The 71,631-nt window shown below is 48.1% G+C and overlaps 1 protein-coding gene and 1 pseudogene across 1 annotated transcript; one reads left to right on the plus strand and one right to left on the minus strand.

Annotated features, from left to right (window-relative positions):
* Positions 1–9,735: 9,735 nt before the first annotated feature.
* Positions 9,736–10,670, minus strand: LOC134368578 (olfactory receptor 10V1-like; annotated as a pseudogene).
* Positions 10,671–13,909: 3,239 nt separating this feature from the next.
* On the plus strand, positions 13,910–51,756 carry LOC134368579 (uncharacterized). The gene is made up of 6 exons (XM_063085006.1): positions 13,910–14,023; positions 21,245–22,225; positions 46,510–46,604; positions 46,803–46,881; positions 51,009–51,121; positions 51,255–51,756. The coding sequence occupies exons 1-6, from the start codon at positions 13,910–13,912 to the stop codon at positions 51,754–51,756; spliced, it is 1,884 nt and encodes a 627-aa protein (XP_062941076.1).
* The last annotated feature ends 19,875 nt before the right edge of the window (positions 51,757–71,631 follow it).

The following is a 71,631-nucleotide window of genomic DNA, read 5'->3' on the forward strand; positions in this document are numbered from 1 at the left end:
ACACACCCAGAAATTTTCCCTTTGGCTTAAGCCAGTGTGGCTATTTTTGATTGTTTCTGTTTCACTAATTCACGGGCAAAAGAAAAATCTTGGCTACTACTGAATTGAGGAACCAGTTTTATTTGTTAACATATGTATTAGTCGGTTTTGTGTTGCTAGAATAGAAATACCTGAGACAGGGTAGTTTATAATGAAAAAAGGTTTATTTGGATTACGATTCTGGGACAGCCGCATTGGGCGTGGGCCTCAGGCTGCTTCTATTCTTAGCGGAAAGCATCAGGTGGGTACAGGCAGATCACATGATCGCATGGCGAGATGAAGCAAGAGTAAGGGGGGGAGATAAAAGAGAGAGAGCGACAGAGAGAGAGAGAGAGAGAGACAGGATTATATAAACAACCAGCTCTTGTGGAACTAATAGAGCGAGATCTCACCCAGGAACCCCACCCCCAGGGAGAGCACTAACCCATTCATGAGGGATCTGCCCCCATAACTCAAACAGCTTCTTCCGACACTGTTACATTGGGGATCAGATTTGTATATGAGTTTTGGTGGGGGCAACACGTCCAGACTCCATCAACGCACTACAGTGATCTGAGAACTTGGCTGTCCTTTTCCTCAACAGAGAAACGGGCATGTTTTCTTGCTAAGGCTCCTTGCTGGAAAGCCACCAGGCCATAGTATGTGGAAAAGGAAGCAAAGGAGGGTTTTGTGGGTAAGAGCCATAGAAGGAGAGGAGAGACGGCAAGAGGATAGCTGGAGGAAAGAGACAAAGACAAGGGGGATCAGGACTAGTCTTTTGCAGACAGTGCTCCAGAAACTGGCCCAGAACTGGACCATACGGTGGTATGAAGAAGCCTGTACCTTCCAGTCATTTTAATCCCTGCATAATATAATATTTCACAGAGTTTACATACCACAGTTATCTCAACAAGTCTCATATGCAGGCCTTTAAGTTGTTTCTAGTTTTTCTCTTTTATAAAGAATGCTGAAATGAATATCCTGGTGCTTTTTCGTGTAATGCACTATGTAAAGTAGGTGAGTAGAAGGGGAACTGTTGGGTCAAAGAGCAAGCCCTGTTAAAGTATTTCATACATATTACCAAAGTGCCTTCCAAAAGGGTTGCACCAATTTATCTCCAAGTAATTGGGCATGAAAGTGTCCATTTTCTTACATCCCACTCTGTATTAGTCAACCATACCATGTACTAGTACCAACATGCCATGACAAAGTCACATCAGCTAGGTGGTTTAAACAACATAAACTTATTTTCTCACAGTTCTGGGAGTGGAAGTCCAAGACCAAGGTGCCAGAAGGGTTGTTTTCCAGTGAGGCCTCTCTCCTTGGGTTGCAGGTGGCTGCCTTCTAGCTGTGTCCATACAAGGCCTTTCCTCTGAGTGTTCGTGAAGACAGTGAGCTCTCTGGTGTATCTTCCTCTTCTCGTGGGGGCTCTAGTCCTGTAGCATCAGGGCCATATCCATATGATCTCTTTTAAACTTCATTACCTCCTTAAAGGACCTATCTCCAAATACTGTCACATTGGCAGTTAGCACTTCATATGAATTGGAGCGTCAGGGCACAATTCAGCCCACAACCCCAGACAGAACATTTCCAATCTTTTAAATCTTTTCCCATATGCTAACTGTAGTGGATTGAATTATGTCCCCCCAAAACTCATTGAAGCTTGAATTGTGTCCCCCAAATTTTCTGTCTTAGAAACTTGGCCCCCACTGTGACCGTTAAGAGTGTGAGAAATCCTATTATGGGAATTGAAAGGTGGAGCCTTGAAGAGGTGATTGGATTAAAAATGGTGGTCACGGGTGGGGTTCTGAAGGCTTTCTAAGAAGAGAAGAGTCTGTTTTTCTCTGCTCCCTCTGCTTCCACTATCTTGCAATGGGAGACCCCTGGGTCACTGTCGCCACCATCAGATGGACTTTGAATTTCCCAGCCTCAGATACAGCAAGCAAAACATTTCACTTTTCTTTATAAACTATCCACTTCCAGGTAATTTGGTCTAAGCCACGGAAGCAGACTAATACACTAACCTACATCATATCTCAATGCTGTTTCACTTCCTTTTTGATTTCCCATATAGATGAACAGTCATCTGACACTTGTCCAGTGGTATCTCCTCTTATGAAAACCATCCACTCGTCTCCTTTGTCTCTTTTGTAATTGTGATAGTCATATTTTGCTTACTGATTGGTGAGTGCTCTTTGTACATTAAAGATACCAAATATCTGTCATAATTGGAAAATAATTTCAGTCTTCATTGTTTCATTTTATCTTTGTTCATTGTCCTCTTCTATATAGAATTTTTTTAAAAAAATTTAAACATATTGAAGTGATCTATTTTTTATTATTACTTCTGGATTTTGTGTCCTTTGGAAGGCCTTACCCACAGTAAAATTATAAAATTTGTCCCTTATAATATCTTCTTTAAACTTTAAACATTTAATCCACTAGGAATTTATTTTGGTGTGAAAAATGACATTGATCTAACTTTGTTGCCTCTCACCCTCAAAGGTTATTCAGGTGTCCCAACATCATTTATTGAATAATTCCTATTTCCCCACTGAATTGAAATGTAATCTTCACCAAATTCTAAATCTTCATTTGGTTTTATTCTTGTAACTTTCTTCTTCAAGCTAACTTACATTGGATGGTCTCTCTGAGGAAATGACCTGAAGGATACAGTAGGTACAGTTGGGAACAGTGTGTGGGGGTGGGGCAGAGAGAGAGAGAGACAGACAGACAGACGGACAGACAGACAGACGGACAGACAGAGAGAAACAGACACACACAGAGAGGTCCGATTGCTCAGCTCGGTTTACCTTCCCAAGGATGAGAGAGTGTTCGTTTCCTTAATTGTCACTGAAATACAGGGAACAGAGGAGCACTACAGGGGACACCACAGGGACACCACCACTCAGTCCAGACTATGGGAAATGCTACAGGAGGAATGACAGATGTTTCTTAAACAAAATAAAAGGCAACGGGGAAAAAGGAAAGGGGAACCTATTATAAATCTAAAAACACTTAAGAGACATATCAACCCAATGCAATGTGCAGATACTGTGTGGGTCATGATTCAGACAAATATTTCAGTGACAATTAACGAAATGAACACTTACTGGGTATATGATGACAGGAAGGGGTCTGTGTTAATATTTTACATGGGAAAGTGTTATTTTCATTATATTCCTTCAAAAGAAACTCATTTTCTCTTCGAGATACGAACTGTATTATTTCTGGATAAAATCATGTGATGCCTGTGGGGACGATCTTCCTGTGCTAAAAAGCCACTGCAAAGACAGCAATAAAAACATGTCGTTTTCCAAAGCTGGCTCCTGCCTCGACCTCTGCTTCTCTGGGAGGGGAGGAAAGAGGTGCAGGAAATGGGGGTACCTTCCCAGGCAGGAGCTGCTGCATTCAGCAGGCGTCTGTCCTGAGGGCCTCTGCACCCAGCACTGCTCGCTGCAGGAACTGCGGATCGAGCCAGAAGGAAGCCCGCAGAAAGCCTTGTCCCCCCGCAGCTGACACGGTCGGGGAGAAAAGGAGAGTAGTAAGCTGAGGACGAGCAGATGAAGCAGGCGAGGGTGGGAGAAGGGATTCGAGAGGTGCGTAGAAAACACAGCAAAGAGCGCATTAGCAGGTCAGAGCCCCCGATCTAAGGGACGGCTGCATGTGGGGGACGAGGAAGAGTGTGGTCAAGGAGGACCCCCAGGCTCTGGTGTAACCGGGTCCTACTGAGATGGGACCGCAAGCAGGGGCAGGGCGACAAACGAAGAGCTCTGCTCTCAAGCGCTTTCCTGTGTTTTCTGTACACCTGTTGAATCCCTCCCGGTCGCCATCACCTCCGGCCTGCCTGTTCCTGTGCCTTTGTCCTTCCACAGACATTTCGTCACATCTCAGATCATGCTGAGCCTCTGGGCCCCCTGCACAGTCTTCGTGCCCTCAGACTCCAAGGTGCTGGGGTGGACACCTCTGTGTCTTGTGTCAGCGCTCCATCTCCAGCTCCCAGCACATCTGCCTTGTTCTGTCCCCACCCAGCCTATGCACGGGGTGGGCCTGGAAGTGCAGGGGAGCTTGCACCCCTGAACACAGCCCTCCAGCGATGCGGCCAAGAGTCACTGGACATGCCTCCTCAGTCTCACCCTTTTCAGGACAATTCTGAGGTGCAAGTGGCTACCGAATGAATGAAATGAGGTAGCGGATAGAAATAGGAGCGAACCAATGAAGCTGTCGGTCCACACCTCAGCAGGAGCCCGGGAGAGCAGCGTGTGAAGGAATAGTGTAGACAGAAGCGCTTCTGCATGACCCGAATCGTGTCTAAGGAGAATGCGCTCACCTAACACATGCGCAATAACGTGCAAGTTAAAACGGTAGGAGGAAGTTTAGATGAGCTTTATTGATCTTGGGATGGTGAAAATCTTCTAAGCCTACTAGGAATGAATAATAATCAACAAGAACATTTACTGGGTGAGTACTTGCAGTCACTGTCCTAAGCACAAGACAGGAATTAGCTCACTTATCCAGAAACACATCACGTTTAGTTTTGGTCGTCTAAAGATAGCCACTAAAGTGTTGAGACAACGGGTGATTTTTACTGTCTTTTCCAAACTTGCCCATATTTTCTTTCTTTCTTTTTCTTTTTACAGTGAACATGTGTTACATTTGTAAGAAGAAAATATTCTTAAGACAGTTATTCCTCAATTGTTGCTGAGAAAAACTTGTAGTTAGTTCCCAAGAGAACCACTTTGTTGAAGTTTTAATTATCCTGTTCAATTCATGGGAGACCGTATTTTTCCTCGCAAGGTTCTTCTAATTGGCACCTTTTCCTGATGCAATGAGGAGGACTGTGCTATGATGAAGTCCCCAAAATCACTGAGCCTCGGGGCCAATGCTCCACAGCTTCCCTTTCTGCAGCTTTGACTTGCTTCCAGGAAACACCCCTTTCTAAATTCTCCACACAGTGCTCGTTCTGCCTTGACAGTGGTTCCTCCAGAGGGCACGTGACAGTTTCCTTCATCAGCATGTCCTAAATATTACACAATGGGTTTTTTCTTCTGCCCTTTCCATGCACTCACGTATAAACACAAGTGCGCGTGAACACAAAAACTACGCACATAGACGGGGCTGCTCAGCAAATAACCCCAGAGAACCAGTCCCGGCAAGCGCTCTGGCAGTCAAAGCCTTTGTGTTTCTGAATCAGAGAGGACTTGCTGGGAATGTATTAAATACATTTTAGGACCCATTAGGCATAGTCTGTGATGATGAAGCCTCACAGGTGACAGGGCCAGGGTGTATACATTCGAGGAAGGTGATTGCTAAGTAAGACATGCTCAACATCTTTCTTGAATTCCTGGGCTTCGGATCACTACAGCCACATGAACTTGGATGCTCTGTAGTCACCTGACACCCAACCAGCTCTCAACTGATCTCTCTCCCCCACTCTCCAAGTGTTTTTCTCTCCTATGTTCTCTGTCTTGGTGACAGGCATTTCCACAGGCCCCCTGCTTTCATCTCACCTTCCACCAATCGATTCCCTTTGATATGTCTTGTCCACGCTCCCTAGGCCACCCTAGGCCAGGCTGGCATCATCTCTCACCCGTCTGACAAGAACAGCCTCTCCCTGGTCTGTTCAGATTCCTGGGCCCCTTCCCTAGAGATTGGGCCTGAGTCGGGCCCTCTGTCTTTCAGTAGGGGGATCGGGACGGCATAGGACGGCCTAATATGGACTGGGGAAGAGCCCAGCCCTACCTACCAGGGGTGGTGGGTCTGCCCTTGTGTCACACCGTGCAGGTCACGGAGGGCCACCGGCCTCCAGAGGGCTCCTGTGCTGGACCCCGGACTCTCGGGGTGGGGGCCTAGTGGGAAGCCCCGGTTGGCCTTTCGACCTTGGTCTTCTCTGAACTCCCCGCTGCCACTTAGGGACAGTGAATGGCAGCCACGCATGGGCAGGACCAGCCTGTCTGGGAATAGAGAGGCTGCCCTGCTCTGAGCAGCTCAGCTGATCCTCAAGGCACTGCCCACTGACCAGGAAGGGCGCCTGCCATTGACGGCCCTCCAGATGGTGTCCATGCCCTTCTCAAGGCCTTGGCATGATCTGCGCCCCACCCATGACTGGGAAGTGACCTTCCCCCCTCCCTTGGGTCCCCTGTGCTGCCAGACACCCACCCACTGCCTGGGAGTGGCCTGACCCGCTGCCTGTGCTTCCCCAAAGGCCGCCTGTGTGTGCATGCGCGTGTACGTGTGCATGTGTGCGTGCGTGCGTGTGTGCGTGTGCGTGTATGTGTATGCATGTGTGTGTGCGTGTGCCCGTGCACACGTGAATGGGGATATAGGAGATGGCATTCTAAGGAGGGGGCTGCCTGGGCAAGGGGGACCAATCAGTAATCTTTAATCTTTAAAACATTTTCCCAACAGTGGGATAGCTGGGTCGTATGGTAGATCTATCTGCAATTGTTTGAGGAACATCCATACCATTTTCCATAGAGGCTGCACCATTTTGCAGTCCCACCAACAATGTATGAGAGTTCCTTTTTCTCGGCAACCTCGCCAGCATTTATCGTTCAGAATCTTTTGGATTTTAGCCATCCTAACTGGGGTTAGATGGTATCTCAAGGTGGTTTTGATTTGCATTTCCTGGATGCTGAGTGATGTTGAGCATTTTTTCATATGTCTGTTGGCCATTTGTATATCTTCCTTAGAGAAATGCCTACTTAGCTATTTTGCCCATTTTTTAATTGGGTTGCTTGTTTTCTTCTTGTAAAGTTGTTTGAGTTCCTTATATATTCTGGATATTAATCCTTTGTCAGATGTATATTTTGCAAATATTTTCTCCCACTCTGTTGGTTGTCTTTTAACTCTGTTAATTGTTTCTTTTGCTGTGCAGAAGCTCTTTAGTTTGATATAATCCCAGAGGAATGGAAATCATCAAGTCGAAGGTATACCTGTTCCCCAATGTTCATCGCAGCACTCTTTACAATAGCCAAGAGTTGGAACCAGCCCAAATGCCCATCATCAGATGAGTGGATACGGAAAATGTGGTACATCTACACAATGGAATACTACTCAGCTATAAAAACGAATGAAATACTGCCATTTGCAACAACATGGATGGACCTTGAGAGAATTATATTAAGTGAAACGAGTCAGGCACAGAAAGAGAAATACCACATGTTCTCACTTATTGGTGGGAGCTAAAAATTAATATATAAATTCACACACACACACACACACACAAAAAATAGGGGGGGTGATATAACAACCACAATTACTTGAAGTTGATACGACAAGCAAACAGAAAGGACATTGTTGGGGGGGAGGGGAGAGGGAGAAGGGAGGGAGATTTTGGTGATGGGGAGCAATAATCAGCCACAATGTATATCGACAAAATAAAATTTACAAAAAAAAAAACATTTTATTGTGGAAATTACGTATCTACACAACGGTAAGAATAATATTGAAAAACAAAGGTACCCTTCATCCAGATTCAACAGCTGTCAGCATTTTGCTAGTTTATTTTGAAAGTAGGGGAGGATTTAGGGATGTGAGCAGTGGGAGGTAATGTTTCTCAAGGTGGGAGAGGAAGAGGCACCCGCCTAAGCTTGCTCCAATAAAGGGGTGCTCACTGCAAGCTACAACGGCTTGGTGTCCCCCTTGCCGCCCCCCCCCCCGACCGGGCTGCAGCGTTGTCCAGCCCTGAGGGCAAGTGCAGCATGACAGGGGAGGGCAACCTGGAAGGGCTAGGTGCTGCCCTGAACTTCGGCCTATCCCCACTGCCACTAGTTTGGCACCTCTGTGCTTGGCTCTGGGCCATGTGTCACTCTCCGTGAATCATCCCATGCAACCCTCCCCACAATCCCAGCAGGTGTGGGACAGTATTGCTCCAGGTGATAGCACCTGGGCCTATGTTTGGGCGTAGCACTGATAGCACTGGGCTGTCTCCAGGAATTTGCTGGTCTGTCTCCCACACTGGTTTGTGAGCTCCCGGGTGGAGCCTGTCATGGATTCTTTTCCATAGCTGTCCTCTTCTTTCAGTGACTTGCCGTGGCCTTGTCAGTGACCAGAGAGCAGGCAGGGCTGGGCACTAGGATAAAGGGCCCACATGGTTCCTACCCTTCAAGATTGGCCGCTCCTATCTAGGAGCGCCCCTCTGGTGGCTCCAAGGGCGGGGTCCTCACCGAGGCACGATGACGGACGTGCTAGGAGCAGTGAACTGAGGGGAGCGGGCAAGCCTGGAAGTAGCTAACGCTTACGTTTTTGTTTTTGTTTTTTATGCCTCATTTAGGAATGCTTTTTGGGTTCACATCATAAGGAAATGTGTCATTGATTGAACACGAAGTCCAGAGGGAGGTGGTCTTGGTGTCGGTTTAGTTGCTCAGTGGAGGGTCTGTCGGGGCCCTCGGCTCCCTCCTTCTTGGCCCTTTTAATAGTGTGTGGGTGCTCCTAGATTTTGTGCTGGGGATGATTCATCCCTTCCTAAGAATGACTAGCAAGTAAGCATTGTTTTAGTGCCTAATGGCCCGGGCTAATTTGTGAGCTTCTTGAAGGCAGGGACCTTGTCTTAAGCTTTTCTGGGCTAGGCCCAGTGTCTGGTACACAAGAGACCCTCATTCATTCATTCACGCGTTCATTCAAGAAATATTTCCTGCTAAGTGCTATGGTGGAGTGGACCACAGGGCTCCCTGGCACTTACCCAGCCTGTGGGGTGGGAGTGGGGTGAGCAAACACTTTCTTGAGATCACTACACCTGACCTTCGTCCCCGAATCGCAGAGGCCTTGGCCCAGGAGGATATTGAAAGTTTTCAGTGCATCAGCAGCTGGGATCCAAAGGTATCTCTGTGCGAGAGCCAAGGGTCAGTTACCATTTGTTGAGCACCTGTTATGTGCCAGGTGCTGGGGTGACAGAGAGTCATGACAGTTCTTGCCTTTAAGGAGGCTCCAGGCCAGTTGGGGGTAGTGGATGAAGCGCACGCACATGGAGCCGTGGAGGAGGGGCCGTCCGCACGGGCTTCGGGAGCAAGTGGCCTGTAAGCGAGATTCAAAGGACGGGGAGGCGTGAGCTGGCCCGGAAGCTTAGGAACAGGGCAGATACTGAAACGCCTCAGTGAGGACGGTGAGCGTGTGCAGGGTGCAGTGTGGTGTGGGCAGGTCACAGGCCCTTCAGTGCTGCCGCTGCTAACGCTAATGCTGCCACTTCGGTGTGCAGTGTTGCGTCTCGGCTGACCTCCAGGTCACTTTCTCCCGATGTAGGAATTCCGTGTCTGGGCCGGCTCAGCCTTTGCATCCAAACTTTACCTAGTTTGGATCTGGGAGCTCCTTGTATTTCTGTCCCCGCTGGCGTTTTGTCCAGAGAGGTGGCTGGCTTCACGTTTTGTTCGGGTCATGTCACGACCTTCTGCCTGTCCACATGGCTGACAGTGATCCAGGTGGTCCTGGAATTGCCCCTGAGGGGGTGGACACTGCAGAACTGCCCTGTCTCAGAAAACCTCAGGATTCTTCTCTTCTGTCTGACCACAGAAAAGGGCGCAGCGAGTTCTGGTGTGCTGAGAACCATGGCCAAGCACTCAAGGGGAGGACGGGCCGCAGGGTGCATGATCTGAGGACTGACGGGGCTCTTGAAGGGGGCCGGGCTAGTCCTGGTGGCCGCGCCTTGCCTTCCCCGTCACCTGTAGCCAGGGTCACCTGGGGCCGGGGTCACCTGGTGCAGGGGTCACCTGCTGCTGCTCTTCAGCCGCTGTGGCGCAGCAGGAGGCTCCTGAGGGCTCCCTTGACTTCCTTGTTCCTCAGGCTGTAGATCACAGGGTAGAGCATGGGGCTGACATTGGTGTAGGTCAAGGACACGATTTTGTCCTGTCCTTGGGTGTAGCATGAGTGGGGCAAATGTAGATGAATATCGCACAGCCATAGTGCAGGAGAGAGACCAGTAGGTGCCCAGCACAGGAGGAGAAGGCTTTGCTCCTGCCCTCAGCAGAGTGGATGCTGAGGACGGCGCTGATAATGAATCCGTAGGACAGCAGGATGAGCACGGACGGGAGCAGCAGGACGAGCGTGCAGACGAGGAAGACTGCCATCTCGTTGGCTCGCGTGTCTGCGCAGGCCAGGAATAGCACCGCAGGGATGTTGCAGAAGAAATGGTCGACCTCACGGGACTGGCAGAAGGGCCAGAGGAATATCAGCGTGGTGAGGGTGAGTGAGAGGGCAAAGCCGCCGACACATGCCAGAGACAGCATGTGCAGGCACAGGGCCCTGGTGATGAGTGTGTAGCGCAGGGGGTGGCAGACGGCCATGAAGCAGTCATAGGCCATGGCGGCCAGGAGGAAACACTCTGCCCCGCCCAGGGCGACGAAGAGGTGCATCTGCAGGACACAGCCCAGGAAGGGCATCCGCTGGTTCCCGGACAGGAAGTTGACCAGCATGTTGGGGACAATAAACAGTACATAGCCAACTTGAATGGTGGACAGGTTTCGAAGGAAGAAATACATGGGGGTCTGGAGACAGGAGTCCGTGAGGGTGACGAGCACAATAGTCATGTGCCCCGCTAGGGTGACAAGATGCAGGATTAGAAAGAGTCCAAAAAGGGGGATTTGCAGCTCGGCCAGGTCTCCAAAGCCCAAGATGATAAACTCAGAGCGTAGGGTGTGGTTTTTCAAGCACGTGTCCATCCTGTGTTCTCTGCCGCAGGACTGCTGGCTGGAAAGGACAGCTTTCTAGCAATTCTCCAAGTCACGGGAAACCCTGGAGCCCTTTCCACGCATGGACGGGAGCGCACCCGGCTCACCAGGCCCTGCCAGCTCCTTCCCCAGGCTCGGCCCTCACCTCCGTGCGATTAGCCTCCTGAATTCCGCCCTCTGTTCACTGAGAACAAAGAACGGCTGGTGAGATGCTGCTTTAGTTCCCCGGCTGGGCTCTTACAGAAACGAACCAAGAAGAGCGAGTTGTAAACGTGCAGTTGATTTTCACAGGCCCTGAAGACAACCCTCCTGCCAGAGCCGTCCTGCGCTTGCAGCGTTGTCTGCGGTGGGGGTCTGGAGTTTGATGGAGACGGGGTCTGCAGGATCACTGCTGCTCTAGGGAATTCCTGCAGGGCGTGAGCTCTGGCCAGTTCATCTCAGGCACTTGCGACGTTGCTACCTGCAGCCGAGGGCTGCGAAGCGGGTGCTGGAGAGAAAGGGGGCAGAGCTGGCACGAGCTGCTGCCCCTCCTGTGCCTGCACGCCTCAGCTGCAGGGAGGCCCGGCTTTTGTGCCACCCCTTTCCAGACCCCTCCCCTGATGCCCTAGGTGGGCTAGCCCCTTTCCTGTGTCCCCACAGCTCCCTGGGCTTCAGCCGTCATATTATGCACCACCGAGGCTGTAATTCTTGGCTTATTCTCCGTGTCCCCCGACATGGGAGCCACGGCTGGCAGGACTGGCAGAGAGCAGGGTGGCCAGCTTCCCTTCAGACAGAGGCCCCACAGCTGGCGCTCAACCCCTCCCGTGACCCAGCCCAGCTTCCCACCCTCCACGCTCAGCCTTCCCACGAGACCCTTGTGCCCTCCCTTGAAAATTCTTTCTGTGGGTGAGAACATGCTTGCTGGGCTCGTGTTTGTCTTCCTCGGATGCTTGCACTCTGTCCCCCCATGAGAATGCTGCAGAAATGTGGGGATTGCTTTGTTTATTTGGTCCCTAAACCTTGAAAATACAGAAAACACGGAAGCAAGAGTAGAAGTCTGCTGTTGGTGAGAACCCAAGAGCGATGAACAGCCCATCCTCAGGGCAGCAGGGGCAGGGCCGCTTCCCAGGACCCAGATGGTGTCTTTCCAGCCTGTTTGGACCACAGGGAGCAGCCCTCGGAAGTATAGCTGATGGTTGTTAGGAAGGGAGTGTCCTTAGAGGAGTTGCCAGGGCCTGTGACTTGCGTTAAGTAGCAGTGAAGGCAGGACTGAGAAAGTCCTAGGAGAGGTCAGGAAGGAGGCCGTACTGGGATCCGCGCACTGAGGGGCGTGCCTTCCCCAGGTCACACAGCTGGACCCAAATCCCATTCCCGATGACTTGTGTTTCGTTCGCAAACCTTGGATACAGTTTAGGTCCTGACAATGTTATTTCAGTCAGATCTGCTAAATCTGCAGTCCCCATTGTAGAATTCATTACCATTACGTGAATCAGCCTCAGGCTGATTTGAGAGGCAGATAACATACAGGTTTGGCTGGGGTCGAATCCAGTGACCGGTCCTTGCTAGAGAGAAGCTCAAAGTGGGCAATGGAGCCTGAGATTGGGGCATTTGAACCGACAACCCCCCCCCCCACTGAGATTCCCTTGTTCTTTGTAAGAACTAGGAGGCTCTCAGGGCCTCCCTCGTTAATATGCAAAATCAGAGTCATGGAAGTGGCTTACTTCTCTGACTGACGTGGGAATGAGAGCTATGGAACCTTGAGAATGCTGCTCCTCAGCTGACCTAACCTCCTGTCTCATGCCTACATCTCCCCAAGGCCAGCATATCCACACCCCGACAACTCCTGATCTAGGTGTAGCCCAGTGTCCAACCTGTACCACAGTCCACATCTCGGTAGAGCAGGGCCACAGTTGCTTCCGTGCAGCCCAGTAAGCACCATCGTCCCCTGCATTCCTAAATTCATGTGTCACCTGCATTCATAAAGCTGCCTCACCTACCAGCTGCAGACCCCTGGTCCTAATGTTCAGAAAAGCCTCCCAGATGCCCTTGCCCTTTCTAGGAATACCAGCGCCCAGGTCAAAGCCATTGCCACATCCTGGAAGTTTCATTCCTTTTCCTTTCTTTTTCCTTTTTTAAAGAAAGAAAGGCAAAGAGAGAGAAAAAAGACAGGCAGGAAGACACACAGAAACAAAGAAAGAACAAAAGAAAGAAAAAAGACAATGAAGAAAAACAGAAAAGGAAAAAACGATGGACAGATACACAGAAATGGAAGGAAGGAAGGAAGGAAGGAAGGAAGGAAGGAAGGAAGGAAGGAAGGAAGGAAGGAAGGAAGGAAGGAACGACGGAAGGAAGGAAGGAACGACGGAAGGAAGGAACGACGGAAGGAAGGAAAGGAAGGAAAGAAGGAAGGGAGGGAAGGAAGGAAGGAAGAAAGGAAGGAAGGAAGGAAGGAAGGAAGGAAGGAAGGAAGGAAGGAAGGAAGGAAGGAAGGAAGGAAGGAAGGAAGGAAGGAAAGGAAGGGAAGAAGGAAGGAAGGAAAGGAAGGAAGGAAGAAAGAAAAGAAGGAAGGAAAAGATGGAAGGAAAAGATGGAAGGAAGGATGGAAAGGAAGGAAGGAAGGAAGGAAGGAAGGATGGAAGGAAAGGAAGGAAGGAAGGACGGAAGGGGGAAGGAAGGAAAGAAGGAAGAAAGGAAGGAAGGAAGGAAGGAAGGAAGGAAGGAAAGGAAAGGAAAGAAAGAGAGAAAGAGAGACAGATAGGGAACGAGACAGAGAGAAGATCCTGCTGAAAGCGAGACCGGCTGCCATATGACAAGTGTCCATCCTTTGCAGGGCCAGCACAGTGCTGGGTGCTGGGCTCTAGGCGGTGGCAGGGACAAGGCCCACACCCCAAAGCAGAAAACAGGACCCCAGACTACTCTGTTGGAGCTTAGGATCACTCGCAATCTCCTCTGAATCATTCCAGCCGTTTCTGCCTCTGCCTCCGCCACCAGAGGGGCTGCCGACACCAAGGTGGGCGTGTGGCAGTTTTCTAGCCGCTCCACTTTTCTCTTCCTCTTTCCTGCCCTCTGGCCCCCTCTGCTCTTGGCCACAGTTTCGAAAACAGAAGCTCTTCTGTTGGAACGGAGAGAGCGGCCATGGTGACTGCGGGGCTCTCTCAGCAGTGACAGCTCGGGGACCGCTGCTCTCAAAATTATCCAGGTTTTCTGCATCTGGCTCCAGTTGGATACCAGTTAGATCCCAGTTAGAGACCATGGACTCTGATAGGATTGGGGGCAACACAGAACCGAGTTCTGGGAACATCATGGTGCTGGGCCTGGATGTTGGCTTGTCTCCTAAGTTCGGTGGCTGTAGGGCCGGCGTGGATGTTTGTGTGCATCCTATTAACTATCTGGACTCTTTGAAAGGGAAAGTCCTGATTGGGGCCTCAGGACTTCTTTGGTTTCTTAGCTGGCACTTCTGCCCCACGGTGAACTCTGCCCCGCCCCCTTCACCACATTGCCCGTGGGGAGGAGGCCACAGACACCCCCGTACCTGGACACTGAGCTCTGCTCAGTGGAACCGTCTCATGTGTTGGGTGAAAACGTGACGAAGCAATCTGGTTGGCCGTTCTTTTCTCACTTGAGTTCAGTAACTACAGGTTCTCTGTGTGCTGAAAAGAGTAGCTACAGGCTGGCAGGTTAATTTCATTTTCTAGTATTTGGGGCGACCACAAAGAATTGCAAAGTCAGAATTGCCTGAAGGTAGGTACGTGTCAGAGTTTTAGGCTCACCAGGCAGGTGCCCCCTTGCTTTCTTCCCTTAGATGCTGAGACTCTAGGGAAAGAGCTGGGCACTGCCATGGACTGGCTCTCTGAGGGAAAACGTGCCAGCTAGAGGTCAGGGGGCACTGCTGCCACCACAAGACAGAAAAAGAACCTCTCTGCTGCCATCATATTGGGCTCTTCACAGTTAACCAGATCTCTCAGTTGGCAAAGTTGACCCCAGACAGTCTAAACTTTTTCTGTCTCTCTTCATCCTGCCTGGAAGATTGGAGCACAGAGTGTCTGATGGAGCCCTCTTAACTCCCAGTACAGGTAGACACCGAGCTTCTTCTGTAACATGAGCAAGCAGATCTACCATTAGGGTTCTATTGGTCAAAAGTAGCAGAAACCGGATGGAATAACCACAAAAATTCCTTGAACTATTTAAGTCAAGTGCACACTTACGATGGCGGGTAGGGGAGAGGGGTGGAGAGGAACTGGTAAAGGGGCATGAAAATCAAGTACAATGTATTTTGAGAAGTAAAATAACAAAAACCCCAAAGTAGCAGAAACCAATTCCAAGTAGCCCAGGAAACCATGGGAACTTGTTATGTGAATACCAGGTTGGGGGTGGGGGCTGGGGTGGGGGTGGGGTAGTTGTCTCCCAGAAACTCAGACAGGAGCAAAGTGGAACCAGAGACTCAGACACCATCAGGACTGCCCCCTTCCCTGTCTTTCATCCCTGTGGATGTGCTTTGCTCTTCCTTTGCTCTGAAGACGTTTCATCTGCACCTTCTGTTGCAAGGGCTGCAAAGATGGCCAACAGCTTCCAGTCCAGGTGTGGGGTAACTTGAAAATCCTCCTGTTATACAACATTCCCAGGACTCTCTCTGTGTCTCAAATATCCACTAAGAGACAGCCAGAAGGGCCTTTTGAATGTGGTCTCCATGCAGTGCTTGCCAAGGAGACAAATTGGAGGAGATGCTGGCAAATGGATGTCAGCCAGTCCACGTGAAGTACATGACATCCATCTCAAGATGCAGTAGTCAATGGAGACCCCGGTCTGTCTAGCTCCTTTCTGCGCCTTCCCCCAGTGGTGTGGTCTCAGTGGTAAAAGCTGCCTCAGTGTCACCATGCCCTTATTCCCAGTCACAACCCAGGCCACTAAATGGAAAAACAACAAAGGAGGGACACGGCATGGAAAACCAGCCTGAGAATAAGGAAATGACCTACCCAAGGTTGACCTGCGAACAGATAACGTCGTCCTTCCACTCAGTCTCAGTCTTTCTGCACATCCTCTTCAGCCTATGAGCTCTCACTTCCGGAATGAGCATTTATTGTGTGGTGACAGATGGGCCCCTAGAGCCTGGCAAGGTGCCTGGCACTCCATAGATGCTAAATAAATATTCATTGAATGAATGAATAAAGAAGGCAAAAGGTGCTCATATGGCCTTGGGGGTGAAGGACGGTGTCTCCCAGACGTGAGTATTTATGTCCAGGAAAGGATTTCCCAACGGGACAGACACTGAGTAGGGGTTTGGGAAAGAAGCCAACTTTTGCTAACATGGCTTCAGGTTCCCTGAGGCTTGGGCTGTTCCACAGTCAGGACTTGCTGTCTCTGCAGCCCACAGGGTGAGATAACAGGAAGCCTCTCAATTGAGATGCAGAAATCGCTGTTTAGCATGTCTGCCTGTCTTTTCCTTTCCTTCAGTACTTTCTCCTCTGGCCAGAGCAGATTCCCTGGACATCTGGATCTTTCCTCCCATCCCATTTGTGAGCTCGGTGTGCACATTTTGTTTTTTTGTTTTTTAATTTGAAAAACTTTTATTGATTATGCATATTCATGTGGCACAGAGCTGACCGTCAGCAGCTGTGCCCACGATGCGGCGAGCAGATCAGTGCTATCAGCGTGCCCACCACCTGCAACTGCAATTACTCCCTGGGCGTGCACACTTTAAAGTGCAGCAAACTTGCCCTCCAAAGATGCTGCTCCAATGCACACCATCATCAACAGCACGGCAGTGCTTCTAGTCTCACATCCTGCGCTCAGAAATGTTTTCAGCACTCCGGAAGATGAAAATATCCACCCGTGTGTCTTTCTAGGTGTTTTAGTGTTTCGTTTGTCTACATTTACTCTTTGATCCCCGAGACTGATTTTGGTGAAAGGAGTAAGGTGGGGATCCACTTTCGTGTGGTGCATGTTTTCATGGAGAGCCAGTTGTCCACAACACCATTTATTGAATGTTGCCTTTATCAAATTTAACAAATGTTAAATTTCTCCCTTATCAGACACTAAATTTCCATATGAATTAAAAAAATCTACTTCTGGATTCTTAATTCTGTTTCATTGATCAGCCTTCCTATTTCTTCTTCAACACTAAAATTTTCGTGATCACGTTAGCTATTATTTAATTGATATTTCCCAGGACTTATTTCACTGAATTACATCCAACGTCCATGGGAAACATGGTGGGACTGCACTTAAGGGGAGACGAAGAAGCCCTACTGGCCTAGAGTGATAACCCCCAGTAAGTGCTGATACAGGACCACCGTGCTCTGATCCTCATGTCCTGGGACCCACAGGGTGAGCCCGCACTCACGGGAGTAGGGGAGTGTTGGGGTTTTTCCCGCATGGACGCCTGCACTTACAGACTAGTTATACGTATATTCTCTCAGTTCCTCCTCCAAACCATGAAGTGAGGTAGCTGCTATTATTCGCTCCATGTCAAAGAGAAAACAAATCTAAAGCTGAGAGAGGTTAAGTGTCATAGCTCACCCAAAATTACACAGCCAGGAAAGGGTGGAGTTGAGCTTAGACCTCTGGAGATCTGTCTGGCTCCAGGTCAAGTTCATCCTTGGTCAAGTCGCGCCCTCAGTTTTCCTTCTAAGCAGCTAAATTCTAATTCTAAGCGTTGTAAACAGACTTAGTTCTAAAGCTGAATTCTTAATGTCTGCTTCGGATATGTGTCTTCATTCTCCTATTAGTCTGTGCACTCTTGCTGACCTTTGCCCCCCTGACAGCAGCCAGCACAGAGCCTGGTATAGAAAAGGCAGAAGCCCGTGCGTTGGGCTGTGGGGCGGTAGCATGAACTTGTCTGTTGTAATTCTCTGGCTCAAGGAGTAAGTGTGTTTGCTCCACCAGGGACCACGTTTACAAGTGTGGCTGCCCACAGAGGCCACTCACAGCCTCAGTGATATATATGGTTGGTGCACACCTCTAATTGTTTCCCCTGAGGCTCTCTTGCCAATATCCTATTGGATTTCCTCAGTCTCTCTCGGCTTCATAAGGCCCGCAGAGCTAACCCCCAAGGCAGCTCTCCCCTACTCAACCCAAACGCAGACTGGAAAGTCGGAATTACTTTCCGGAGCCACCTTGCAAGCCACATGACTCTTCCTAGAGTGTGAGTCTAGCTGGAGTCGTTCCGGGTAGAGCTGACCCTTGTGCGTCCCTAGCAAGAGGACTGGGCTTGTATATTACCCATTCTGGCTTCACTGCATCCCGGAGTCATGGGCAATGGGGTAACAGTGCAGGGCTATCAGATAACCCAGATTCAGGTGGCTTTCTTGGCAAAGCTCAGGCCTCTGCAATCCTTGGCAATCTTGTGCTTCCGGAGATGCCCTCTGCACCTATCCCCGGCGGGCCTCAGAAACTGGGGATCAAGTAGCTAGGAAAGGTCGGTATTTATGGAAAAGGAGTAAAATTTAGCCTCCACTCCTGGGAAAGAAGAAATCCTCATCTCTGCCCACGTGTTCACTTTCCACTCTACGGCCTGCTTTTCAGAAGCAGAAGCCAATTGCTGTTCAGTCCCCAGTCTCTGAAGAAGGCATCAGGAAATAATTCATGGGTTGTTGCTGTGCACAGTTCTTAGGTCCTTAAGGCTGTTTTAATCTCTTCTATCGAGCTCCTCACCTCCCTAGTGCTGGGCCCGCGGGCCTCTGAGTGACGGCAAGGCCTCGCCGAGCTGAGACGGCAGCTCTGCTCCTCCACAAGGGACACGGCACGTGAGCACTGCAGGCAAGGGAAGACTTCGTGGCCGTCCAAAGGGTCCCTGAAGTCGGGCAAACACGTCAGCGTCTGACAAGAGTTACAAACATCTCACCGCGTTCGTCCCAAAGCCGACTTAACCTTGGGGAAACAGAGCTTGGCTCAGAGTCTCAGCAGGAAGGGGCTGTGGTCTGATTCTGTCCAGCACCGTCACTGAGTGTTTGGGCTCCTTCCGTGAAGGGGGACTGGCTGCAGAGCTGGAAGAAGCTTGGCTGGTTTGAGTCAGCTGCTCCACCCATCTCACAGGCGCGATTTGCTGACAATTCTGCCTTCCACCCTCGGGGGTGGAGGTGGGGCTGGGATATCATTTTTGGAAATGCATGTCACTCATGGAAGTCTCGGTGAAGAGCACGCGGAGACCTTTCCCTTGCGGGTGGTGTTGACAGTGTCTCAGTGGCGTGGGGTAGATTTGCGTGCAAAGAGGCAGCGTAGGCCACTTTCCTCAGATCTCCAGGTGGAGTCTGCAGAAGAGCAAGGTCAGTCCCCTTACTCCAGCACATGTGCATGACATTGGAGTTGGCCCTGACGGCAGCAAGAAGTGACCACCTTCCCAAATGACGAACCCTTTCTGTGCTGTAGCACACTCAGCAGCCTTTGCACCAGGAGCTGGCTGTGGAACAAGCCCTGCCAGCGGCTCGTGAAAATCTGTGTCTGCTCTTCACACCCAGGTATGCACAGGAATATTCAGGAAGGGGTGGCTTTAAATTATGAATATTTACAGGAAAACAGAGATCACATCTTTCCAAGTATTGAAACGGACGAAAAACTTTAATGCCAGTTTTAAAGTGTGTGTGTGTGTGTGTGTGTGTGTGTGTGTGTGTGTGTGCGTGTGTGTGTGTGTTTGAATAGTTTTACGAAATTCTTTGGGAGGGACCCTGCAATTATTAAGCATCTGAAAAGCTGTCTGTGTTACGTGTCTCATTCCTACTTTAGGATGAAAGCTGAAAACCAGCAGGAAATGATCAAGTTGTACTCGAACCAGTGGTTCTCAAACTTTAGAGGCATTAGAGACGCCTGCAGAGCTTGTTAAAACAGATCTGTGGGCCCCACTCCCAGAGTTCCTGACTCAGCAGGTCTGGGGTGGGGCCTGAGAATCTGTATCTCTCACAAGTCCTAGAGGATGCTGATGCTGCCGGTCCACAGACCCTGCTTTGAGAACCTCTGGTCTAACCACATGCGTTTTCCTGTGGTAGCTGAGATGAGCTCCTCAGGAATCGAGTCAGTCCTTTCCTCTCGGTGCCTCCCTCTGTCTAGCGCTCCTCATCCTGTGCTGGAATGGCCGGATTTTCTCCCCCCACAGATGGTGAACAGGAACTGGGGTGTTCGTCTTTGTTTCTTCTCTCTCCCTCCGCCTCCCTTTGACCGGCTAGTCCCCACTCATTCGTCAAGTCTCTGCAGAGGTGTCACCAGCTCTGGCTGGTTAGGTCCCCTTCCCGGGTGCTCTTTGTCAGCCTTGACCCTGTCCCCATGTACTACGAGTCACGGTAGAATCGTGTGTTCTTTTCTGTCCCTCCCACCAGATGGTGAACCCCTTGAGGGGAGGGACTGTGTCCGGGAGGTTGCTGGTAGTGAGTCTTGGTGTGAGGCCATGAGGTCTTGGCCTCCATAAACATGGGAATAGAGAAGAAGGGACGGAAGGAAGAGGTACTGCAGAGGAAGCCTCTTCTCAGTGCCTGCTCCACAGTGTGTGTCTGGAAATGCTTAGTTCATTAAATGGACACATTAACAGAGTTTGCTGACTGACGGGGTATGGAGAGTAAGGTGGAGGCAGGATCTAACATTTGGGGAGCCCCTAATATGCGCCAGACTCTGACAGAGACAGCAAAGTTGAAAATGGCAAACTCTGGGGCAAAATCATGGGTCGCATGGTATTTAAGGTGACAGCAGATGCACGAATGGAGACGCACATCTGGAGAAGTGGAACAGGAGCTTCGTTGGTTATAAATCATACGACAGTAGTTAGGAGCAGAGCAAAGAGCACAGACACAGGGGTCAGACACATGCCTCTGGTCAGCTTAGTCGCGTCCAGCAAGCCCCCACGAAAATCTCAGACCTTATCATTCTGGTGGTGCAAGGAAGGTAAATGCAAACCTTGCCAGCCAGAGCCCAGGCCAGGCCTGCCAGCCCCGCTCGCCTGCCCACATGTAGGCAAAAGTCAGAAGGGAACAGAGACACCCAGCAGAGCAGTCCTTCGCTGGCCTGCAATGGGTCCCTCCCCTGCATATCCTGACATTCCTACCTTTCCTTTCTCCTTTCTTCTCTGCCTTGAGGAGTGACGAGCTGCTGGTTGAAGAGGTGGGAGGAAAGCATTGTGGATCTTTTGGTCTCAGCCCCAGTGTGGGAAGGGACTTAGGACCTTGAGTGTTGACCTCGAGTGAGTACAAGCCAATATTGTCCTGAGGACCTTTCCCTGTGCCGCTACACTGTCATTCTCCTGCCCCTGAATGAAGAGGCAGCCGGTTTCTTCTCGTGGTCAGGCCTCATTTAGTTTGGAGCAGGAGCTCATGGGAGGCTTGCTGGCCAGAAGGCTGGGTGGGTCCTTTGTTCTCTCTTCCTCCAATACTGTGTTCACACAATCCAGGGGTCCCGGTCCTTTTTCCTGGAGGACTGCTTTTTTATTTTCCCCTCAGAGGATGCAGACACGGGCGTGGGTCACTGAAGCTGCTGGCAGGTTAGGGGCTGAAAACTTCAGAGGTGAGCTTGTGTCAAGGGCTGCTGTGCTTTAAGCAACCTGATAGTATACTCGGTGAATTCCTTGCTGGCAAAGAGCTGATTCGTCTGCCTTCTCTCCCCACCTGTAGCTGTGGATAGACGAAATGAATTACCAGGAAATTGGAAACCACACCAAAGTGACCGAATTCATTCTCGTGGGAATGTCCAAGGACCCCACATCCCAGAGTGTTCTTTTCTGGGCACTGATGTTTCTCTACATACTAACTTTGGCAGGAAACAGCATGATCGTTTTCCTGGTGGGAGTCAGTTCTCAGCTTCACACCCCAATGTATTTCTTCCTTGGTAACTTGTCTTTACTGGATCTCCTGTTCTCCACCAGTGCTGTACCCCTGACCATGGCGAACTCCCTGCAGAACTATCCCACCATCTCCTACAGCTCCTGTTTTGCCCAGCTTGCCATCCGAGCCTTCTTGGCACTGGCTGAGTGTTTCCTTCTGGCCATTATGGCTTACGACCGATTCGTGGCTATCTCAAATCCACTCAGGTACAACTTGGTCATGTCTTCTCGAGAATGCACTTTAATGGCTTTGGCTGTGTGGGTGACAGCCTTCCTGCTCACTGTCGTGCCCATTCTGCTCTTCCCCATCAGTTTCTGTGGGCATAATGCAGTCAATCACTTCTCCTGTGAAGTCCAAGCCATCTTCAAATTGCTCTATTCTAACACCATTTCCCTAGAGGTTATGATGATGGTATGTGCTGTCATTTCAATGCCAGTACCTTTAACTTTCATCCTTATCTCTTACCTTTGTATCCTCAGGGCTGTCTTAAGAATCCATCCAACTGAGGCTAGGCTTAAGGCCTTTTCCACATGTGGTTCTCACCTGGTCGTGGTCACCATCTACTTTGGGACACTAATATATATTTATATGAGACCACAGGCCAAAAAGTCCCAAGATGAGGACAAAATTGTCTCTATATTTTATGCAGCAGTGACACCAATGCTAAATCCCCTCATCTACACCCTGAGAAATAAGGATGTAAAAGCTGCTCTCAGGAGAGTAACTTGTGGGGCCAAGTCCTCATGCTTCAAGCACACGACAGCCCGCTGGGTGATAGGACAGCACAAATGATTTAACTGCCCTGGCAACTTCACATCTGTGAGTGGGAGTCCAGAAATGGGAAAGGACTTTCAAAGCATCTGAGAAATGGAAGCAATCACACAAGGACCAGCATTTGATGACATTAAAATATAAAACTACTATATGTCACGTGCATCTTAAATAAAAATAAGATGCAAGCTATCACGAGAAGCAAAGGTTGCAACACACATAACAAGAAAATAATTAATAGTCTGTGTATATAAAACCTCTTGCAAAGCATTCAGACAGAAGATAAATACAAGAAGAAAATGGCCAAGGGGCACAAACACACAATTCAGTAAGAGGAAATAATCATTCACACTTATGCAACAACAAAATATCACTTTTCACTGATTAACACAAATGAAAACCATTTATAGTATATAATGTTGGTGAGGATCTGGGAAAATACCATTGGGTTCATGGAAATTGCTACGGCTTTTGGGGGAGGCAGTTCCAGTAGCTGTAAAAACCAAACATTTGGGTGACCCATTTGTTTGGGAAGGTGGCCCTCAGCTAGCAGCATCCCTGGCCTCTGAGTTTGCTGCTCCGAGAGGCCTAGGGTGGATCTGCAAGCCCGCTGGCTCTGAAAATGTCTAACCCTGAGCAAGATGTCAATATCCACTTTTTTCAGACTCCCACAGATGGTACCCTTGAGGTGCTTGCCCCTGTACCCTTCACAGCACTGGGAGAGCCTTCGGGAGAAGGGTGGTTCCTCCCCAAGGTGACTCCTCCACTTCCACCCTCTTTATGAGGAAGTCGTAGAATGGGCTCCTTTGAAATGGCACCTTTTGGAAATCCCTGTAGGGACGTGGTTGGTCCTGAATGGGGGTGGTCCTCACTATTTAGAATGGGAGGTATTTTGAGGACCTCTTTAGATAGCTGTGGACTTTCGTCATCAATTCCTGGAAAATGGGAAAGACCCGCTTTGACATCTCACGTCACCATGCCACCTCAATGCATGTACGGCACATAAATGTGCAAGAATTCTTGCTCAAGCATTCTTTGGACGTGTGAGAATTTTGAATAAAAGCCCTAAGTGTTTAGCAGGAGAGCAATGTTTAAGTGAATCACCGTACACCCATAGCATAGAACATCATGGCGCTAGGATGGCCCTACTCCACGGGGGCCTACTCCGTTCCTCTGGGACCAGAAGGTCACCTGGCTACTGAACATGTTCTTTTTGTGATGGTGGAAGACATGCAAGAGGAGTGATCGTGATGCCTCTTAAGGCCTAGGATCAAATGAGCACGTTGTCGCTCTTGTCCCCATTCCATGAGCGAGCGGTAGCCACGCGGTCAAGCTCAGTATCAGTGGGGTAAGGGAATGTAACCTGTCCCTAGAAGGAAGAGCTTCAGACTCATGCAGCTAAGGCCGTGTCTGAAGGGGAGGATCAGGAATGGGGAAGATACTGCAACGACCCCAGAGTGCCAGGCGGTGCGCGGGTGCAGGCAACGAAGCTGGCAATTTTACGTGTGGCCGATGCGTGTGTTGGAGGAAGAAAACTCCAGGCATGTAGCCGACCCTGCCACTGTGGGATGTGCATGTAGCTGGTGGCTCTGAGTAGCAGTGTCTCCACCTGTGAGCCCCCAGTGAGCGTGGGTCCTTTCAGTTGTGTCCTGGGTGGCTCGGCGGTGAATACCCACTCATGGCTCGCACGTCTGCTGCTCAAGGCTTCCGAACGTTTGATTTGCAAGCGTTTTCTGGTAGGCCACACGTAGTGGAGCTGAAAGCTGCTTGTGTCTGGGTCGTCACGGACCACGGGGGTGACGGTTGTGGAGAGAACAAGCACTGAGGGGAGTGAGGCAGCGCAGTAGATTGGGGGTCCTGAGTCTCCAGCAGCGCCGACCTCTCATTTTCTCCAGCCGTGCACCACAGTTGATGGACAACAGTGCAGAAAACAGGTGGTCGGGTTCACAGTGGGGTGGGAACTTGTGACTGAAGGTCTAGGGGCACAGCAACCGCGTTCCCAGTGCCTACAAATGTGTCTCGAGGAGGACAAAGGACAGGGGGAATGAGAGTAATGAGGTGCAATAACTAACATATCAGGGGCTATGGGGGATGGGCAGAAACCAGTATGTTTTCCATTTTGCTTGAAAACTTCTGGGAAAACATGGACAGAAGGTAAAAATCATCTCATAATCATGGTTATTTTATTTTATTTAAAATCTTTTCTTTTTTGATTTTATATTTTTATTATGTTTTATTAAAATTATTTAACTGACGAATAAATTTGTATATATTCAAGGTGTACAATGGGGTGATTTAAGTACACATTGTTTAATAATTATTACACTCGACTTAATCGACACATCCATATGCCACCTGTGCAGTACATTAGATGTTAAACACAGTCCTAGCCAAACTGTAGGAATCGTGGATGAAGGATATGGTTGATATTTAGTATTCATGAGTGGGAAGTACGTAAACCTTTCTGAAGGTGAAATGTTTGAGTAAGAAGAAATTCGGCTGAAAAATCAGACGACGCATTGACATGCATGGGGTTTATAAAATGCAAGGCCTCTTGGTTACCCTATGGAGAAGCGTGTGTGCTCACACATGACCAAAACATCTGCATATCACACGATTCTCAGCAGAACTTGCAAAGCAATTGACACACAGGAAGAAGGACGAGATAGAAGAGAAAAACTTCAGGTGTGTTCGTAGAATGGCTGTATGATGAGGGTGTCTTAGTTCCAACTGCGATAACAGCATACCATAGATAGGGTGGTTTATGAGCAACACAAATTGATACACCTCAGTTCTGGTGGCTGAAGAACAGGGAGATGGTGTCCGCATGGTCGGGCTCTGTTGAGCGCTCCCTGCTTCAGGCTGCAAACTCTCAGTTTCCCATTGGATCCTCACATGCTGGAAAGAGCTAATTAGTTCTATGGCTTCTTATTTTAATGATTATTATTGAAGAATATAAGTGTATTTTTTTTGGCTTTGTTGATACATATTCACTTTATTCCCGCCCCCACCCGCTGTTTATTTCTTTGTATATTTATTTATTTATTTTTATTAGCTCCCACAAATAAGTGAGAACATGAGGTATTTCTCTTTCTGTGCCTGGCTTATTCCACTAAACGTAATTTTCTCTAAGTTCATGCATGTTGCTGCGAATGGTCGTATTTCATGTTTTATTTTATTTTAATTATCAATATACAATAGAGTTGATTTCCGTGTCTGTTTACCAATCCCTCCTTTTCCTCCCTCCCTCTCGAACCTCCACCCCATCAACATCATATCTGTTCACTTGTCTTAACCAAATCAAGGAAACGTTGTGATGGTTGTGTCTTCTTTCCCCACCCCCACCCCCGTTTGTTTGTTTATTTACTTATTTATTTTTATTAGCTCCCACAAATAAGTGAGGACATGCAGTATTTCTCTCTCTGTGCCTGGCTTATTTCACTTAATATAATTGTGTCTGAGTCCATCCATGTTGCTGTGAATGGCAGTATTTCATTCTTTTTTGTAGCAGAGTAGTATTCCACTGTGTAGATATGCCACATTTTCCTTATCCACTCATCTGATGATGGACATTTGGGCTGGTTCCAACTCTTGGCTATTGTAAATAGTGCTGCAACAAACACAGGAGTACAGGTCACCCTTCGACTTGATGATTTCCATTCCTCTGGGTATATTCCCAGCAGTGGAGTAGCTCGGTCATATGGTAGATCTATCTGTAATTGTTTGAGGAACCTCCATACCATTTTCCATAAAGGCTGCACCATTTTGCAGTCCTACCAACAATGTATGAGAGTTCCTTTTTCTCTGCAACCTCACCAGCATTTATCATTCTCAGTCTTTTGGATATTAGCCATCCTCACTGGAGTGAGATGGTATCTCAAAGTGGTTTCGATTTGCATTTCCCAAATGTTGAGTGATGTTGAGCATTTTTTCCTGTGTCTGTTGGCCATTCCTACATCCTCCTTTGAGAAATGCCTATTCAGCTCCTTTGTCCATTTTTTAATTGGTTTACTTGCTTTTTTTTTTTTTTGCTGTTAATTTGTTTGAGTTCTTTATGTATTCTGTATAATAATCCTCTGTCAGATGTACATTTTGCAGATATTTTCTCCCACTCTGTTGTCTGTCTTTTCACTCTGTTAATTGTTTCTTTTGCTGTACAGAAGCTTTTTAGTTTGATACAATTCCATTTGTTTATTTTTTCTTTGGTTGCTTGTGCTTTTGGGGTCCTATTCATGATGTCTTTACCCACTCCTTCTTCCTGGACTGTTTCCCCTATGTTTTCTTTAAGGAGTTTTAATGTTTCAGGAGGTGTATTTAATTCTTTAATCCATTTTGAGTTGATTTTGCTATACAGTGATAGGTACGGGTCTAGTTTCATTCTCCTACATGTGAATGTCCAGTTTTCCCAGCACCATTTACTGAAGAGGCAGTCTCTTCCTCAATGTGTAGTCTTGGTGCCTTTGTCAAAGATCAGATGGCTGTAGGTCATTGGGTTGATTTCTGGATTCTCCATTGTGTTCCATTGGTCTGTGTGTCTGTTTTTATAACAGTACAATGCTACTTTGGTTACTATGGCTTTGTAGTATAGTTTAAAGTCAGGTACTTTTATGCCTCCGGCTTTATTATTTTCTTTTCTTGCTCATGATTGCTTTGGCTATTGGTGGTCTTTTGTTATTCCATATGAATTATAGGATTGTTTTATCCAATCCTGAGAAAAATGTCATTGGTATTTTGACGGAGATTGCATTGAATCTGTAGACCACTTTGGGTACTATGGACATTTTCACAGTGTTAATTCTTCCAATCCAAGAGCCTGGGATATCTTTCCATCTTCTTGTGTCCTCTCTAATTTCTCTCTACAGTGGTTTGTCGTTCTCATCCTAGAGATGGGATGGTGATTTTCTATTTCCCCCATTCCAGTCTTTCACGATTTTTGTTGGGCCCATTTTTAGGAGCAAACATTATCTGTGAGCCACATGGTGCCTATGGGTGGAGGATGAAGATGGCGCCCGCGAGAAGTAGCGGAGGCATAACCCAAGATAGCTCCAAAAGGTTTTATTGGTCCTCCAGTATTTCCGCACTCGTGAACCCTGCGTGATTGCTATGCTCAACATGTTAGTACAAAATGCATGCCCGCGTGATCCTTTAATTGATTGGTTAGTTCATGGAAAGCCCCTACTTGCTTGCTTATATAAATTGCAGTGTAAGGGCAATAAAGTGGAACTGCCCTGACAGAACCCCTGCCGTGTCTGAGTGTCTCTTTCACGGGGCTGGGTTGGCGGGCAGCAGGCTCACTTTTCCCCAAGATCCTGCAGTCCCAACACCGGGGGTAACCCTGTCGGCCCCTTCTCCTTCTGGGTCTGCAGGAGGACCCCAGGTGCACCCCCGCAGATTTTAAATCCATGTATTTCAGGCTAAAACGTCCTCTCTCAGGACCACTGCCTTCTATAAGTTTTGATATGCAACACTTTCATTGTCATCAAGCTCTAAATATTTCACAATTTCTGCCATTATTGGCTCTGTTACCAGTGAGATATTTAGGAGGGCATTTTAAGGCTCCAAATACACGTGTGTTTGATTTTAAGCTATCATTTTAAAGTTTGTTTTACATATAATGTAGAACAATGGTTCTATATCGTCAGAGAATGTGTATATATTCTGTACGATCTTGATTCTTTGAAGTTTGTTGAAACTTCATTTGTGACCTAGTTATGTGGTCAAATTTTATGCCTGTCCCACGTGCACTTGAAAAAAGCCTATATTCTCTATGTAGCGGGTCTTTCTGATTGATCTAAGTTTGTTGTTCAATTCATCAATACCCTTACCAATATTTTGTGGTTGGTCTGCTCATTTTTGGTAGATGTAGCTTAAAATTTTTCTCTATGATTGCGCATTTGTTAGTTTCTTCTTGTAATTCTGTCAGCTTTTGCTTTATACATTTTAAAGTTACGTAATTGTGTGCATCTAAGCTCATGATTTTATACTTAGTAGACTATTTCTTCGTTATTATGTAGTGTCCTAATTTCATTGGTAATAATATTTTTTGCCCCAAGTTCTATTTTGCCTGGTTCCATTTCTTAGTATTTCAATGGTATATTTTTTCCATCCTTTTATTTTCAACCTTTTAGCACAGCTTTATTTTAGGTGCGTCTCTTGTGAGCACTATAGGGCTGACATTAAAACAAACTCTGCAGAGACTTCCGCTCAAGATGGCGGAATAGACGGTCCCCAGCCTCACTCTCCCCCACAAAACAATGAATTTACAACTACAAAATGTAGCATCAGCCAAGCTGGTTCTGCTGGAGTTCACAGGAAGAGGAGGAGAGACCTATGGAACTCATGAAGGCAGGAGAGCACACGAAGAGAGAAAGAAAAAGCTGCCCTCAGTGTTTCAGACCATGGCCACTTTAATGCTGGAGCACATGGATCAGGAGCGGGCTGACGCCACAGCTGTGCCCTTTAGATGGAGTTGCTTGGAGGTGGAAGGGGAGAAGAGGACTTTGGTGGCTCCCAGGACAGCAAGACCACTAAGCGTGTTCCTGTGGACCCACAAAGGAGTGAGGAGCCAGAACAACTGAAAAAGGGGAACCACTCAGAGGCCGGTGAGTCATCACAAGGGACAGGCCCAGGACCCATCCCATGGGAAGTGTTTGGAGTATGGGCGGTGGGGGAGACGGGCCCACCAGGGGAACACTGGGGCACAGCAAGGACAGCCGATCTGCCCCTCAATCAGAGCAGGACCACTCAGAGGAGAATGGTCAGGAGTATAGAATTGCATGGGGTGCAGTTTGATGAAAAAACTCAGGCCCAGATCAGAGTTTCTACACAACCCAGGTGCACTGAGAATCTGGAGAGCCGGAAGTACCTATAAGGTCAGCCATTAAACCCTGAGCTGCACAAAAAGCCTTCCCTAGGGAAACAGCAGCAAGGCAGCAATTTACGTCAACCACACAGCTCAAGTACTAGTTCCCACAGGAAGTTCCCATTTTAGAAGCATTCAAAAGACAAAACCTTAGTTCCGGCTCAGGCACACCATGAATGCCTTGGGACCCACCAAGGGACGTGAGGCATGGAGCCAGGGGCAGGACCCCATCCACAACCACTCACAGCATCAGCACCTCGGGGCCCCACCCAGAACCTGATGATTGGAGTCAAGGACTGGACCCCACTCCCAGATACCAGCACACCACCAATGCCTAGATGCCTGACTGGGGACCCGAGGCTAGCAGCCAGGGTCTGGACCCCCTTCCCACAACCAGGCATGCTGTGACAGTGCCTCAGGGCCCCACGTGGGGGTCCAAGGCATGGAGAAGGGGACGAGACTTCCCTCCCTCAACCAGGCACACGACACCAGTACCTTGGGGTCCACCCAAGGACGCGAGGCATGGGGAAGGGGACCGGAACCCCTCCCGCAACTAGGCACACTGCACCAGCACCTTGGGGCCTGTGCTGGGACCCGGAGCATGGAGAATTGGACCAGAGCCTCCTCCCACAACCACACACCCCATGCCAGCACCCCAGGGACTTCCTTGGGACCCAGAGCATGCGGAAGGGGACCGGAACCGCTCCCACAACTAGGCACACTGCACCAGTGCCTTGGGGCCTGTGCTGGGACTCGTGGCATGGAGAAGGGGACCAGATCCCTCTCCTACCACCAGGCACACTGCGCCAGTGCCTCGGGTCTGCCCATGGACCTGAGGCATGGAGCTGGGGACCGGATCCCCCACACAACCAGGCACTCTGGGACAGTGCATCAGGGCCCTGCCCATGGACCAAGGCATGGAGAAGGGGACCGGACCCCCATCGCACAACCAGGCACATTGCACCAGTGTCTCAGGTGTGCCCGTGGACCTGAGGCATGGAGCAGGGGACTGGATTCTCCTCCCAAACTAGGCACCCATGCCGCCACCTCAGGGCCCACCCGGGGACCCAGGGTATGGATCCAGGGTTTGCAGCCTGGGACCCGAGCACTCCTCCCACAACTAGGCACCCCGTGCCAGTGCCTTGGGACACACTCAGTGACCCGGGGCATGGAACTGTTGATCAGACACTCTCCACAACCAGGCACACTGCCAGCCCCGTAGAGCAGGCCAAAAACATTTCCTCCATGTGAGTGGCCCACCATAGCTACCATGATAACCATGACTGCCGCGAAGGCGGCTTGATGCCACAACCACCAAGCAGATGGTCCACCAGCCAGTGGAGTGCCTTGACACAAGGAGAGTCACCAGCAGAGATAAAGAAAGGAGGAGGATGTCTGTCTCTGCAGAGCCCATTTCATGGTGATGGAAGAGACATCTGCTCTGTGATAGTATTGGGGGACCTGATCATGCCTCCCAGCATTGGACAGATCATTTGGGCAGCAAACCAACAGAGTAACCATTGTTCTTTCAGAAGGAGAGAAGAAATCTAGGGTAATTAGAGGGGGGAGGGGGATTGGGAGATATTGGACATGGCGCATAAAGAATAATTACAATTTGTAACAATGTATATGCTAGAGATACTGATTTGATCCACATATCTCAATGTTGAACCCCGAAATATGTATAATCAGTTTTGATTCAATAAAAATAAAAATTAAAAATTACTAAAACAAACTGCACAATTATTTGTGTCTTTTAGTAGGTGATTTTCATATCTTTATATTTAGTAGTTATTGATCTATTTGAATGTATTTTTATGATCTTATGTAGTGGTATCTGTTTATCTTTTTATTCACTTAATTTTGCCACCCTCTGCTTGCTTGGAAGCTATAGTTTCAATTTCTGCAATTTTAGTAATTTCCCTTAAAAGTTTTAACAGATATACTCGGCCATAATTATTTCTAAGGCGATCTAAGTTAATTCAGTATTTCTACCCTCCTCTCAAACACGACATGGACCTTGACATAATTTTACTATGAATCAGACATCTCTCCTCATGTTGTGACTGCTGCTAGAGCTGTATTTGGATGTCTATTTTTTTAAATATTAAAGAATTAGAGTTTCTTCCTCCTGCTCCTCCTCCTGTCACAAGTGAATTGAAATCTCTAGCACATCATAGTTAGCGTGTGGGCTGATCATTGACGCCCTTCCCTCAGGATCGTATTCCTGACCGAGCGCATCCTGAATGGATCTTTCAATGAAGGCCAGTGGTTGGAAATCCTTTTAATATTTCTGTGTTTGAAAATGTCTTCGTTTTGTCCTTATTCATTCTCTCTCTCTGTGTCTCTCTGTGTCTCTCTGTCTCTCTCTGTGTCTCTCTTTCTCTCTGTGTGTCTCTCTGTCTCTGTCTCTCTCTGTCTCTCCCTGCCTCTCTCTGTCTCTCTCTGTGTCTCTCTCGGTCTCTCTCTGTCTCTCTCTGTGTCTCTCTCTGTGTCTCTCTCTGTCTCTCTCTGTGTCTCTCTGTCTCTCTCTGTCTCTCGCTGTCTCTCTCTGAGTCTCTCTGTCTCTCTCTGTGTCTCTCTGTCTCTCTCTGTCTTTCTCTCTGTCTCTCTCTGCCTCTCTCTGCGTCTCTCTTTGTCTCTCTCTGTGTCTCTCTCTGTCTCTCTCTGTGTCTCTCTCTGTCTCTCTCTGTCTCTGTGTCTCTCTCTGTCTCTCTCTGTGTCTCTCTGTCTCTCTGTCTCTCTCTGTGTCTCTGTCTGTCTCTGTGTGTGTGTGTGTGTGTGTGTGTGTGTGTGTGAGTGTCTGTGTGTGTGTGAGTGAGTGAGGGAAACTCTTTAATTCGTTTTTGAATACAAAAGTACACAAATGTGCTCACATTAAACATCTGGGGGGTGTGGTGCAGATTTTTTTGTTGCTTTTTTGTTTTGACTCTTACCCACCCCACCCTCTGGCCCCTGTATCCAACTCCAAGCCCAGGTAAATTGTGTTAACACTGTAGTTTGTGTCCTTCCACATAACCAAATACAGACGTTTCTATATGTACACTTATATAAATACATAGGTATTTTTGTCACTTCTGTTTCATAAAATTGGGCTCACATTACACACATTTTTGACAACTTTTTTCTCACTTAGTCGTTAATGTGAATTTCTCCCAATCAGTTGTCGTAGCTCTGATCATTCTTTTTAATGTCTGCATAATATTGGAGGGTGTGCATTGAACTATTCCCCCCTGTTGGTCATTCACATTATTTCCAGTTGTTTGCCAATGCGAGAAAAGTGTCAATAAAAATCCATTTCACGTACATCTTTGTCTTGGGGGCTTTTCTTTCTCTTTCTCTGGGAATAGGTGTTGCCTGGTTGCTTTCCCCAAAAGACTGTGCTCGCTCGTTTCCTCCTGAATGGGCCAGAGCACGTTTTCCACTTTATCCCTGACAGCAATAACAGTTGCTGGTCTTTTAAATGTTGGCAGTGAGTCTGCACATCTTTTGATGTTTGTTGGCGTTTCAATTTGTTCTTCTGGGACGTGCCTGTCTGCTAAGTGATGCTGGTGCACAGCAGAGGGATGAAAAGAGATAGAGGGCTGCTAACAAGCAGTTAATAGCCGCCAAGAGCAAGGGGGCCTGATGGCAGAGAAGTCAGGAAGAGGACGAGCAGAGTGGCAGGACTCCAGGCCGTGGGAACTGCTCAGCCAGGGCAGGTCTATCATGCTCAGGTAGAGGCCTGGTTGGAAAACCTGGGACTCTAATAATCGAGATGGAGCTACATGAAGGGACAGCCCCGAGGGTGTTGGCCCTGCAGAGTCCTGGGCTCTTTGGGGCTGCCCTTTCCCAGTAGAGTTAGCATTTCTTCCATGCTGGAAGATGCTCCAGCGGCCTCTCCGCTGCGAGGCAACAGATGCCCACTTAGACGAGCTGCCCCCACTGCGTCTCCTGGCTGAGAGGCCAGTAGCCAGGGTTCACTAGCAGCGTCCCCTGCTTGGTACAGGCCTGGTAAGGGAGGAAAGAGGTGCACAGGAAGAGTGGCAGGAATTAGCTAGCGTGCACCGGACAAGCAATAACTGACTGATTTGGGGGGCAGTTTTTCAGGACACGGGATTGAATATCTTGGCAAAGACCCTAGGAGCTGGGGCAGACTTGCTACCAGGGCGGCTGTTAGAAGCCTGGAGAAAGCCATGGCTTGTGTCGAACGACATGGAAATACTGAAATTGCCCCAGAAGGTGGTAGAGAAAGGACCATGGGTGTACTGGAATCAGTGGTGTGGGAACTGCCTAGCCTGGCATCGACTGAAAACGTCACTTCCCACCTCCAAGTTCAAGTGTCATGTTGAGAGCTTGAAACAGCTGGGTTAGGGTGTTTATCTTCTAGATGGCTGCCGATGCTAATGTCTGCCCCCATCCCAGAACTGGCTGCTTCCGTCTAAGACAACACCATGGGCTGGAATGTGTGTATTATACGAGGATGAGACGTCTCTGCCAGAGGACTGCGTTCCACTTCATGAAGGTTGTCAGGACTGCGCCGGTGAGAGGGCACCGGCATCACTCAGAAGCCCAGCCATGGCCTCCTCTGCAGGCCATGCTCGACTGCAGGGCAGAGGGTCAAGGATCCGTGGGGATGATGGGCCCAGGCTTCATAGAGGCGAGGTGGCAGACCATAGACACCGGAAGTCAGGAGGCTGCCGTTCCCGTAATGACTGTCAAGTTTGGATGGCCAGTGGAGGGAGCCTGAGCTGCAAGGAGTTGTGGAGATGGATGAGAGAGCCTGGCATCCCTAGGGGCACCATACACAGGCAGCCAATGAACGAGCTGTGGCATATACCACTTAAAGAAGGCAAGGATGGCGGAGTAGCCACCAGCACACAAAGTCTCTATCCCTGGCCCAATTCCTAGTCCTGAGCCAAATTTTCAGAGCCCTAACCCATTCACTGAGGAGGTGGCTGGGTCCCTAGGAGGAAGGACCCTGTAACACCGTGGCAAGCGAACCATACGATGATATTCCCAACTCTTCTCCAAAGGGACTGCGGCCATTGACTCAGGCGACGGTACGCTGGGGAGAGGGGACTCTACCTAGACATCTTGAGGACTATTGGGCTCAAGGTCTGAGTTGACACTGTCAGCCACGGCCTGGTCATTTGGTCAGGGGCCTGGAGGGAAATGACTGGAAGGTCATGAACAAGGAGGAGGTCTGGAGTGGAGGCTTGTGGGTGGACATCTGGGAGTGGGCATGAAGTATAAAGACTTGAACCACGTGCAAACACCCAGCAGAAAGTACCCACCATGGAAGAGGCGCTGAATAAGCTATTAGACAAAATGACTTGGTCAGTTGATGTTAGCCAACCTTTGCTATGGGTGACCCCAAAAGTCCTGTGGGCACATGCGCGAAGTGGCCCAGGAGGCCCAGGTGAAGCTCCAAGAGTAAAGATTTCCCTTTACCAAGGCTAATCTGTCTACTGCTGCCTGTGGATGTCCAACCTGCCAGCAAGAGGGACTGACGCTGAGTCCCCGACGTGGACTCCCTGAAGCGACCGACTGGACATTCAGTGCCAGTCAACTACACTGGGCCCCTTCTGTCCTGAAATGTCAGGCAGTGTGTCCTCGGCGGGATGGATGTGACAGATAACTCATTAGACCTACATGTGACTGTATGGGACACGCTCTGAGGTATGTCGTGTAAAAGCAAGGTGCAAGCCAGCAAATATAGTTTGCTATGCTTGTGCAAAGCAAAAAAGGATGTCTATTCCTACCTGCTTATATCTCCATGGCATGACTTTGGAAGGATACAGAGCAACCTGGTTAATGGCCTGGGGAGGAAGACTGCAGGTGTAGGGTAAGAGGGAGAGTCACTTTCCACTGTGTACCTTCGCGTAGGTCTGCAGGTTATTTTTACCATGTGCACACGTCACTCTTAAAAAGGTAAAAATTAAAAAACCTCTCTTGTTTTGAAACAACGGGAAGGATGTGGTTGAACGGGAGAGGCTAAGTGTCCAGGAGGGGAAGGTAGTCAGCAGCGAGGGCAGCAAGAGATGGGGCCTGAGGTGAGGCGAGGGGAAGGAGGGCATGGCAAAGGAGAGGTATGTCACCAACGCCACTGACTTTGCCATCTCCTCCTTTATCGCTTCCGGTATGCCTGACATCGAGGGACACGAGGGAGTTCGCCAGACGTGGCCCATGATGGGAAAGTGTGAATCGATGCTGTACCCCATGTGCCCTGCTCTGTAATCTTCGGCAGCAGCGTAGGCTTCTCGGGTGCAGGCCCGGGGAAATCAGATATCGACTTCCTGCAGGCAAGAGGTCTTCAGACACTGCGGTCCTCTGTTCTGCAAAATCAGCCCGGACAGGATGCGTGGGGGAGAGGCAAGGGAGGACAGGATTGTGAATGGGAAAGAAAGGCAAGGAGGTATGTAAAGGGTGGAGGCCTGTTGGGGATGAGAAATTCTAACACTCGAGGGCCTTACAGAAACCCAGGAAAGGGCCGCTCCTCAGATATCAGGGCACTGAGCTCTGGGAAGCTTGGAACCCGTAAGTTCAGGGGAAAGTACTACGAACAACTGGCTTCCCCACTCCACCCAACCCACTGCCGTTCCCCAACCAGTGTCAGGTGCTTGGTGTGTGTCCTTCCAGATGTTTTAAAAGTGTGCGCAGATGTTTACATACATGTATATATGTATCCACACACCACATACAGGACTTGGGGGGGCAGGGGCTGTGAACTTGCAAATTGTAGCCTGTTCTGTATCTTGCTCCGCACCTAGCTTTATACAGTGATCGGAATGCTTTTGACATTTACGTGAACAGAGGCTCGTTCGTTCCTTTTTACTGCTGCATTTTAATCTGCTGGATAAATAGGCCTCATTGCATCTGTCCATTTCCTTACTGATGGGAATTTCAATTGTTCCCGGTTTTTCCTGCCACCAACATCCCTGGGCATGTGTCCTTATGTACATCACGTACCCATGTTTCTCCAGGAGATGACCTGGCAATGGATCTGCTGGGGCACAGAGGGAACGGGCATTGAAACTCTTAATACTTCCAGTTCAAAGCAAGGACCTGGAGCCAGACTGCTTCATTTCATTCCTGCTCGCAAGTAGAAGGGGCCTGGGCCAGCCGTGGGCCCTCTGTACACCCATTTCCTCACCTACACATGGAGATAATAGTACATATTTTAATTTGAGGACTGCTGTGGGGATCAGTTAATACTTCTCTGCAGCATTTACAAGAGTGCCAGGAGCCTAATTAGGTGTATAACTTCTTGTCCACAGATTCTGCCAGATTACCCTGCCAAGTGGCTGTCCCAGTTTCCACGCCCACCAGCCATGTGCACAAATATTGGTTTCCTCATAACCTTGCAATGTTATCTTCTTTAAGTGTTGCAAATATGATGTGGGATAAATTACTTCTGGTTTTAGTTTGCATTTCCAGATTAGCAATGGTGAGCACTGGAATTCACTGTCCTTTGAATTCACTCGGGGGTTGGCAAACTACGGCCTGTGGCCGCCACCCAGCCTGCCGATAAAGTTGTAGTGGAGCACAGCCACCTCTCCATCTTCCACGACAAGAAAACCGGCAGCCACAGCCTGGAGTGCAGTGCTGCCCTCAAGTGTTGCTCTCCAAGCTGAGCAGTGACACTGACTCAGTCAGTTACACTGACTCGTGTTGTCCGCCTCCCACCCACTTGGAGGGAGGGTGTCTCCTTCCCACTGCACATTCCCTTCCAGTCGAGCCACTGGGCTTTGGGATGTGTGGGCAGGGCCAGAGAGGGCTGAGGAGGGAGAGGAGGCAAGGACGTGTAACCATTTCACTCTCCTCTGACCTGCTGGGCTAGTGTCGTGTGCGGCGGAAAGAAATTGACAAACTTAGAGGTCAACGTGGTAGGCTGGGGCGGGGGAGGACCTGGGTGTCTTAGTGTAGAACCTGCGACACTGTGGGGCTGGGGCTGGGGGTGCAGGCAGCCGCTCAGGGACCACCATCTCTGTGGGAGGGAGAGTCTGGCAGGCCTGGCCCTGGAGCCTTCTGTGCATTTACGTATCTGTCTGTCTGTCTGGCTATCTGTCCATGCATCCATCCACCCACCCATCCATTCATCATCCAGTCTACCTGTCTAACTTATCTAATCTCTGTATCCATCCACCTACCCATCCACCCATTCACGCATCTGTCTCCATGTAGATAATACGTTGTTTGAACCACTTTGCCAGTAGGTCCTGAAGATCTGATTTAGCACATGTGGAGACACTGCGTTTCTCCTCAGCCGCTGCTGGGCAGGGAGTGTACATGTTTTAATAGGTTGTGAATGGTTCTGATACGCACCGAAGTTTAAGAACTACTCGTATGTTGTGTTCCCATTTGGAAAACACGTCTGCACTTAATTAGGGTGACAAGTGGGTGGGCCAGTCCCAGGGCTGGGTACTGCCAGGTTTGGATGGGGTGTTTGGGTTGCTGGGTTGGGCCTGTCCCGTGGGTGAGAGGAGGGTTTCTATCTCCGTGTGCCTGGAGTGCCCAGTGATGCCTCTCTGTGTTTCGGTGGCCGTGCAGTGCCTGACTGACACGTTCCGGATGCTTTGAAGTCAGTGGTACACATCCCATAGCCCTGGTCACAGTCTCGGCCATCTGGGAGGGCGGGGGCTGGCCCCAACGGGAGGCTCCTGCCTGGCTCTCCTGTCTTTGACAGGCTGCGTGGAGCACGTACAGAAGCAGCTGGTCCCCGCTGAGACGAGGAGCTGCGGCCGCACCGCTTCTCCCTGCCTTGTGTGCACCTCATCTGAAGGCCCTGCTGCGCTGCCCTGCCAGGGCACCCTTTCTTTCCTGAAGCTTAGCACAGCTTTCTCCCTCAGTTCGCTGCGGGTTGTAATTAAAATCCTTCTCAGACTCTCTGGCTGCCTTTTCTCTGTCGGGGAGTCCGGGCCATCCTCTGAGCAAGAGCCCTGCAGTCCACTGGCCGTAGTGACCTGGGTCTGGGGACCATGTGGCTCTGCCCCTCCATGCACGAAGCCGTTCTGCCCTCGTCTGCTCTTTCCATGGCCTCGTGGCTCCCGTGCATCAGCACTAGCTCCCCAGCCCCTAAGCAGGAGCCAATTAGCCCTTCCAGAGCTTCGGCCCGTCTTCCTTCCCCTCCCCGGGCGCTTCACCCTAGTTCTCTCCACTTTCCCCTGCATTTCCCCCCTGGCTCGACGTCGGTCAGCCTGTCCTCGGCGGTGACTTCCACAGCGATCACAGCACACGAGGGAGCTCATCTCCTTCTCGGGCCCACTTCTCTCTCTGGAGTCACCGTCTCCCACTGGGGCCACTGTGCACATGGACACCTCAGCCGGAACCTGTGCGCTGTCCTCAGTTCTCTTTTGCCCTCACCTGCCACTTCTCCTGCCTTAGTTTCGGTAGAAGGGTCGAGGAAGGAGTCACAGAACAGTGGGTTGTGGATCAAAAGGGGGGACATTAATCCTTTCTGCTGACTTGGGGCCATGTTGGGGGAAATTGCCCACAGACAGTAAGAACTGGCATGATCAAGGGGATGGGGTTTTGCAGCCTTCGTGTCCCAGCCTCAACTGCCTCTGCCAATCTGGGCCCAGGTCTCACCCTGGCCACGCTCTCAGGGCCTCGTGTCACCCCCAGACTTCACCAGGCATGGCACACATGCTGCCCACGTGCCTGTGGGCTTGGGTCCGCATGTTCACAGGCCGAGACCTGTGTATCATCTTTGCTCACGCACATGACGTGCTGTCCCAATGGACTTCACTTATGTAGCAGAAGTGCAGATATAAAGTGATTTAAGGAGTTTAGACTGTGACAGGAGAGCATTGGGAGCAAGTATGAGGCCCTTCTGAGAGCAAGGCCCCGTGCAGAGGTCACACGCCCAGGAAGCTGGCTCTGGTCACATCTAATGCCATGTAACTACAAGGGAGGCTGGGTGTAAGTCTCTAGCACGATGGGAATGTGCACAGATAAAACTTGAAAGAATTTTATTGCTAAAAGGAGAGACGGGAGACTAACTACTGGAGGACAATTCGAAGTTGGCCAGAAGTGGAGAACGGGGGACACACGGCAGTCTCTGGTCCACAGCAATGGAACAAATCGCTCCAGGCAGGAGTAATACGAGCACCAGCCCCAGCGGTGGAGCAAAGCCCGTGGCTGCCCCAGCAGGCAGCCTGCGGATCTGTCCTCTGAGAAAGAGGAAAGACTCACTTGTTCTCACACTGTCCTCTATAGCCACTGGCCTTGCCATCCGGGGGCCTTTCCTTATCCATTTGTCCCCCTGGGCCACTCTTGAAGTGACAATTGGGGAGTATGCCCTTCTTGGAGGCCACATGGCATTGGCAGCCTGCTACCTACTGGTAGAGGTTTGGGGGCCCCTGGAGGGTGGCTTGAGGGCTGGAGCAGTCACTGGCTTTGGCAGGCCCAGCTTGCACTGTCTTTGCCAGTATGATTCCCTCAAAAGATTGGTTGGCTTCCAGCCAGGTCCACATACAAAAATTGATGATCTAGACTTGGTTCTGAAGCATGAAGTCTCTTGCGTTTCACTTAGTGGCCTCCCCGCTGGCCTGTGCCCCTCTCTGACAATGGATGGCACCTGTCTTGAGGCCATCTGCCTCATCTTAAACGTTGGGCTCAGATGGGGATGCAACACTCTTAAGTTGGCCTTGGGCTGGCCGGTTAGCTCAGTTGGTTAGAATGTGGTGCTGATACACCAAGGTCGAGGGTTCGGATCCCCATACTGGCCAGCTGACAAAAAACAAACAAACAAACAAAAGAAAAACAAGGAAGAAAAAGACAAACAGAAAAAGAAAAGAAACTGGCCTTAACGGCTCGGCTGACTCCTGCAGTCTCTGTCTCTTCCTCAGGAGGCTGATTCCAAGCGACCATCACAAACTGCTGGAATTGGGGCTGCAGAAGTGGTCAGCTCTCTCAACGTGTAAAATTCTAAATGACCAGGCCATCACTGAGCAAGGACTGCGGGTCTCAGGCAGAGAGCACCACCCTCAGAAGAACGGCATTCCCTCCCAGCTCTGCTTGCAGACTGCTAGCTCTGGCCCAAGTTCATCCCCAACATTTTGATTCTTCCTACCATTTCCCCCAGCAATTTGGCATTGGGCAGCATGTCTTCTGCCTTACAAGGTCCCGTGGGAGGCAACAGTTTAATCTTAGCAGCTTTACTGAGGAATAATTCACATACGAGGAACTGCTTCCATTGAAATCGTCCATCAGTGAGTTCTGGAAATTGCACCCACCTGTGAAACCACCACCAGGATAACAGCAGAACATTTTCATCATCCCCAAAAGATCCCACGTGGCCCTTTGTGGTCGCTCTTTCTCACTACCCCCAACCAGGGCACCCCCTGACCTTCTTTCTGTCACTCTAGGTTACTTTGCGTTTTATATAATTACGTAGCATGTCGTCTTATGTGTCTGACTACTTTCACTTGGCATAATGACTTTAAATTTCGTCCATGTCATTGTACTGATGAAGCAACTGAAGCAGGTTCGCAAGCAATATCTGCCGTGTGTCAAGTGTCATGTTCTCAGGGTCGACATTTTTTTTCTTAATCTAAGGATAGAAAGTGGTCAGCTGGAACACACGATGAGTGTAAAATTTGCTGACTGAAAGCAGTCACATCATTGTTTTAAACAGCTGAAGCATGAAGATTTTCTGCTTGAAACTGCACATAGACATTGTTCACTTTCTGATGTCACTTGTAACCAGTGATTGTCATTTCTGTATTTGGTCCACCAACGAGAATGGAATAAGTCCTCCCGGACGTGGTCCCCGCTCCTCTGTCACCTTCCCTGTAAAATCTTTGTTAGTCGGAACAGACTCCCAGAGCACTTCCCAACTCTGTTGGCTGGCCTTTGCTGGGCCGATCCTCCCATTTGGCATCGAGTAAACCTTATAAAATTATTTTGCCTCAACAGCCTGAATTTTGGTTGACAATATGCATCAGTAGCTTGCTCTTTTTATTGCTGCCATGTGAGCATGTCACATTAGGACTGTTTGCAGTTCTTGGCTACTGTGAATGAAGTGCCTGTGTGCATTCATGTCCAAGTTCTTGTGTGGACAGTACAGGTTTTCTCTCTCTTAGATAAATACCTAGGCATGGTGTAGCTAGCTTCTTTGGCAAGTGTATGTTTAACCTTTTAAGAAACATGCAAGCCGCACCATTTTGCACCCCACCCAGCAACGTATGAAAGTCCCAGTTCCTCCACAGCCTGGCCAGCATCTGGGACTGGAAAGCTCGTGCCAAGCCACAGACCGTGGTGCACATGTATAGCAACGTCACTGTATGCAAGGGTTGTGTTCCTGCTTCTGTCCATCCCCACCCTGGGGACCAGTGGCCTTGCGCCTCCCGGGGCAGCGCCCTGGTGCTAGCCTTCTTCCCCAGGTCAGAACTTGCCTGGACGTCTCAGCAGCCAGGAACCCTGGTTGGAAAGCCTCTGCCAAACTTATTCAACCACACAGCAGCCTGCTGAGTTAGCCCCTCAAGAGATGGCCTTTCGAGACAGCGTCGACGTCTTAGCCTAGGGAGTCAATCACATCTTAAGTGAGGGCGTTCTCTTTTCTCTTATTACATAAAATTAGGAAACACCACAATATTATTCTCTGCAATTTCTATGCCTATGTCGTTACTCATGATTAACCCAGTTTTCTTATTTGTCTTATGGGTGATAAAACATTTTTAAAACCACATATTTTTGTGGCTTTAACTGCATTCCCCCCCGCCGGCTGTTTGACAAAGAGTCCCACATTTTCATCTTGCACTGGGCCCTCCAAGTTATGCAGCCAGCCCTGCGTGTGATTAAGTTCTACCAGAGGGGTAGGAGCATAAGCGATATGTGCAATTGCTGGCTCATATTCCTTATAAAGGAAAATGCTTATCTTCTGCTGTTTGCTGCACCTGCCCCTTCCGCCCCCTTCCTTTCCGCCATTGGTGGGAAAACAGCCACAGCTGAAGCTGTCTTGGAGATGGGGGTGGAAGTCTCATGTCAGGTATGGCGCAGCCACTCCATCGGCCTGCTTCTCTGCATGACCTCGTTCAGCAGAGGTTCCCACCTGCCGGGCTCGGCCTGCCTGCTCGCTGCCGCTGCACAAGTTCACTTTCATCTTCTGACTGTATTCTAGGGTGTCCTTGGTGGAGTTGCTTGGCTAGAGAGGCACGATCTGGCAGAGATGGCATATTCCATGTATCTTCTTTGCTCCTTCCTTTTAGTAATAGAAGTTTCCTCCTGAGATTTTAAAAATTGACATATAATCCACATAACATAAAATTCACAGAGTTGCGCGACCATTACCACCAGTTAGTTCCAGAACATTTCCATCACCCTAAAAAGAAACCCCATATCCATTCGCAGTCACTCCCCATAACCCGCACCCCCGGCCCCTGGTCCTCACTCAGCGCTTCCCGTCTCATTGGATCTGCGTATTATGAGCTTTTCATATGAAAGGAATCAAGCGGTATGTGGCCTTTTGTGACTGGCTCCTGTGGCTGAGCACAAGATTTTCAAAGTTCATCCATTTGGTAGCATGTAACAGTACTTCATTCCTTCTTCCCCCCCACTTCTATAATATAACTTTATTTATTTAGTTTTTTATTGCTTACCACTATTCACGGGGTACAAAGCTGATTGTCGCCGTTCATGTTTTATGGACAAATAATACAATAATATTCCATTATATGGATCGATTGCACTTTTTGGGGGCGCTATTATGAATAATGCTGCTATAAACATTTAAGTACATGTTTTATTGCAGCCATATAGTTTCAGTTCTTTATCATTATAAAATGTCTTTCTTGGTCTGTATTAACAATTTTTATTTTAAGGTCTATTTTGCCTGATATGAATACATCCACTCTAGCTCTCTTTGGTTACTCTTTGCATGGTATATCATTTTCTGTTCTTTTACTTCCAACCTCTTTGTGTCCTTGAATTCTAAAGTGTGTCTCTTGTAGATGGTATACAGTTGGATCATGTGCTTTTAAAACTTCATTCTGCCACTCTGTGCCTTTTAACTGGAGTGTTTAATCTTTTACATTCACTTTGACTAGGTAGTATTCACATCTGCCATTTTGCTATTTGTTTCCTGTATGTTGCATCTTTTTTGTTCCTCTATTCCTCTATTACAGTCTTATTTTGTGTTAAATAGGTATTTTCTAGTGACCGTTCGAATTCTCTCATTTTTTCTTTTACCAAATTTTTTGAGTTTTATTTTTAAGGGGTTACCCTGGTGATTACAAACAGCACCTTAACTTCTAACATTCTATTTCAGACTTATGCCAATTTAATTTGAATAGCATATAAAATTTTGCTCCTATAAAGCTCCTTTCCTTCCCTGCCCCCTCTTTTGTGCTCTTTTTATCACATGCATCACATATTTATACATTCTAAGCCCATCAATACAGTTTTATGATTATCACATTATAAAGGGGTTATAATCAGATAGGAGGAAAAAAACATTATAAACATAAATGCAATTATACTGTCTTTTATGTTTACCTCTATAGTTACTTTCACATAACTTTTCTGTGTATTTGCATGTCTCATAGCATTTTGTTGAAAACTGGACATTCTAAATATTATAATGTGGCGACTCAGAAATCAGATTCTGCCCCCTCTGCCAGATTTGTTTTTGTTGCTGTTTGTTTCATGAGTTTTCCAAACTAACCTTGTAAAATCTGTATTCTTTGTTGTGTGTGGACACTGGAGTCTGTGGTTGGTTAGCTGAGTGGTCAGATAATGACTGCACTGATATTTCCTCCAATACCTGGAACCAATTTGTCTCCAAGTCTTTGCTGATGGGCTCTGTGTGTGTGTGTGTGTGTGTGTGTGTCTGTGTCTGTGTGTGTGTGTGTGTGTGTGTGTGTGTTGGGGCACACCTTCACCTCTCAGCCAGGCAGTTCACAACTCTGCCTTAGCCTTCACTCCCTGGTTGGGCAGAGCTCCAAGTTTATCCAGAATTGAGAGCTTAGGGCCTTCTCAGCTCTTTTCTGAGCAGGAGCCCAGCCTTATGTGTGTTCCTGGCTTTCTAGATTCCCAGGAATGTGTCAGAGCTTTTCAAAGCTCCCAGTGGACATCTCATTCCCCAGCTTTTCCCTTTAAGCTTTTAGGTTAGCCTGTTGTTTGTCTCAACTGTTATCCAAAGCCTGAGGTGGTCACAATGTTAAACAATTGCCTCTGACAGTTTTTAGGCACCCCTCACCCAGACCCCAGAGAAAGGCTGTTTGCACCAGGTGAGCTCTGACTCAGGTCACGTCAAGACAGCCTGCGGGTGGGCTTTTCTGGGGAACCACCAGACAGATCAGATAATGACGATTGTTTCAGAATGGGGCTTTGAAGGAGCTCCAAACCTGTTCTACCCCTTCCAGTGGCTGCTAGACTCCTGGTTTTCACCCCGATAGCAGGCTGCTTGTTTGCAAGGCTACTGCAGAGTTGGGGAGAAGGGGCTAGGAAGAAAAAAAGTTAACATGCCACAAAGCTCACTGTCCCAACTAAGATTTAGCTAATGATGCCAGCAGTTCTGGCCCGTGGGCCCCACTGTGAGGAAAACTGGTTGGAGATGAGGTACGTGAATGGGGAATAGAGTGAGGCTAACCGTCCTCTGCTAGGAAATCAACTCACTCAACTGGCCTCCTTTTTCTTCTTTATTCAATCTGATCACTGAGCCAGTGGATGTATGAGAAAGAGGGGCATTTTCTGACTTTGTTGGATAGTTGAAGGTGAGCCTCCCCCAAGGCACCTCTCAGTGTCCTCTTAAACCAGGGCTTGTAATGGGAAAAACTTTTCCGAAGTACAGTCTCATTTGAAGCCCTGCTTGGCAGTGGGATGGGAAGAAGTAGACCAGAAAATGTGAACAGAATTCTCCTTCCCGACGGCTAATTACACAGTTTGTGTCAAACAAGTAGGTGTGGGAATTGCCCTCCCAAGGTCCTAGGAGTTCCTGAAGCTTCTCCGTTTTCATTCTTCCAACAGTGCTGCTGGCGTTTTCTCCCTGCCTTCACCCTGCCTTACGACCACAGCCTCTGCACTCCTGCTCTCGTGGGTCAAGGCTCCAGGGAGTCCCCTGAGCTCCTTGTAAGAAACTTCCTGGTGAGAGGTGAGTAAACGGACAGCTGGTTCCTATGGGTGGCACCAATGCCAGGTTGGAATGCTAGGTACATACTTAGCTACGAAGATTTGAGTCTGGGCAGTTTGCTTTCCCTGGGCTCAAAAGAACTTCTGCTCCCCTTTGCCCCCCGGGCGGATGGAAGAACTCCCATTCCCATTTCCCTTGGTTTCCAGGCCTGTTCCCAAGATGCTGCCTCTTGTGCCTTATGAAAAAAAGTGAGGGCTTGAGGTCCCTGGCCCTGGAGAGAGGTGCCATGACCCACTGGACACTAGGTAACGAGGGAATTGTAGGGAGCTGTGGCCAACCGAGCATGAGGAAGAGAGTGACAGAAGGCACAGGGGAGCCACAGGGTTTCTGATGCTGGTTAAACAAGGAGACCTGGCCTGGGGACCAAAGCTGCTGTCCAAGGAGGGCACGGGCCCACACAGAGCACAGCAGAGAAAGCTGCCGTTCCGTCCATTCCATCAGTCCATGCCATACACGCGCACTGCTTGCCTAGCATCAGCCAAGAACTGGCTAAGAGTGGAGGTGCCAGAGAGCTCATGGCCACTTGCAGGGGTATGAGGAGACAGGATGAGATATCTATATGTGAGACGTGACCTGGGCAGGAAGGGACAGAAGTCTGGAGGCATCTGGGAGCAGACAGGCAGGCAAAGCTGGATGCTGTATCAATGCTGCACACCTCCAGTTTTACAGTGTACATTAGTGTGCAAGTGTGCATGTGCTCACACGTGTATGATGTGTGCACATTTAGCACATGCAGCTAGAGCTGCGTGTGTGTGTGTGAGTGCGTGCATGTGTAGAGCTCACGCTCTCAGTAAACCTGGCCCGTGCAGCAGACTGGAGTCTGTTGCGTGCCCGCAGCTCCCAGGAGAGTCTTCAAACTCACGGAGGACTTTGTGTGTGGACAGGAGAAAGTGACCCCCATCCAGGGAAGGCGGACTGCTCTCCATCCCAGTGGCCAGTGGAGGAGCTGGAGAGGGACTTGGCATATATTAGAGTAGGATGGTGGCCTTGTCCCAAAGACACTGCAGGAGGGAGACTTATAGGTGGGGCGGGGGCTCCAAGAAGGGGAGACTATGGGCGTGAGCATGAGCTCCAGAAGGAAGCAAAAGAAGCCTCCTGGGCAGGGGCTGTAACCCGCAGCAGGAATGCCCACTGGCACAGGCCTTCCTTTCCTCAGGGACTGAGGACTGAGCAAAACCGCTTTCCTGGCAGAGGAGCAGGGCAGAGTTGCCACCGAGGAGAAAAGCCCATGTACATGTCGTGGGCAGCTGAGCGGGCCCTGGTCACCCTGTGGCACATTTTGGGGGGCTTTGGGGTCGGTCCCTTAAGCCAGGCCTCAGTGCAGAGGCAGCCCTGTGCTCCCCATGCAACCAGACGAACTGTGCTTTCCAGAAGGCCCTGAAGGAGGGACCCCGGCCAGGAAGGTATGCCAAGACCATGCCTCTAGGTCCCTGATGGAAAGAGCAGGGTGGAATGGAGAGGGGTGAAGAGGCTGTGGCAAAACGGGACACGAGTCTGGGAAGTGCCCAGACAGGGGAGTTGGCACCCCACACGGTCACCGGTGTCCAAGGCCCAGCCCTCTGGTGTACCGGGTGACAATTCCATCCTGGGTGCTCCCGTAGGACAGGTAGGGCCCGGAAGTGGTGGCCCCACATCCCTGACCGCCTGTCCCCAGGGCTGGGCCATGTGCAGAGACTAGAGGTATGGGACAGGGTGGGCTTGGCCCAGAGGCGCCCGAGTCCCTCCTAGAACCTGATGACAGGGCACTGTTGGTCAGCAAGCTGGTCGCGTGTGGCATTGGCCATACCAGCAGGGCACAGCCTTCCAGGCCAGCAGGGGCACAGTCTTCCAGGCCCATGGGCACACTTGGGGCAGGACAGGCTTGGTGGGAACCAGTCACCACGGGGCCTCAAGGGGTCTCCAGGGGCAGGCAGCAGGGCCTATCTGCACAGGAGCCCACAGTGCGACACACGCTAAGGGGTGGGCCGTTCTGGATCCCCAAGGTTTTCGTGGCCCATGTGGTCTTGGGAGTTGAGGCAGCGTGAGCTTGGAGGGAGCTGGCCGTGTGGGGGTTTCTCTCTGCAAGTGCACTGGGTGGAGTCACGGGCTTGTGACTAGGCAGCCTAAGGGTGCCCAGGGCTCGTGACAGGGATCTAGTTCTATAGGATCTGGGCCATATCCATATGATCTCATTTAAACTTCATTACCTCCTTAAAGGACCTATCTCCAAATACTGTCACATTGGCAGCCAGCGCTTCATATGAATTGGCGGGGGCAGGGAACAATTCAGCCCACAACCCCAGACAGAACATTTTCAATCTTTTAAAACTTTCTCCATATGCTAACTGTATTGGATTGAATTATGTCCTCCCAGAACTCATTGAAGCTTCAACTGTTCCCCCAAATTTTCTGTCTTACAAACTTGGCCCCCACTGTGACTGTTAAGAGGGTGGAAAATCCTATTATGGGAATTGAAAGGTGAAGCCTTGAAGAGGTGATTGGATTAAAAATGGTGGTCAGGGATGTGGTTCTGAGGGCTTTCTAAGAAGAGAAGAGTCTTTCTTTGCTCACTCTGCTTCCACTGTCTTGCCATGGGAGACCCCTGGGTCACTGTCGCCACCATCAGATGGACTTTGAATTTCCCAGCCTCAGATACAGCAAGCAAAACATTTCACTTTTCTTTATACTGTCCACTTCCAGGTAATTTGGTCTAAGCCACGGAGCAGACTAATACACTAACCTACATCATATCTCAATGATGTTTCACTTCCTTTTTCATTTCCCATATAGATGAACAGCAATTCATCTGACTCTTGTCCAGTGGCATCTCCTCTTCTGAAAACCATCCATTCGTCTCCTTTGTCTCTTTTGTAATTGGGATATTCGTATTTTGTTTACTGATTGGCGAGTGCTCTTTGTATGTTAAAGATATGAAATATTGGTCATAATCTGATAATACTTTCCGTCTTCATTGTTTCATTTTATCTTTGTTCATGGTCCTTTTCTATATAGCATTTCAAAAAATTTAAATATATTTAGGTGATCTATTTTTTATTCTTATTCCTGGATTTTGTGCCGTATCGATGGATGATTGTATAAGGAAACTGTGTTATATATAAACCATGGAGCACCAATCTGCCATTAAAACGAATGAAATACTCCCATTTTCAACAACATGGATGAACCCGGGGAAACTTATTTTGAGTGAATTAAGCAATGCAGAGGGATAAATACCGCATATGCTCACCCATATGTGGGAGCTAAGAGAGAAAGCAGGAAGGAAAGAAAGACCACGGTAGTGCATTGGACTTACAGAGGGAGAGAACATTCCTTGGGCTGCAAAGTGTTGTGGGGTAGAACGGGGGAGCGGGAGGGAGGTTGAGGATAATTGGGTGGGGGACATGGGATACAAATTCAGTTTCTGGTAACAGGTACACAGCCAGTATGAATCTAGTCCCCATATCATCGGCACGAGGGGTGACAATCAGCTTTGTAATTCATGAATAATCATAACCAATAAAAAGTTTAAATACATTTAAGTGTTCTATTTTTTATCATTATTTCTGGATTTTGTGCCCTATGGAAGGCCTTACCGACTATAAAATTATAAAATTTGTCCCTCATAACATCTGCTTTAAACCTTAAACATTTAATCCACTAGGAATTTATTTTGGTTTCAAAAACGACATTGATATAACTTTGTTGCCCCTCAAAGGTTATTCAGGTGTCCCAACATCATTTATTGAATAATTCCTAATTCCCCACTGAATTGAAATGTAATCTTCACCAAATTGTAAGTCTTCTTCTGGTTTTATTTTCGTAATTTTCTTCTTCCAGCTAACTTACGTTGGATGGTCTCTCTGAGGAAATGTCCTGAACTGAGGGATACAGTAGGTACAGTTAGGAACAGTCTGCAGAGGATAGGGCAGGGAAAGAGAGAGACGGACAGAAAGAGAGAGAAACAGACACACAGAGAGAGATCTGATAGCTCAGCTCCGGTTTCCTTCCCAAGGATGAGAGAGTGTTCATTTCCTTCATGGTCCCTGAAATCCAGGGAACAGAGGAGGACTTTGGAGGACATTACAGGGACGCCACCACTCAGTCCAGACTATGGGAAATGCTATAGGAGGAATGACAGATTTTTTTTTAAACAAAATAAGAGGCAAGGTGGAAAAAGAAAGGAGAACCTTTTATAAATTTAAAATACTTAAGAGACATATCAACTCAATGCAATGTGAAGATACTGTGTGGGTCCTGATTCAGACAAATATTTCAGTGACAATTAAGGAAATGAACACTTACTGGGTATATGATGACAGGAAGGGGTCAGTGTTAATATTTTACAAGGGAAAGTGGTATTTTCATTATATTCTTTCAAAAGAAACTCATTTTCTCTTCGAGATACAAACTGGAGTATTTCTGGATAAAATCATGTGATGCCTTATAAAGTGAGTTGTGAGAACAGTCACAGTTCTTCTATTCTCTGTAAGAGTTTGTATAACATTAGGAACATTTGCCCTTTGATTGCTTGGTAAAATTGGTCGTCCTTAATGGATTTCATCCAGGTGAGGGAAGATTTTAAACCACTGGTTTCATTTTCTCCAAGTACATAGGTGTATTCAAGTCTCACATTTCTTGAGTCAGTTATATTTCCTAGCACAATGTCTGGTTAAACACTTTTATAATTTACTGCAATAAATTTATCTTATCATTTTTAAATGTCTGCAATAGCCCCATGTATGGAATCACCCCACAGGGGGACTGTCAGGCTTATGGGCTGCTATAACCGAATGTCACAGACTGGATAGATCATGAACAACAGAAATTACTTCTCCCAGTTCTGGAGACTGGGGAATTCAAGATAAAGGTGGTGGCCGATTCAGTGCCTGGTGTGGACAGTTGGCGCCTTCTAGCTGCGTTCTCACATGGGGTCTGTCTTTTCTAAGGACACTAATCCCATCCACGCGGGCTCTGATCTCATGATCCAATCACCGCCCAAAAGCCCCACCTTCTAATACCGTCGCATTGGTGATTAGGTTTCAGCATATAAATTTTTGGGTGTCACAAACCTTCAGGCCATAGCAGGGACTGGGAGAAGGTGGATTATATTGGGGTCCTTCCATTCTGCAGAGGGCAGCAAGTTTTTCTCTCTGGAATAGGCATGTTTTTGTGTGTATGTACTTTCTCTTCACAGCCTCCATTCTTCCAGCTCTTTAAATGATTTTGTAAGCCACCGGTTCCGTGTGTTAAAGTCGCTATACAAGACCAGCCAGAGAGGTTGAAGTTACCTGCAGAGATCCCTGACTGATCCATGAAGGTGTCCTCACGTGGTTCTAAGATGCCTCTGCATCTCTACCCTTGGAGTGTTGGTCAGGGCACAGCAGGAAACAGATGGCACATTCTAACAGCTTTAACTGAAGAGCATTTAGTAGAAGGGCTGCCTAGAGGGCCGCGAGTTAGAGACAGGCACTGACGAGCGTTGGTGAGCTAGAGCTTGCTCAGATGGGGTTCCCGAGAGCTGACTGGGAAAATGTCAGAAATCTGGGAGCTGGATGTTCATTGCTGTCCTTACTAAAACTTTAATTGCATACACTAGCAACTACCTTGCACTAAAAAGGTGATAAACATAAAACCTGATGGTTTTCTATTTATTTTAGCACATTTGACTGACATCTGTACTCTTTGGGATCTTTAGGTGTCTATTGATTCTGTCTGTGGTGCAAATACTATGCCATGGCGTGTGACCTGGCACTGAGAGAGTAAAGGACAAACTACCTACACACAGAAAGGGTTCTGACGTGACCTTTGCTGTCAGTCCTTCCCTTCAGACCATGAACTTGCACTGGCTCCCCACTGCCTACACTATCCAGCCCAAGCCCCTTCGGCTGTCCCTCAGCATGGGAGAGCCGGTCCCTGGCAGCTTCTGCTGTCACCACCTGTCGTACGCATCCACTGGGCACTGAGCCCTAGCGAGCCTGCTGTGTTCGGCAGGTCCTATCCCCAGCTCAGCTGTGCCTCGTCCCTTCCTGTCATCGTGAGACATCCCAACCCCCCCTAGTGTGCGCCTCCCTAAGATGCTGTGTGGTCTGCACGTCGTCCAGGTTCCCCCTGGACTGGCGGCGGGAACGCACGGGGGCCCTCGGCCTGACGTACAGGGAAGAGGAGTTCAGGGCCGGCTGGTGCTATGTGAGCTGGTCCAGGCCAGCCTCGGCACAGCCTCACGGCCGGTTTGGTGGGAACTCAGCACGTTCTAGGAGGCCTAACTTCGGGCCTCTTTGCAGGGACGCTCTGGGGAGTCCGGGTCGCGGCAGGCGCCAAGGGGCGGGGCCTCGCCAGGAGCCTCCGTCTCTCCAGGGCCCAAGGGATCTCCCAGGGGCCCGTGGGCAGCAGGGCGGGCTCTGCGGGAACACAACGCAGGCCTGGCGCCTCACGGGTGGGCGGCCTGTGTGCGCAGGCGCAGTGCTCCTCCTGCGGTGCATTGTGGGCGAAGGGGCGGAGCTCTGTGCGGTAGCTGCATTCTGTCAGCCGCGCTCAGGGGAAGGCGGCGGGTGGAGCAGCCATGCAGGCCGCAGATGACCGGAGAGTGGGTGCGGCAGGTGGTGCTGAACGCCAGGGTGGCTCCAGAAGCCCTGATGGAGAGGGGAGCCCCGGCGGCCCTGATGGCCAGGGTGGCCCAGGAGCTGTCTGTGGTGCGGGCGCGGCAGTCGTCGGCCTTCCAGGCATCCTCAATGTCCCGCAGGCCCCGCCTGAAGGACGGCGAGGTGGAAATCACGCGCCTGCGGCTGGATGGCCAGGAACCCAGCTCCATGAATTGTATCCTTTATGGGGAACCCATTATGGCTGGGGACGGCAGGGGAAAGCGGGGTGGCATAAAGTGTGGGCGGAGCGCGGTGGGGTGTTGCAGAAAGGGAAACAAGACAGGGAGCAGGGACACTTGGAAGGCAAAGGTCAGAGGGGGACATGGACGGCTGCAGGGTTAGGCTGAGGACATACTCGGGGAGAGGATCCGGGTCCGAGTGTGCAGGGAGCTGCCTGGAACTATGGCGGGCCGAGAGGGTCAAGGAGGCCCGAGGCACAGGCAGAGTCCTTAGTGGATGGAGCCTTAACCGTTTCTCCTGCAGCACCCTCAGGGTCCCTTTCCTGTCTGCCTATGAGGCGGAGGTCGCCCGCCAATACCTGACAGTTTATGAGAAATCCGAGCTACGGGCGCTTCGTCAGGAGCGCACAGTGCATGGCAGCGTCCTGGTTGTGTCAGTTCTACAAGGGGCCGGGGTGGGGAGGTGTGGGGACCGGTGGTCAGGTGTTCAGAGGGAGGGTCATTTTAATGGAGACACCTAAGTGTTAGGTGTAAAGAGAGGTGTGGGGTGCTTGGCATAGGCAAGAGTTTCCCATGGTTAACTTAATTTTCGTTTTATTTCCCTTTTAGTAAATGGACTTCTCCAGACCCCGGCGTCCTCCGAGCTTCCGTAATCTCCTTTCTTGACCTGCTTTCCTTGGTGGTGCAGACCATTCAGGCCTTTGGGTCCCAGTTTATCCCTAAATCTCTGCTGGAACGATGGCGCTGAAGCCCAGGCTACTGTCTCATGCCAGCCAACGCTCCTTCCCCAGGGATTTGATTCCTGCGTTCATGGCCACTTTTCTCTTGAATTCTAATTTTTTTTCCCTCTACTGGTTCTTGGGTGCTCGGGGCCCACTTGTTTTGTTTCCCTGTTGCTGGAGGAGGGAGATGAGTAAATGTTTGTTACTGTAGAAAATAAAAGTGACCTATGAATCTGTGTCTGAGCTTCTTTTCAGCTACAGCAGCTCCCAATTTTCTAGCTTTTGTCCTTGGGTTGGAGGGGAAGTTCTCGAATTCGCATACTCAAGTAGTGCAAAGTAATTGAAGGCAATTTAGGAAATGGAAGAAAATGGAAGTCAACTGTGTCCTGCCTACTGTAAACATTTTGGACTCCGTTCTTAGCTTTACAGTTGTATGTATATAGCAAAGCTATAAGAGTGACATGAAGGTACAACTTACTTTGTAAGTTTTGCATTACCTTTTTCCTGAACTTTTTTCAATTAAAGTATGAGTTTTTGCTTTTTCCAAAATCCTCTTAAGAACTTAGTGCATATGATCTGCAGTACACAATGACTCCCCAGAAGGTGTGGCCTCCCAGCACAATTCTGGTTTCCCGACATCCCTTTCAACTTTGGGTTGATTTTCTGCTGAAATGAATAATTATTTTGTGTGAGAAGAGAAAACAACACAGAAACATTAGAATAGGAATTTTGTGGCTCACTTGCCTTATTTCGGATCAGTGAACGAAAGTGCTGAGACGATTGGGTAAATGATTGGGTAAGGGCAGTTAGGTCTCTAAAATATCCTGCACCCTTGCTAAACTCACTTATCTAGTTCAAGTCACACTTTTGCAGATTCCATTGAATTTTCTCCACAGACAGTTGTGTCTGAAAATAAAGAGATTTGCTTCTTCCTTTCCAGTCTGGGTGCCTGATTTAATGAATGACTTCTCTCACTGTAGCTTGGGTATACGGAATATTTGCACGGTGGGTGATTTTCCATTGGATAACAGACATCGTGTATTTTACCTTGGGTGGGTGCTGTATATTTTTGTTTTTCTAAACATGTTCATGAGTTCTGTTCTTTAATTTGCCATCAAAATACCTGGCAACACTTTGATTCTTTACATGCTTGCTTTTAAGATTTGCTAGGTGGGCGCAGAGCAATTCATGGTGTAGGAATAATTTTTCCACACTACTGAGGCACGATTCTTCTGAGTGTCCTAAAAGACACATCCTGAATTAGGAGATTGTTTTCATTCCTGAGGTGGGGACAAGTGCTCTTCCTGACCCTCCTTGAACACTGAGCATAGTTACCTTTCATCCTTTCTAGTGATCCTTTCCCAAGCTCGGGGTAGTTTCCTCACATGGGTGTGCTCTTCAGTGGTCTGCCGAACACATGAGGGAGATCCTTTCGAGATATCCAGGGTTTTTTCTGGGTTTAGGGACTGGACTTCAGTCTGGTTGTCCTTTGTCACCCGGCAAAGGCCAGAATCCGTCAGCCACCTCGGCCTCACAAATGGACTGCTGACGCGGCTGGGCTGCCGGGCTGCCTTAAAACCCAAGTCAGGTTGTGTCACTGCTCTGTTCACAACCCACCAGTAGGCTCCCTGTCACTCAGGCTCAAAGCCAAAGCCCTTACAGTGAGTGGCCTATGAAGTTCAGCGTTAGCTTGCCCATTTCCTCTCTGGCCTCATCCCCTCCTGCTCTCCCCCTTTCACACTCTCATCCAGCTACTCTGGCCGCCTCCCCCTTTCTGAAACACATCAGGCCCGCTCCTGCCTCAGGGCCTTCGTCCTGGCACTTTCCTGTCTGAAACGTTTAGCCCGGCTTCCACGTGGCTCACTTCCTGACTTCCTTCACGTCTTTCTCAAATATTACCCCTTCAAGGAGGCTTTCCTAGGCAACGTATTTAAAAAAAAAAAAATTATAAACAATAAAAATTTATTGCTCACTGTTCTGCAGGCTGGGATGTCCCAGATCAACGTGCCAGCAGGTCAGGTGTCTGGTGAAGGCTTCCTCTCTGCCTCGAATACAGCACCTTCTTGCTGTGTCCTCATATGGCAGAGGGAGTGAAAGAGCTTACTTGAGCCTCTTTTTTTTTTCTTCTAAATTTTATTTTATTTTGTCAATATGCCGTGTGGTTGATTATTGTGGCCCATTACCGAAACCTCCCTCCCAACAATGTCCTTTCTGTTTGCTTGTATCAACTTCAAGGAATTGTAATTGTTGTCTCTTCTTCCATACCCCCCACAGGTTGTTTGTGTATTTCTTTATTTATTGTTAGCTCCCACAAATAAGTGAGAACCTGTGATATTTCTCTTTCTGTGCCTGACTCGCTTCACTTAATATAATTCTCTCTAGGTCCATCCTTGTTGCTGCAAATGGCAGTATTTCATACTTTTTTATAGCAGAGTAGCATTCCATTGTGTAGATATACCATGTTTTGTGTATCCACTCATCTGATGATGGACATTTGGGCTGGTTCCAACTCTTAGCTATTGTAAAGGGTGCTGCAATGAACATTGGGGAACAGGTATCCCTTCGACTTGATGATTTCCATTCCTCTGGGTATATTCCCAGCAGTGGGATAGCTGGGTCATATGGCAGATCTATCTGCAATTGTTTGAGGAAAGCAGGAAGGCACTGCTGCCTCGGCCCCTCAGGGCGGGCTCAGGACAGGGCAGCTGGGGTCGAGGAGATTCAGAGCGAGTGCAGACACCATTGAAGACGTTTCACAGTAGAGCCGGGAGAGGAGAGTTCTAGAGCCCCCAGGTTGAGGTCAGGCCCCGGCCAGGCCCCGGCACAACCCTGGTTATGTTGCTCCTGGTGCTCAGAGAGTATAGGGTCCCAAGAGAATGTCGGGTCTGACTCTCAAGACGTTTGGAGAAGGACAATGTAGCTCGTGCTGCTCCGATAGGGGCTCTCCTCAAACTGATGTCTTGTCCTTCTTAGTGCCTCAAAAGAGACGCTGTTCACAGGTATTATAACAAGTTAGTACAAGTTTATTTTGGTGAAAAAACAATTTCAAATCCAGGCATAGTTTTTTCATAATATGCATTTCCGTGAACTTTTTGAAGACTCTCATATTAATATGTAAACACAATATTTTATTTATTTATTTATTTTTCTTATTGAATCATAATGGACCATACATATCTCTGAGATTCAATGCTGAATGTGTTCATCAGATCAATATGACTGGTACGTATATTGTTACAAATTGTACTTATTCTTTATGCCACTTGTCCAATCTCTCGCATCACTCTCTACCTCCCCCTTGCCACCACTGATAACCCTAGATTTCTTCTCTCCCTCTGAAAGAGCAATGGTCACTCTGTTGACCTGTTGCCCAGATGATCTGTGTAGTGGTGAGAGGTGTGCTCAGGTCCCCAATACTATCACAGAGCAGATGCCTCTTCTGTCACTCTGGAATGGGCTTTGTAGACAGAGACATCCTCTTCCTTTCCCTGGTCTGTGCTGGTGACTCTCCCCATGTTAATGCACTCCAGTGGCTGGCGGACCATCCATGTCATGGCTGTGACTTCCAGCCAACTTCACAGCAGCCGTGGCCACTGTGGTGGCTGTGGTGGGCCACCCACACGGAGGTGATGTTTTTGGCATGCTCCTTGGCACAGGAGTGTGCCTGGTCATGGATGGGGAGGTCCAGTCCCCAGCCCCATGCCCGAGGCCCTCAGCTGGGCACGGAGGAGCTGTCGGTGTGCCTTGTCGTGGATGGGGGTCCATCCCCGGCTTCTTGCTTTACATCCCGTGCCGGCTGGAGGCGCTGGTGCTGTGCCTGGGCCTAACTAATATTTTGTCCTTTGCTTCTAACACAGGGGAACTTTCTCTGGGAAGCAGTACTTCAGCTGTGTGGTTTAGCTAAATTGCTGCTTTGCTGCTGTTTCCCTAGGGAAGGCTTTATGTGCAGCTCAGGGTTTAATGGTTGACCTGATAGGTAATTCCAGCTCTCTAGAGACCTGGTGGATCTGGGTTGTGTAGAAGCTCTGATCTGGGCCTGAATCTTTTCATCAAACTGCACCGTATGCAATTCTGCATTCCCGATCAGTCTCCTCTGAGTGGTCCTGCACTGATTGGGGGGCAGGCCAGCTGCCCTTACCACACAATATTTCGGTACATCTGTAGTGTGTGCAGTGGTCACATCAGGGTGCTTAGTACTTCCATCCCCTCAAACATCTGTCGTTCCTTTGTGTTAGGACATTCAACATCATCTCGACTAGCTATCCAAAGATACACAGTACTTTGTTGTTAACTGCAGTCTCCCTGTGTTGCTACAGATCCCTGGACCCCATTATTCCCGTCTCTCTACTATTTTGTATCCACTGACCACCCTTTCCACATATCCCTCTCTCCCTTCCGTCTACCAGTCTCTAGTCACCAGTATTCCACGCCCTACTTCTATGAGATCAAATTTCTTAGCTTCCAAGTAGGAGTGAAAACAAGTGGCATCTTTCTCTCTGTTCCCCAATATTCTTAATAGCTGTTTGATACTGCACGGAATGTATATTTCAAAGGCATTTGAAATAGTACCCGACATATAGAACTTTCCATTCTTTTCAATTACATAGTGTTGTAAACAATGCTGCAATGAATATCCTGGTACATTTGCTTTTTTGCAATCCATTACATACAATAGATTTTTAGAAGGGGAGTTGCTGGATCAAAGAGCAAGTAAACCCTCTTAAAAACGTTTGATGTATACTACTACACTGTCCTCAAAAATACTTGTAACAATTTACACTCTAACCAATGGTGCAAGAAAGTGCTCATTTAGAAAATTATTATTCCTATAAATAGTTTTCCATGTGATAAGCAAATTCTCATCTCAATGTTGTTTTCCTTTTCTTTTGATTTTTAATGTACTTGTACAATATTTCATGTCATTTGCCAGTGGCATCTTCTTCTGCGAACTGTCCACTTCAATGCTCTTTCTGTTTTCTCTCTGGGAAAGTCATGCTTTTCTTTATATGTAGTTGTCGTAACTTGAACATACTTTTTCTTCCTCATTCCTTCATTTAAACTTTTTTCGTGGTCCTTTTTCATGTAGATGTTATTGGGAAAGGCAGACATTCACAGCCTGATGACCCTTGCACGGTTGCATAAGGGTGTGTCTTGGGCCTCGAAGATTTTCTTACATGGAGATAAAGACCCCCTCACAGCCTGTGCTGGGCATAGCGTGTTGTTTGGAAACACCTTTCCCTGTTCCGGCCTTGATGTGTACTTCTTTGTTCTGCTTCAGCATGTGCATATGGCACCTGGCCGACCCCACTGCTATATCTGTTTCTGGGGAGGAAGAAACAGAGTCCTTTTCCTGCAACGTGAGAGGGATGCATGTGAATCATCTCCCTGCATCAGCAGTGGGGCGAGACCTGCTGGCCATGCAGGACAAATGCTCACCAGTGAAGCTGAGCTTGCTCTATCTCTTCACTATGTGAGTAAAGTACTCTTCCATCCAGTGCCTCCTGAATCATTTCCTTCTTTGTGACTCCAACACCTGCAAACCATGCAGTGGGTTGACATCCAGGGACTGCTACTCCTGGTGGTAGCCATTCCTACGCTCCACGTGGTGGGACCCCTCCCCTGAAGGTTGTAACAGGTGTCATTGTTTGACAAAATGTTAGAAAATGTTCAAAGATACTTAAGAACTTCATTTTTTAAATTGTGATTTCTAGACTTCTGTTTTTTACAAAAAGCCTTACTCACTATGCATCTTGTATTACTTTAAAATTTTAATCTGCTGGGAATTTATTTTGGGGTGTGAGGTGACATTGTGATCTACTTCACCTACCCCCAAAAGTTAGCCAGGTTCCCAATATAATTTATTGAGTAATCCATATTTTCCCCAAATAATTGAAATTCCGTTGTCACAAATCCTAAATCCCCATCTGATTTTATTCTTGTGGAGGAAAATGATGGAGAACAGATGTTAAAGATGGAGACACTCCTGCTCTCCAGGACTTAGACTGTGTCAGTAGAAATGCAAAAAGACGGGGTCAGCTAGAATTAGCAAGGCTCAACCGCTAACCACAGAGTTCCTATTGAGTTGCCTAGGAGACGGGAAAACATATCTAATACATGCCTGTGGACAATAAAGTTGCTTAGTGTGTGCGCTAAGTCCCAGACTTTGTGTCTGATTTCTGGCTGCCCGCCTCCCTAGGTGGCAGCCCCTAGCTCAAGGCATGCCCTGAGCAACTGACCTCGCTGCACTCTCTTGGCAGGGCTACGTGTGGCTCTGCTCCCTGGGGGACTCCTTGTTATACTACTTTTCCTTGTGTAATGGAGACAAAAAAATAAAAGAATTACGTGATTACTCAAGCACTATGTATGCATTGAGGCCCAGATGGACTGCACTTCAGTAATTTCCCCATTAGGAGGGGCAAAACTGAATGTGTCAGCCCCATCCATTTTATTGAAAAGACAAGGAAGTTTTACAAGAAAATTCAGTTGATTTAACCATTACAAAAACAGAAGGATATGGATGGACAGAATTATGGCTAACAAATGGAAAACACGTAACATCATTGAAATAAGCAAAGTGATATTCCATAATGCAATTTGCGAAAGGATAAGTCGATCCACTATCAAAAGCTTGTTCTTAGCAAGCATTTTCTTTCACTACAAAAATTTCCTTAGTACGTTTACATAACAATAAAGTAAGGTTAACCTGCACCAAGGACATCTCCCCTTTGAGCCAGCAATTTTGCTGTGTTACAATTCTATATCCACAACAGAGACTTTAGCCTGGGAAACGTGTCCTGCCTTTTGCAAGGTTAACATTTCTATATGTAATTTTATAAGGTTAGCTTAAACCTGAAACTACAGGGCTTTGGAAACTAGGCCCTGTGAAATACATTTGCCTTATAAATGTTAGCACACTCCACAGCTCCTGGCAGAGGCTACATGTCGTCCTGCCTCCCGAGACCCCCAGGACCAAGAGAAACATTCATTCTTGTGTATTTGTTCTTTCGACTGATTTAGGTTGGGTGGTCCTGGATGGCTTCTCTGAGGACATGACGTAAAGGATACAGTCATGAAAGTTGGAAATGGAGTGAGGAGACAGAGAGAGAGAAGGGGAAAGGAGGGGAGAAGAGAGAAAGGGAAAGAAGGGGTGAAGAGAGGAGGGGAGAGGACAAGAAAGCAGAGGAGAGGGGAGACAGACACATAGATGCAGAGAGATTCTTCCAAGCTGAAGAAACTGATGTCTTTGGGAAAGCTAGGAGGAAGGTTTACAGAACTCTCAGCTGGGTCACCTGTAGGAGGGACCAATGGTCCCTTCTGCACTGTAAAATGCAAAAGCCACTAGCCACATGTGGCTACTGAGCATTTGAAATGTGCCTACTGCAGCTGAGCAACTGAATTTTAAATTTCAATTAATTTCTATTTATATAGCCACTTATGACTGATGGCCACCGTGTAGGACAGTGTGGCTCTGGACAGTATCCTGACTCTGTATAATGGCCACCAACGCTCCCTCCTTCTCTGTCCTCAAACATTCTAATGAATCACATTATACTGTTCTAAAAATATTTATCTTTGTACATTTAAATATACTTATACCTCAATGACTGGATGAAGTGGCTTTAAATTATATGAGTTTTTTTTTTCCTTATTGATTACAAAATATGAAGAAATCAGCATATTTATAAAGGTCTCCACATTTTTTTTCCACCTTCACTTCTCAATTCTTTTTTTGGTAATATCATTTCCACATCGTTAGGCTAAATAACATTCACGTTCTATTTTATAACCATAATGGCTACACTCCTGATAGTTTTACTATTTTTTTTCACTATTTAGGAAACACTTTATTAGTTTCTGTAATCAAATCCATGTACATAAGGCCTTACGTATTTAATACAGTGCGTTATTCCGTACAAATGGAGAAAAGTTAACGTTTCTAGACCAATATGGCTGCTAATTTCGGTGCGATTCCAACTCAACAAGGTAAACTGGGATACGTTTTCCACAGTTGACATCACAGTGAAAGTTTAAAAAAATTCAAATTATACATATATATGTGTGTGTGTATATATATATATATAATTATGTGTGTGTGTGTGTGTGTGTGTGTGTATTTATGTAAAAATACCAATAACAGCAGTATGTTATGCGCCATCAGCAGCAACAGCTTTTCCGGGTTCGGCCGGCATCTGAACTCAATTATGGAGACATCCAGCACACTCCATTTTTAAAAAGGTATAAAAGAGAACCCCAGAACACAACAAAGTTCTGTTACTGTTGTGGGACCTGGCACCATTTTGTTTCATTAGCTTCTCAATCATCATCTGGAAAGAAAACATTCTAGAATGACATCATGAAAAACAGCTCTGAGAAAGCACGGTCACCACCACGTATCATAAAGCAGGTACAAGATATTTTACATTCACAGAGGTATGACACAGTGCTGTCCTACATCTACAGTAGTAGAGGATACAATTAAAAGGCATTATATGAGACCTGATTCTACCTTTCCAGCAGAGGGTCCAAAGGATGGTTTGACACAACTCTGTAAAGAAATGCACCTTCTTAGGATTTCCTTTCACTACTGGCACAGTTCTAGGTACTCTCTCTGCTCTTCATGAACATCAGCTAAAAACCGCTAAAAAATAAACAAACGAACAACAGCAACAAAATCCCATTGGATTTCTACAAAGATAAGCCAGTAGAGGCAAGCAAGCCTGGGCCTGTCACCTAAAAGATAAAAGACCTCTCCCAATTTTTGCTTAAGAGCAGTTCGGTGCTTTGAGAAAACACTGCTGTTCCAACATAGGGGAGCAAACACTCGCCTTGCATCAGTGTGCTTTTTATATCACTTCTCAATGTTCAGAAAAACTTACAAATAATTCCCTTCCAATTTTACTCAACTTGATCACATAAAATTCCTTTCATGAGCATTGTATCCTATTACAAAGATTTACTTTCCCCTTTCCTTTATCGTCTTCACTACACAAAGCTCTCTCTCATGCAAGAGAAAAAATTAGTCTGCCTTCTACTTTCTTTGCAAAGTATATATACAACCTCACACTTATATATATATATATGTATTTTTACACCTCCTTCTTATGGGTTCTTTCCTGCCTTGTTTCTATTTACCTCCTAAATCCGTATTTTGGAAGGATCTTTAAGTAACTTCTGAATAAGACAAAATTGCTCCTTCTTAACCAATATATAGCAAGGCCTCAATGTACAAGATTAATAAAACATTTATCACATATATGAGGGTACTTCAAAATGTTCATGGAAAGGTAGAATTAAAATATGATATGAATCTTTCCTTGAACATTTTGAAGACTCCTCATAGACCAACAATGGTTAATTGAAGAACAAAATTTTAAAATATTATTTACAAAAAAATAAATATTTATAAGTAAATTTACGAAAAAAATTTCAAGACATGAAAGCATGGGGTGCAGTTTGATGAAAAGACTCAGTCCCAGATCAGAGTTTCTACACAACCCAGATCCACTGGGTCTCTGAGAGCTGAAATTACCTATCAGGTCAACCATTAATCCCTGAGCTGCACCAAAAGCCTTCCCTAGGGAAACAGCAGCAAAGCACCAATTTAGCTCAATCACAGAGCTCAAGTACTTCCCACAGGAAGTTCCCCCATTTTAGAAGTAAGCAAAGGACAAAAAATTAGTTCTGGCCCAGGCACAACACCGGTGCCTTGGGGCCCACCAGGGGACATGAGGCTCGAGATGGGAACTGGACCACCATCTACAACCACACACACCACCAACACCTTGGGGCCCACCTGGAAACACGAGGCTTGGACTGGGGGACTGGACCGCACTCCCACATCCAGGCATACCATGCCAGTGCCTCGGGACCCACCTGGGGACTTGAGGGATGGAGAAGTGGACCAGAACCCCCTCCCACAATCAGGCACACTGTGCCAGTGCCTTGGGGCCCACCCCGGGGGCCTGGGGCATAGAACTGGTTACCGGACCCCCCTCCCACAACCAGGCACACCACACCAGTGCCTTGGGGACCACCAAGGGAACCGAGGTGTGGAGAAGCAGACCAGACCACCCTCCCATAACCAGGTACACTGTGCCAGTGCCTCAGGGACCACTCGGGTTCCTGAGGTATGGAGTCAGGGACCGGACCCTCTTCCCACAACCAGGCACACTGCCAGCATCTTGGGGACCTTCCCGGGGGCTTGGGGCATGGATCTGGGGACTGGTCCCACTGCCACCACTAGGAACACTATGCCAGTGCTTCAGGGCCCACCTGAGGTCCCAAGGCATGGAGTTGGGAACTGGACCCCACTCCCACGACAAGGCACAGTGCACCAGCAGTGCTAAGGTTTGGACATGGTGTGTCTCTGCCAAAACTCATGGTGAAATTTGATTGCCAAAGTGGTAGTGTTGGGAGGTGGGGCCAGCAGGAGGTGTTGGGGTCATGGGAGTGGATTCTTCATGAATAGATTCATGCCCTGCTGTGAGGGGGTGAGTGAGTTCTCACTCTAATGGGAATGCATTAGTTCCCACAAGAAAGGCTTGATGGACAAAATAGACAAACCATTAGCTAGGTTACCAAAAAAAAAAAATATATAGGAGAGAAGACCGTAATGACAGCAATCAGAAATGAAGAGGGAGATATTGCAGCTAATGCTACCGAAATACAAAGAATCACTGGAGACTATTGTGGACAACTATACGCCAATGGGTATGAGGGCCTGGAGGAGAGGGATGGATTTCTGGGCACATGTGGACTGAACCAAGAAGAGGTGGGAGGCATGAACAGACCAATGACGGGCAGCAGGGTTGAGGCAGTGAGCAGCAGTCTCCCAGCAAGGAAGGGCGCAGTACCAGATGGCTTTACTACTGGGTTGTGCCAAGCTTTTGGGGGAGAATTGATGCCAGTTCTCTTGGAACTGTTCCAGGAGATTGGAGTGGAGACCACTCTCCCAGGCTCATTCCGTGGGGTCAGCATCACCGTGGTGACAAGGCCAGATGGGGATACAGCAAGGGAAGACTGCAGGCCAATGGCTCTGATGAGCATGGATGCAGGGGTCCTCAAGAGAGTACTGGCAATCATAATACAGCAACACATCAAAAAATTATGCACCACGATCAAGTGGGATTCATCCCAGGGAGGCAAGGATGATTCAACATATGCAAGTCAATAAATGTGATACATCACATCGACAGGGTTGAGGACAAAAACCATATGATTATCTCAATAGATGCAGAAAAAGCAATCAACAAAATCCAACATCACTTCGTGATAAAGGCTCTCAGCAAATTAGGAACGGAAGGAAGATGTCTCAACACAATAAGGGCCATGTATGGCCCGCCCACGGCCAATATCATCCAGAATGGTTAAAGGCTGAAAGCTTTTCCCTTAAAAGAAGGAACAGGACGGGAATGCCCACTCTCACCACTCCTATTTAACATAGTATTGGAAGTTCTGGTCAGAGCAATCAGGCAAGAGAATGAAAAGAAAGGGCATCCAGATTGGAGAAGATGAAGTCAAAGTGTCGTGTTCGTAAGTGACATGACCCTATATATAGAAAAGCCTAGAGACTCAGCCAGAAAATTCCTAGAGGTGATAAACAGGAAAGTTGCAGGATACAAAATCAACACACAAAAATCAGTGGCATTTTTATCTTCCAATAGAGAGCTAGCAGAAAAAGAGGTCAAGAAAGCAAGCCACTTACAATAGTCGCCAAAAAAATAAAATGCCTAGGAATCAATTTAATCAAGGTGGTAAAAGATCTGTGCAACGAAAAATACAAATCACTACTGAAGAAACTGCAGGGGACACAAGAAGGTGTAAAAACACTCCGTGCTCTTGAATTGGAAGAATTAACATTGTGGGAATGCCCATACTACCCAAAGTGATCTGCAGATTCGATGCAATCCCCATCAAAATGCCAAGGACATTCTTCACAGATGTGGAAAAAAACAAGCTTAACATTCACATGGAACAACAGGGACCCCAAATAGCTAAGGCAATCCTGAGCAAAAGGAATGAAGCTGGAGGCATGACCCTACCCAAGGTTAGATTATACCATAAAGTTGAAGTAGCCAAGGCAGCATGGTACTGGCAAAAAACAGACACTCAGTCCAATGGAGCAGGGAACACGGAAATCAACCCATACACTTGCAATCAGCTGATCTCTGACAAAAACAACAAGAACGCACATTGGGGAAAGGACTGCCTCTTCAATGAACGGTGCTGGGAAAACTGGACATCCATATGTGGAGGAATGAAACTGGACCTGTGCCTCTTGCCGTATACCATAATTGGCTCAAGGTGGATTAAAGACTTAAGTGTAAGTCTTGAAACCATAAAACGACTAAAAGAAAACACAGGGAAAACACTTCAGGAGGTAGGACTGGGCAAAGACTTTATGAATGGCACAACAAAGGCACAAGCAACAAAAGAGAGGGTGAACAGGTGGGATTATATGGAACTAAAATGCTTCTGCAGAGCAGAGGAGACAATCAACGGAGTGAAGAGACAGCCTACAGAATGGGAGAAAATATTTGCAAACTGTGCATCTGACAGGGACTTCATGCCCAGAATATAGATGGAATGCAAACAACTTAGCAGTAAAAGAGGAAATAATCCAACTGGAGAATGTGCAAAGGAGCGGTATAGACATTTCTCCAGGGAAATGGCCAGCAGGTGCATGAAGAAGTGCTCAACGTCACCAGTCATCATGGAGAGGCCGCTGGAAACCACATTGCGATATCTCACTGCAGTTGAACTGGCTATTAGCGGAGGTGCTGAGAACAACAAACGCTGGCAAGGATGTGGGGGGTGCGGAGACTCTTCTACGCTGTTAGTGGGACTGGAAATTGGTGCAGCCATTGTGGAGAACAGTCTGGAGGTTTCTCAAACAATTACAGATGGAGCCGCCACATGGTCCAGCAATCGCACTTCTGGGTGCATGCCCAGAGGAATGGAAATTGTCATGTCACAGGGATACGTGCACTCGCAGGTTCATCGCATGTGCGTTTACAGTGGCCAAGATATGGAGCTAAACTCAATGTCCCTCAACGGATAACTGGATAAGGACAATGTGGTCCACATACACAGTGGATTATTCGCCGTAAGAAAGAATGAAAGTCTACCATCCGCAGCAACATGGATGAGCTTGGAGAAAATTATGTCAGGTGAAATAAGCCAGGCACAGAAAGAGAAATGCCACCTGTCCTCACTCATAAGTAGGAACTAAGAAAGAAGGAAAGAAAGAAAGAGAGACAGAGAGAGAGAGAAAGAGAGAGAAGACCACAGTGATGCATGGAACTTTCAGAAGGAGAGAACAGGCCGGTGGTTGCTGGGGATGGGAGGGAGTGGGGCTTGGGGAGAAATTAGGTGTGGGACACAGAGAATGGTTGTGACTCGTAAGGGTGGTGAGCATGCTGATAATGTTGATTTGACCATCACATATTGTACATGAATACGGGTAGCCAACTCTGTATCCCCAAGTCAGGTCCCAGTCACAGGCACCCAGGGATTAGCGTTTCGACATATCATCGTGGGGGTCACAGCTCAGCTCAGCGGTCATCCTCCATTACTCCCCATTTCCCTCAGAGCACCAGCCCTCGGTCTGACCTCCGAGGCCCTACACCCTCCGGTCCCTCGCAGCCCTCCGGCCCCTCTCCTGCTGCTCTCCTCTGCTCACTCTGCTCCAGCCACAGACGCCTGCTCACTCTCCCTGGCCTCCTTCAAGTCTTTCTTCCCGTCTTATCCTCACAATGAAGCCTCCCCTAAGCACCCCATGGAAAAGTGGAAGCCACTCCTGCCAGCACGTCCTATCCTTCCCCCTGCTTTCGTTTGTGCCATCACACCCTCCACCGGCCAGCGCACCACGCAGTGTACCTCTCTGTGTTCTTTATTGACTGTCTCTGTCCATTAGCATGAAACCTCCATGGAGGCCTGGAACCATACCCAGTCACAAATGTTTCTGAATGACTGAAGAAATAAAGTAAATACAGAACATGTAAAAACATATCCTTCTCACCTAGACGTGGGGGGGGGGGCTTTTTAAACTTTGTTTAAAACCAAGACAGGATTAATAACAAGAACAGGAAAGAAAAAAATATCAAACAAAAACTCCTGTAGATCATTAAGAAGACAGCAATCCCAATTTTATTTTTTTAAGCTAATTTATTGTACGTACCTGTGGGGCACAACGCTGATTTTCAGTTATTGTGTACAATGTGTGGTGGTTAGACCAGTGGAGTTAGCTTACTCGTCATTACAGCACACGGTCGTGCTGCGTCTGGTGACCAATTCCTCATGAGTGTCCCCCCGCACCTCTGCACCTCCAGTAACCGGAGTTCTGTTCTCTCCTCCTAAAAGTTCAACGTCCTGTGGTGACTCTTGTTTCTTTCTTCCTCTCTCTCTGTCTCTCCTTATTATTTGTTTGTTTATTTATGAATCCAGCTCCCGGTTATGAGTGAGAACGTGTGGCATTTCTCTTTCTGACCCTGGCTTGTTTCACTTAGAACCATTTTCTCCAGGCTCATCCATGCTGCTGCAAATGGTGGAATTCCACTCTCCTTTATGGCTGAGTAGTATTCCATGGTGTAGATATACAAAAATTTTCTTATCCAGTCATCCATCCGTGGACATTTAGGTCGGATCTATTGCCAGGAGACTGTAAATTGAGCTGCGACAAACATGGGAGTGCAGGTCTCCCTTCAACATGATGATTTCCAGTCCTCTGGATATATCCTCAGGAGTTGGGTTGCTAGGTCGTGTGGAAGTTCTGTCTGTAGCTGTGTCAGGAACCTCCATACTGCTCTCCATAATGGCAGTAGTAATTTACAGTCCCATCCACAGTACAGAAGGGAGCCCCTTTCTCCACGTCCTCACCAGCATTTGTTATTCTCTGCTTTGTAATTCAATCGCCAGTCAGAGCGGGGTGAGGCGGTATCTCAAAGTGCTTCTGACTTGCATTTCCCTGATGATTAGTGATGTTGAGCATTTTTTCATATACCTGTTGGCCATTCGTATGTCTTCCCTTGAGAAATGTCTGTTCAGCTCCTTTGCCCATTTTCTAATTGCATGGTGTGTTTTTTTGCTGTAAAGTTGTTTGAGCTCTTTGTATATTCTGGATATTAATCCCTCGTCAGATGCATAGTTTGAAAATATTTTCTCCCATTCCGTAAGTTGTCTTTTTGCTCTGTCGATTGTTTCCTTTGCTGTGCAGAAGCTTTTTAGTTTGATATATGCCCATTTGTTTATTTTTTCTTTTTTTGTCTGTGCTTTTGGGGTGTTATCCATAAAGTCTTTGCCCAGTCCTAAATCCTGGAGTGTTTCCCCTATGTTTTCTTCTAGGAGTTTTAAAGCTTCAGGTCATATATTTAAGTCTCTAATCCATTTTGAGTTGACTTTGGTACATGGTGGGAGATAGGGATCAAGTTTCATTCTTCTACGTATGGACATCCAGTTTTCCCAGCACCATTTATTGAGGAGGCAGTCTTCTCCCCAATGTATGTTCTTGGTGCCCTTGTTGAAGGACAGTGGCTCTAAATTTTTTAAATGGGCCAAGGGTACGAATAGTCTATTTAGAGAAGAAGAAACCTGCAGTCCCCAGGATACAGTGGGAGTGCAGATGGGTATGGTCATAGCAGAGAGCAATCTGGCACTACCGAGTCAAACCAAGTGTGCCCATCCCTAAGCACCCGAAATTCTGCTCCTGGGAGATTGTCACACGCCCCATAAATGGGTAGGCCTGTGAAGGTTCCTCACAGCGGTTCGTGGAGGCAGGAGTTGGCGCCACCTAGAGGTCCCACTGACTCTTGCTTCTGCCCTTCTTTCAGAACCTTACATGGGTCTGGTTAATTCGTGGTCTTCCTCTTGTGATGTGGACATTAGCAGAAGTCACCAACATGCGAGACTGTGCTCAGGATGTTCTTTGTGGTGTCCCTCGCATATCTGACCATACTGTCCGTGCCTACCTTCTACCCGCCTATGTGAATCCAGTTGTTCACTGATATGTCCCCCACCCCTCAGTGGCGAAGACCAAAACCTATTTGCCAACCCTAAAACTGTAAAAACCTCTGCTCGAGCCTCTACCTCTGCATCTCCCCCAGGGGAAACCGGAAGGAAGAACGCATCTAGTCTTCTCTAACTGATGGTGCGACTGCATCCCACTTAGCAGTCCCCCTTCCCAGAAGAGCATGTCTGGGCCTCCCATGAATGGGCCCGACCGTTGTTCAGAGAAGCCATTGGCCTGCTCCCCTTTGTCTCGTGTTTATCTGTTACTCTGGTCTAAGTCTTAATCAATTCTACAGCCTTTGCTTTCTCCTGAAAAAAATGAGGCTTCACAATCTGGGTAACCTGAATCATTTGCTCTCGAAGGAGTTTACTGACACCACCCACTCGCTCCTGCTGTACGTTCCTTTTTCATCCCTTCCAAAATAGGTCTGGTTTATCATCCAAAGCCTTCGACATATGTCTCCCTCGACACGGGTTTCAACCAAGAAATCATCTTTATTACTGATAAAACTGATTTGGGAGAATGTGGCTTAGGTGGGAGAGCCAGGTGAACTTGCTAACTCTCTTCTGGTCAACCCAGACCTTGGGACAGCCCATCTGAGAAGGTTGTGGCTTAGGACAGATGCCCTGCCATGTAATTCTGATGCTAACTACCCAGAATTAAGTCAAATTTCATTGGCCGAGGGCACAGTCCTCCACAAGACTTCCCGTACTCCAGACAACAGTTACAAGCTTTGGGGTTCCCAAGCCACCTGCACTTGTGATCAAGAGGCTAAAAGTTTGGGGGTTTCCATTACTTCCTCAGGTTTGATAATTCTCTAGAAAAACCCACAAAACTCAGCTAAACACTATAATTACAATTACAGTTTTGTGATAAAGAATACGAATCAGGAACAGCCAGTGAAGGAATGCAAGGTTGGGAGGGACCCAAACACGAAGCTTCCATTTCCTCAGGGTGTGTGTGTCATCTTGCTGGCACATCAGTGTTTGTCACCAACCAGGGACACTCTCCCAAGCCTCCGTGTCTAGACTTTTTTATTGGCGGTTCGTTGCACAGGTACGACTGATTGAATTGCTGGCCGTGTTTGAACTCAATCTCTGTGCTCTCTCCCCTTTCTAGAGGTGCAGCCACTATCACGTGGTTCAAAACGTCAACTCTATAATCACATGGTTGATTTTTCCAGCATGGCCAGTCTCCATCCTGAAACTAAATAGGAGTCCACCATGAGTTACCTCCTTGAGCACAGACTCAGGTGTGGTCCAAGAGGCCCACCATGGATAACAAAGATCATCCTATCCTCAGGGAAATTCCAAGGATTTAGAGATTACCTCCCAGGAACCAGGGAGAAAGGTCAAACAAATTCTCTATTATATAATACATACTTATGCAAGTTGCTTCCTGCTACTGGTACTGGTGGAACCAGAAGGCAAAAGACACTAAACCCTTTGCACCTCGGACAGATTAGCTCCACGGACAGATGCAGCCCAATGGCCAAGTAACGTGTTCCACTTGCAAGGAGAAGAGCAAGGAGTGGGACAAGAGGCCAGGGATGTTTAGGTGAAATTCCTGCTCATGGAAACTAGCGAACTGAAGAAGAAATATTCCTCTGTAACAGCGGGCAAGGGCCGCTGGTATATTTTCTGTGAACGGGTCCTCCCAGTGATGTGGTTCCTGCTCCCCTCATTCTGAACACTGACCTTTGGGTTCCACCTGGGGCTTTGCCACCTTATCCCCCTTAAGGATCAGCTCTTTCTGTTCACATGCATGGTCGATTCCCAAGACATAAGCCAGCTTCCAAAAGGCAAGTCTAGCATTTATTTTACTGCAAACAACTGAGATGTCCAGAATCCCTTCTCCAGCAATTATTGACTTTCCGAGGGATAAGGCGGATTTTTAAGTCGATCAGAACACAGAGAACCATGTCACAGTCCCTTCCAGGACAACGGGCCTGCTCACCCCAACCACTATAAAACTAAAGTAAAAATTCTAAGTGACTCTTGGCAGAACCAAGAAGAGCTTTTAAAGGTAATTGAACCTTCTTCCAGAAAATGTGGGTTTTAGTCACTCTACACTCAAATGAAATAACATGTATAATATGCTGAGTGCCGTGTCTGACTCATGTTAAGCACTAAATGAATGTTGGCTGTTGCTGCCATGATTACTTTTCACATTCTTATTCTGCATGAAGACCGTTCAAGTGATTCTTCCTTGAGCTAGAGGTTCTCCTAGTGATCCATGGCCTGCAGAAGACCGCGTAACGTGTTCAGTAGTTTTGCCTCAATATTCACCCTTCCGGAAATGATTTAAAGCAGGGGAATGATGTGAATTATGTTTCTAAAGCCTCCCTGCAGCTGCAGAATAGAAAATGGACTGTTGAGGAGGGAGTGTGAAGGCAGGGAGACCAATCGAGAAGTCCAGGTGAGAGAGGGCAGTGGCAAGGGCTTGGCTGGTGGCACTGGACAGAGAAATAATGGCTAATTTGTGAGCTATTTTGGAGGTCGAGTTCCCAGCACTTGGTATTTAGAGACACTGGCTGTAAGGAGAGTCAAGGGAGAGGAAAGCCAAGGATGACACCTTGGTAGAAGTCCATGTGCTGCTGCAGGTGGGGAGACAATGAGTTCAGATGGGGCCCCACTGAGGTTGAGGTCCCTGTGGAATACCCCAGTGGAGATGTGTGCCAGGAAGTTGGATAAACAGGCGTGGAGTTTAGGATAGAGATCTAGGCTATAGCCAGAAATTTGGGAGACAGTAGCATAGAAGGAACAGACAGGTCAAAGCTATGGGTGTGAATGAGGTAACCTAGGGAGACAGTTGATGGAGCAGAGAAGAAACAGCCTAAAGCACATCCTGAGACAGTCCAGCATAGAATTGTCGTGGACTGGCCTGCGCACCGCAATTACTCCCTT

The sequence above is a fragment of the Cynocephalus volans genome, chromosome X (assembly GCF_027409185.1).
Source record: "Cynocephalus volans isolate mCynVol1 chromosome X, mCynVol1.pri, whole genome shotgun sequence".
NCBI classification, from domain to species: Eukaryota; Metazoa; Chordata; class Mammalia; order Dermoptera; family Cynocephalidae; genus Cynocephalus; species Cynocephalus volans.

Coding starts and splice junctions, on each gene's coding strand:
- LOC134368579 (XM_063085006.1), top strand. CDS start 13,910: ATGGACTCTGATAGGATTGGGGGCAACACAGAACCGAGTTCTGGGAAC. Junction 14,024..21,244: donor GCTGTAGGGCCGGCGTGGAT/GTTTGTGTGCAT, acceptor CCCCACCTGTAG/CTGTGGATAGACGAAATGAA. Junction 51,122..51,254: donor TTCTGCTGTCACCACCTGTC/GTACGCATCCAC, acceptor CGCCTCCCTAAG/ATGCTGTGTGGTCTGCACGT.